This window comes from Ruditapes philippinarum, unplaced genomic scaffold (genome assembly GCF_026571515.1).
Source record: "Ruditapes philippinarum isolate M1 unplaced genomic scaffold, ASM2657151v2 ctg1425_1_1_1_1, whole genome shotgun sequence".
NCBI lineage: Eukaryota > Metazoa > Mollusca > Bivalvia > Venerida > Veneridae > Ruditapes > Ruditapes philippinarum.
The window spans coordinates 124,358-196,446 of record NW_026864317.1 but is presented as its reverse complement, the minus strand read 5'-3'; the positions used below and the strand labels follow the sequence as shown (position 1 = coordinate 196,446).

The following is a 72,089-nucleotide window of genomic DNA, read 5'->3' as shown; positions in this document are numbered from 1 at the left end:
ACATTATTTTCGGCGATCTAAACCTGTTTATATTGTAACATTTGATATACTTTATGTAAAGTATATACGACATTACGAGAATTTGCATATGCAAAAAGGCAATTCTACATTGTGATTCATTTGCATAATTTGCGCTAGTTACAGTGTCTGTCTGCAACAATTTAGAATTTGTTTTTTATTTTAATGGAACCTTCTCGTTATTTCTGTTGTTCTTTTCCAATGAACTGAACAAATATAAAATGACCATGTTACATAATAAAGTTAGTAGAAAATTATGTACAGGTATGATGTTTGAATGGTTCACTTTAGTTTACTTATTAAAAATCGGAGACTGTGGGTGACTTTTAGGCAGTTTATATGTTTGGGTAAGGTGCCGTCAATAGCAAATTATTTGACCAGCACCTAAATGCTCTCTTTCAAGCACGTGACAGCTCTTATTTAATACAAAGTAACATGAACAGAAACTAGTCGGTTGAAATACAACTACGTGTTTTTGTCTAACAATTTGACTGAATAAATCCTGAGAAATCTGAAATTACTCTTTATATCAATCGCATAAATAAATATTAAATATAACGTTAACAAACAATAATGTTAAATATCAAATATTAAAATACCCCCCCCCCCCCCCACTGAATTGCTGATATCATACAAGAATCAAAGCATAGTAAAGAAACAGAAGTAGAACGGTTATACAGAATATTTATCTATGTGTTCGAAGCTGTTACATGAAATATATTTTTCTCCTGGTTTGTCATGTTTATATGTAATGTACTATACAGTTGCAAACGTCTAGCTTTAGTTTATAATTTATACTAGATCTAGTTGCTGTAAACAAATGTTTCTGCGTTATGATGATACATGTATTATTGAAAATGCTATATTCTAACACGACCCGCATTTTTCCCCATTGGACTTAGAAGAAACCGAAATTGTGCGTTCTTATGCAATAAAATCACAGTTTTGACGTTCTATATTTAGACATGTAACGTATACATTATACACGTGACGTAACCACTAAAAATGTGACGTGCTGAAAATAAGTACGGAAACAAATCAGGGGCAATTTAGGTTAATATCAGGTACGACAGCATTTATTTGCGGATGTCGTGTTAGAATTAAAAATAAAAGAAAATCAGTGATTTTATCGCTTGTTAAAATCACTGTTTGTCGTTCGGATGCGCATCATTATATCACTCGGGCTACGCGCTCGTGATATACTTCTTCGAATCAGAAATCCAAACAGTTGATAAAATCACTGTTTGGGATATGATATTTCTTAATTATTCCACTGTTAACTGTCGTTAACTTGGGTTTCTCGTGATGCTATTTTTGTATTATTTAGACAGGATTTAGTAGTATATAGAGCGTAAATGCATTGAGAAAAAAAAAAACATTGTGAAAGACTATTCGAATAATTATTTAAAGAAGTATTAATTAACAGAGGTCTTGCTATAATGCATGTATAATCTATCAAAGAGGGTTCAGAGAGAGTTTGAAAAGTGTGCATATTTCATTAAGTCAGTGAAGTTATCTCTAAATACAAACAACACTACAATTATGCCCATGTAAGTAATAGAAAGAGCACCGAAACACGAGACTATCTGGTTTGTACGAGGGGGCGTAGCCCCCGAGTATAAATCAGATTGCCGAGTGTTTTGGTGTTTTTTCTCTTTTGTATCATAGTCAAACATAAAAGCACGTTCCCTGTTGTGACAATATGAAACCCCGGCAAAAATGAACCAATGAACGAACATCTGAATATGACATTTCTGTCGCTTTCCCTTTCTTTGCCGTCACAATATGTAAACCCCAGCAAAAATGAGCCAATCAATGGGCATGCTCTGGAGTGCGGGTAACTAATACCCGCACTCCAGTTAACGCACTGTGCATGTATATGTATACGATTTAACCCTGACACGTTTTCAACAGAAAGGTCTCCGAACTATGATACAAATGATATGTACAGTATTGTATAATTGCATACATTGAAAAATATTATCAGGAACAAAGGATACGCCACAGTTCTTGAACACAAGTTTAATTTATTATGTAATGCTGTACCATTCCATTGAACCAAAACTTGAAAACAGAATTACATTGGTAGTGACATTACAAAATGTTACAAAATGATTAAAAGCTTTATATTTCCCTTTTTAATTTAATTACCCACCATTTCAAAATCGTATGTATAGAGTGAGTGAATAGCGTTTAAACAAACGAGTGGCGTTCATTCCCCTTGCCCTTCATACTGAGACGACGATATATAATGACATATCAATATGTATATTTACTAAACGTCGATACTTAATTTATACTAGTGTATCCATATCAGATGTCGTTACGTTGCTAAATTAATATCACATATTACAATATAATTTTTGTCAAGATGTTTTTAATAAACTATTAATGTCATAGGCATCAAAAAAAGACTAGAAACGTGATCTCGACTACAAAATAAGTAACAGAATGGCGAGCAAGAGCAAAATAACCTATATATAGGTAATTATTTATCAAATTCAATAACACAAATTTGAATTAATCCAATCAGAAGTCTAAAAAGTAAACCGTAGACCAACGAGATAAGCTGATATAACCAGAGGTCAACTTGATTCAATAAAAACTTTATAATTCACAAGAATTAATCGATTTTAACAGGTGTATTAAAATACTCTAAATTTAATATCGTAAATTTAAATCGTAATTTATCGTAATCTAAATTTGAATATATTCAAGTATCAAAAGGATTAATATACCTTAACTTTTAACAAAATAACTATGGATAAGGTGAATATTAAAATTAATTAATCAATGTACATGAATTTATTGTTCGGTCAGTCGTATACTGATGATGCCGTAAATAATGTACAGTTTCTGTAACCATGGAGCTTAATATGTACAGTCAAATATATTTAGCTCCATGGTCAAAGTATTAAACATTTTACCTGCATCGATATAGAACATTGTGGCACAGTGGTCAATTTGTTAGTTTGAATAACATCATGACTATTTGGTTTCCTTTTTCCGTATTTTTTGTATATCCTTTGAAGTTCAATTTAACATTCTCTTTTATGTATTTTGAAATATTATGGAAAAGGAGGAAAGTAATAATAAAAAAATGTTTATCAAACTACAACCTCTTTAATGCAACTTCAAAGACTTATCAATTAAGCTACCGATGGAAAGAAATAATTAATGTTGCGCTAGGTTAATTGATTTAATTTCTGTAATTCCACGAACGGTTTATATCTTTTCAAAACTTTTCGTCAAAATTCGGTAATATTCGCCATCAACCAAAAAAACAACAACAACAACATTGGAGCATGCACAAAAGACTCTTTTACTGATATGTTCGGTGTTGTTCGGTAGACGGCTTTGTACCCTCGATCCTTCCGTGCAAATAATAAATTGCGATGAATCTTTATTTAGAATATCCGTCGGGTCCGTACCATATTACTGCCGTAACCATTGCGATGAAAATAAGTAAACATACCGTTATGGCTGAAAAGGTCAACGAACCCCAAACCAATCACGCCAATGCTTCTACGAAAATAACAACATTGGCACGACGACCGTGCGTTTATATATATTTCGTACCGTGTATTCCGCGACTGCTTAGCAACATTATCGTTCGCCAAATGTTCAAATGGGGTTTTCACATGTGACCCCTTGTCACACCATGCCGAAAATCCATTGAATTTGAAACGATTTAATTTCGATGTATTCCTGACAGGTTCTTTCCACGAAATGGTTTTGTGTTTTGAGAAAAATGTTGATACTCGTTATCACAAAAATATATGTTGAGCATGCATAAAAGATTTTGACAGATTCAGCGATCTGATATGTTCGGTGAAGGTTCTCAGACGGTTCAGTAGGTGTAGAATCAACCTCCGGTCCTTACGTATCGATATCGGTAATAAATTGTGACGATTTTTTGTCGTGTCCGTACCGAATTAATACCGTTACTAGTACGTTATTATACCGCTATGGTCGAACAGGTTAACGAACCGTTAATGAATCAAGCAAATGCTAGTGTGAAAATGACAGCTTTTCCACGATGGCTGGGCGTTAATAAAGATCAGAAACATTCGCCCGCAACGTTCAAATGGGGTTGTCATATATGAACTTCATGTATGTGTTTCGGGAGATGGCTTCATACTTCTTGCAGATGTTGAGCTGTACTAATCGACAATTTTCGGTATTATACTTTGAAAATTAATGAACGAAATCAGCAGCTTATTATAACCTTCCAACAGCGAAATGGATTGTTTCCAAAAATTCAAAACACTGAGTCTGCTCTTTATGTGTATGCAACCAGAAATATTTGATGAATTATTGCAAAGGGTGGGGAAAAATGACTTAACAACACACATTCTACGAAGCTCCCCTAGATCTTAGTTACTTGGCTTCTGGCAACAGTTATGCACACATAATACAATTTCAGGAGAAGTAAGAAAAGTGTATCAAACTATCAAAGGTGAATACCTAGATGAGGTTATGATTTGCAGCAACATTCGGGGTGATAAGCATGGTTTAAAACGAAATGGAACTTTCCGCACACCTGAAACACTTAAAAACATGCATTTTAATATTTTAACTACAAAGGATTTCACTTTTTGGTGTTGCTGACCTCACTGAGAACCTGTCTCCTTGCCGGGTGCCTGGAGATAATGTCAAAACCTACGGTCCACGTGTCAGGACCAAACCTCGCTACAAAGTACAAAAACTGCGCCTGCGAGTAAACTCAGACGTAGGGGATATGCAATGGCAAAAAAAACATAGACAATGCTTACACTTAACTGAACTAAAATTCGATCTGTTGAATGCTGTTTGAATTTTAATAGTGATTCAAATTGGATAATTGGTAAAAGTCTCAGATATGCAACGATTGTCATTGAAATATTTTTTTTTTGGTCGCGTTTTCAAATAAAATTGTGATTGACTGATCACAAAATGAAAGAAAGAAAAAAACAACAGAAAATATCATTTGCTAGGAAAGTGAATTTTATAAACATTGAAAAACATCATTGAAGGCCTTCAGACAAATCGTTTTGTATACCTTCGATAAATTTATTTTTATTTGCTTTTAGTTAATTTAATTGCAGTTTGTGAAATCTTATTCACCGAAAGGTTTCGGTAATAGTCGGGATATTTGGTCTAATGCAAGTGATTCTTTGGGTTGGGCAGGCAGGTCGGTACAATCAGTGAGGCTACGTAGCGCACTTTTAAAAGACATAACTCAAACGACAGGAGCTCAAAGTGGTTTCGGAAAAATATAGGCTCATTTCTGAGTAAGAATGTTGACTATTCGATATATCCGCTGCAAGTTCGTTTTGTATATGGTAAATGATCGGTGCTAAAACGTTCAAAACAGCACATTATCTACAGAGCTCCCATTGGACCATGTTTGAATGCATCACCTGGCACCCGGCAACAGTTATGCTTCCATGAAATATGCATGGCGAGAGCCACATAATACATTTTCAGAAGTAGTAAGGGAAGTGTGTCAATCAGCACTGAATTCAAGAAAGCAGATAATTTCTCAGCAAATCGTTGCAATCTGATACGCAGGAGTTTTTTTTTTGTTGTTGTTGTTTTTTTGGACATTCGGGATATTTGGTCTAATGTCGAAAACGATTCACTGGTCGTTAAACTTACGGTATATACGTTGTGGTTAGGTAGCCGAAACTCAATAGGTAGGGGCTTGTCGAGGTTTCGGTACGAAACTAGGCATATTTCTAAGAAAGAAAGTCGGTTCAAATTCTTAATGTGTTCGGTGCAAAATCGTTCAACCAGAATTCACTAAATAAAAGGGCTGCGAAGTTCATTCTGGATTTTAGGTATTAATTCGGTATGAATTTCGGTAAAATTGGCAGGGGGTACACAAGTTTCAATGTTAACAAGTTAACGTCTACTATTCTACTCATTTTTATCATTGCTGAAAGAAGAGATAAACCATAATAAGTGATTGCACGAAGTATCTCGATTTACTTAAAGAAAGACAAACCAACAATCTGTTAGAAAAACAGTCACAGGTAATATACAAAATCAGCCTTGAAAATGGTTCCCTATTACAGTTGAATATCCGAAGCACTAATCAATTTTTCTTGGTATATGCTCGTTGTTTAATAAGTTGCATATTTTTGTGAAAAAGAAGAACCTAATGCATGAATTCACAAAGTAATGCCATGTCTGAAATTTTGAATAAAGATGGCGACAGCACCTATGACAATACGTAACTTTAATTACTTTAATATGTAGCAGGAGAGGGCTACCCCCGAGGCGACAGGTTGCAAAGCTACCACAACCTGGCTTGGCAAGTTTCTCTCCTTTTTATGCTACTTATATATGTAGAGCTGAAGCATGGACCCACTTCGTTTTCCCTGTACTCTGGACTTTTCTATAAGAAATAAACAAAACACCAAATTTATGTATCAAGTTTTAAGTTATTGAACCAAGTAAATACCAGACTCTAACAATAAATTCTTACTTTCTTAAATGGTAGTCACCAGATTTAAATCAAAGACCTTTTAATACGTAATAATTATAGTAAGAGGAGTGATTTATATTCACTTTTAATAAAAGATTACTAAATAAATATAGATGGAAGATGGGACGGTAGCATTACTTTGTAACCTTTGCTACCAAATATGCGGTGGTGGTGTTGGTAGATTTCACTCCGGATCACGGCAGTAAGCCGTATTGAATTTACAAAAGCACAGTTCAGCCACCGCATCGTTCTGGGCAAGCTGTCAAGCAGTTTACCAGTACTAGTTGCCTTCACTTTCGCAAGGAACTGAAACTTCTGTACATACCAGAGTAGAGGTAAAGTGCGAATGACCGTAGAATATAGTTCATGATCAGTAACAACGACCTGTTGAACATCAGAAAAGCTATTTTTATCAGAGAATCTGAAAACAGTGTAATTTTGTTAAAACAAAAAAAAAAATAAACAAAAGCAAGACTAAAATTTTCCCCATTGCTGAATGGACGAATGTATATCTACTTATATCTACTACATGTACTAATATCTGAAACTAGTAGTGTACTTTCTTAAAATATTATAATTTTTATGATTAACAAGACAGCAATTTATTTAACTACATTGTATAGAAAATTGGAATTTAAGAATATTATTTCTGTAATATACATATTTATTATTCTAATACATATATTATTTTTACTCACATCACTAAGCATTTATGAGCAATACTATTTCACAGTAAAATGAAGACTCCTACTGAAAAAAATATGAATTTCATATATTTGATTTAAACAAAGCATTAGAATAAATGGCATTTTCACCGATTTTTTTGCCGATAGTAAAAAAATTGACGGTTTATGCTGAGAATTGTGTAAGGCATGATATCATCTGACAAATTTACTACATAAAATCATAATTCTATGTTGACACATCTACTGATAGATTAAACTCTAATTACAATTGATGTTCCCGTCTGAAAGCTAATACTGAGATCAAACACAAAAACAACAACCTCACTGTGAATCAATTCCCATCTTAATATAGAATTTTTTTTTTTTATAGAAAGTTTATCTATTCGATAAAAATACAACGTACGATAGTTAAGATGAGAAATGACGATAAAGGCTAAAATTTTGCAGAATTTATAAAGTTTCATGTAGACTAAACAAAGGTGTAAATGAAGCAAAGATTCTCGAAGGCGGCGTTGAATTTCTAATGTTGTCACCACAATAACAAACGGGCATGCGTAATTTCTAATGTTGTCATCACAATAGCACGCGGGCATGCGTAATTTCTAATGTTGTCACCACAATAGTATACGGGCAGCGTAATCATTTAAGACAGGAATCAGACTGGATCGAAGCAACGAAGTCTTTTTTCAGATTTTTATTTGTACTTTTGAGTTTTCATATCATCTTCACATCAGTGCCTACAGGCTTTACATATATTTCATTGTTTGTTTGTTGTTGTTGCTGTTTTTTGTTGTTGTTGTTTTTGCTTTCTTTGTTGTTGGATTTTTTTTAAGTTTCTTATGTTGCTACCTGCTTGCTGTTGATACACTTAATCTCAAATGAAGATGTTCTGGGTTAAGACAAATCTTTTTTTTTCAAAATGTTTCACACAGCTAGTCTAGTTGTCATATTCTTTAACACGTTAAAGTCATACATAATGCTATATTTGTGTTATATTAAACAACTACATCAGATGTATATAAATACATATAATACACCCAGTATGTAATATTGAAAAACAGAAACACTACAGGAAATATAACTCGAGAGACTTTGTCCACAAGTCGTGCTCGTCCTATGTAGGAGAGATGTTGTACCTTAAAGCACGTAAATAGAAATATGTGTCGGTCCAAGGTGTAATTCTGAAATGTAAATAACATTTAGTTCATAATGATTGTCTCAGTGTCAAAACATTTGGTGTAATTCGCAAGAAAACTCCGGAAACACGCCTGTTTTATTACATGTACATGCATGACTTGGTACTGAGATTACCACTTAATATTGTACAAGTGAACAAGTTTGTTACATTTGGCATGTTCTTACTAATTGATATCATCTTATTTTGTTCAAGTACTTTTTAACTTAATAATATGTAACAGTTATTTCTGGAAATGAAGTTTTTTTCTTTTGGTTCTTAGTACTAAAAGTAACATTTTCATCTAGAATTAGTAGGCAAAGATTTGTAAATGATATACATCATGAGTAGTTTGGTGTATCTTTCCGTGGCTTGATTTTCCATTCGCTTTACCATCACTCGGGTTTCGTCTGGTCTCTACCCTTACCAGAACATTCACATATGCGAATTCAATGAGACTCAAAAACACAAATGTAATGCAGGCTGCCATGTAAACATCTATTGCCTGCAGTAAATTAATAAACATGGTTATGCATGTCAGTAAACAGGAATTTGTAATAACATTGTAGATCATCAATTGTGTTGGTGAATATTTCTAGATTTATATTTTAACAATACTGATATAATAAAGGAAAATTATGTAAATGTTAAAACCTTCATAAGTACAAGTATAATCACAATACAATGTAGTTAATATTTGAAAAGGCGTAAATGGTTGTTACTTCGTGATATTCAATTAGACTCTTAAATAAGATTAAATTAGTATTCAAAGTTTAAACTAGTAAAATGTAATGATTTTTGAGAAAGGTACTGTTTTGTGACAATTTTTAATATCTTCATCTTGATCCAGTGTAATGTAAAGATTTTTTAAACTGTATCAACGAAAGTTATGTCTAGGAACAAAATAAAGATTCTAGAAATGAATAGCCCGGTGTTTGTATGTGCCAATGAACATAACAAAAAACGGACACCGCCAGAAATGGCCTGCTCGTTGTCAGATGAGGCCTATGAACAAAATTAAGTCAACTGTGATATCTTTCTGTGACATTTTGAGAACATATATTTGATTTAAAACTTGGTAATATTTTTTTCTCTTATACTTGCTGTTGAGACTTAAGTCAATTCATCTGTATTGATAAATCATAGTGTAACTGCAGCCAAATCCGCCGACAAACGGGAGAAAATTAAGCACAAGATGGCCATTATATTGTTAACCTGACTATAGAGGCTCTACATGACAAGGAACAAAAAGTATTAGTCACTATAAAGAGCAGGTATTGCTACATAATCTAGGTCAGTTGATATTCGTATTGTTGGTATTTTTTTTAACAAGAGCAGCCAAAGATTGATATGGAAGTCACTGGTAGCTGCTTATCAAAAGTCAACGGTTACTTTGGAAGTCACTGGTTGCTATGGAAAGTCAATGTTAGTATGAAAGTCACTGGTGATGTCATTTTAATCTCTGTGAAAGACGGACGGAGGACAGACAGCCATTAATCTTAAAAGCTCGTCATAATATAAATGGTAAGGTGAACTAAAAACATAAGCATGACAAATAAGAAAGCTAAATAACTAAAAAATCATGAACAGTAGAGTTATTATAATTGTGCACTGCAGTCTTATTATATCGAGATACATCCACCTATGAAGTTGTAAGTTAATATGTGCAATACCTAAAAAATTAGTAAACTAAAGCGTGGTACGGAATCAATAATCACAGTAATTTATATACAGATGACAATATATACTGGTGAATACCTTAGAGAATTATAACATAAGAAGGTATCATCAAATGGTTTAGTAAAATTAACATGAAAGCTTATCAATAATCAAGACATTGCCCTTGAGAAAAAAAATAAATGACTTAATATATATTGTAATTTTGATGGTATAAATATTAATTGTAATTAAGAAGTAAAATTACTTAAACATATTTTTCTATCTATGTTGAAGTAACATGTAACAAATATTTATTAAAAAAAGTAAAAATAACTATACAATTAAATGAACTGGCAAAAATTTTAACGTGTCAAATCTCAAGTCGGCACTTCACACTTCTAACACAAAGATTTAAAAAGAAAACAAAACAAAATTCAGGTACTGGACATTACGTTTTATATACGAAAATCCTTTAAGCTTATAAACTTATGCGTTTTGTGTTGCCTTAGAAACTTTTAATATTTTACGGTTGCCTGTATGCATAGATAGGGGTGCTGATTTTTGTAGTTGTTTTTCCTTCTTTTTTTGCTTGTTTGCTATAACTATTTGTTAGTTTAGCTGTTTTCATAACTTTTCTTTAACTTTTTCATAAAGCTTTTCTTATCTCATTTGTTTGATCTCTTTTATTTGTTGCAAGTGACATCAAAGTAAATTTTTATATCTTAAAAGTATTTATAACAAAGTTTTGGATTCATATTTGTTTGAGTCGCCAAACCAAACAAATAATGGTAACGAAATTTCAGACCCTGATATGCTTATTTGCAAAATCCGAAAGTAGTCCATCACGAAATCCTCGAAGTCACTTCTTTAAGTACACTTACGCCGAAAAATTGGTTTAAACATATTTTTATGCAAGGTAATATATGCATGTTAATAATTTACAATTTAAGCAGACAGGAATTGAATAACGCCAAAAAATTAAGGGGAGATCACTGCGTTAAGATTGTCAAATGACAGGCGCATTAGTTTTCAAACATCTGAGGGAAGAAAAAATAGTTCCCGATTGATCGAAGATTTCTAATATTGTTTAACTCTTTAGCATTTCTGCGAATTATCGGTAATACATTCAAATATTTTTGTTACGCGGATGAATATCATTTTAATTAATGAAATTGCTCGGTTTTTTCCGTAACGCTTCGGATTATTGTGATCGCTTAATGAACATTTGTTATTTAGACTTTCTGAAAAATAAATAAAGATGTTGACTCTAGGACAGGAACACGACTATTTTCATCTGTGTTAAAAAGATTTACCGTGAGCAAAATATCTCGAAATTAATAATGATTACAAACCCTAATTTAGAGTAATATGGTTTGCTTCAGGCTGATATCCTATAACTTCCCCGTGGTGCAGGGGTTCCACGCTCGTTTAAGAAGCGAGAGGTCTGGGTTTCGAATCCAAGATAAAGTAACACTTTTTTATTTTTAATTTTAAATTGTTTAAGCCAAATAAACATTGAATTCAATATCAGTGTTGCAATTAGCCTTATTTCCAATTTACTACAGTTGTAACACTGGAAACAGCATTGCTGACACTATACAAAAACAAATTGGCTTATAATCTCACAACCTACACCTTTCTGACATTCTGAGACCCAAACAAACTCAGCGCCTTCTGTGCTTTGATTATGTAGTTTTACTACTTTAAGTTTCGATAACCATATTTGCCATAATTTGATGTTATTTGATCATGTTTTGCGTTATTACCTGCATATGCTATTTTGTTGTTTTTATGAAATGAAGTTCATAAGCCGGCTAAAAAAATTCTTCAGAGTTTGTGTTATCATGTTTATATAACTGACTTTATAAAACAAATATTGCTTGACTTAAGTTGACTCGGTAGACGAAAAGAAGGACTGAGGCTGTAACCGCCTTTCAACTGGGAATAATGATAACAGTAATTTTCCTACAACTGCTTCAAGTGAAAGAAAATATATTTTGTATCAAAAATCAAGTAAAAACCTTTATATATGATACACGTGGGAGATTTGAACGAGCACTGGCACTTTGTGTAGTCATAGTAAGAACAGTTAACAGTCCAAGAGAAATTCGTGCAGGAGTAGCATCTAGATCCAGCCAGAAGTTTACCCAAGATAACAACACAGTAAGCATACTGGGTATATATATCTGTACTACATGATACTCAAAATTACGTTCCAATTCAAACTGCACTCCAATACATGTGAATGCAACTGAAAATAAATACATGAAACATTTGTTAAGTTTAACTTACAAGGTTAAGCACTCAAATTCAAATGGCGATTTTTTGTATTTAAAAAGAAGTAAAACTACCTTTAGAAATGTCGCTATTTGACATTTATTATGTAATTAAAAAGATCATGTAATTAAACGTCTAGTGTTAAACTATATCAAAATAGTGTTGTGTTTTTATCACAAATTCATTACAAAAACAACTTTATATTCCTACTGCCAAAATAACTCTTCTCACAATCGTATGGAGTTATTTCAGTTAAAGAAAATTGGGGGAACTGTATATCCTTTGCTAACACCACAGGGTTTTCACTCCAAAAGAATTTCACAATATCTGTAGTCTGACCATCTGCAACAATATGAAAATTATTTTTTTATACCAAATCTATTCTAAATAAAATAACGTCGTTATTGGTATAAATGACAAAAAGTTAATACTGCATTTTATTTTAGATTTTTCTTAAGTTTATTAAGTTTACGTGTCTCACAGAAATTTAAACAATATAAAACATGAACTATTTCAGAGAAGTTCACTCTTCCAATATTTCAACAGGCCTTTTGTTTCTCTATGAAGTCCTTATTTAAGTGATTTTATCTACTTACACGTTTCGACCTCAAAATTGCAAGATTGTCGATCAAAAGGGTACCTTTTAAGTTGCATTATACACGAAAAAGTGCCCGTCACTCTGAAGAAATAAATTGTTGATGATTCTATACTTTATGATATGTGGAATTATATCCTTGTACAGCGAGTATCAGATCGATAAGATGTTATAAATAAACGTTTGTCGTCTTCACACGTGTTTGTACCCTTGTCGTAATGTAAAATATGTTTTTGGAAGAAAAATGCAGGGCTGTTTTAACACAGAAATAGATTGATGTATTTTCATATTGAATTGTGAGAAATTTAGAAAAAAAATCAAGGAACTAAACTTTATAACAAAATAACTGAATTTAACTCGGTAAAAATATTGAAACAGAGCACAAACATAGCATTCACCTGATTGAGGGATTAACAACGATAACATCCCTGACATAAATTACCTTCTGTACGAAATAAAAGGCATTGTCCACAAACATTTCACAAAGGTAAAAAGGAAAGGATCAAATTCAAAGAATGTATTACAAATACTTTATCTGTATAGTGTTAACTCATGAAATGATTTGCACATAATTACAAAGATTTTTTTTATTGTCGACGACTATTGCAACACAATATCATGCATCACAAATTCAATAAAATAGAAAAACTATCAAAACCCTCGGGGTGTAGAGAAACAGTTCCAAACGGAAAAAATGAATCTGAAACTATACTCGTTTATAGATCAAGTCATTTGTTTATAATCAGACATACTCAATCAGTTTTACTAGCAATGTGCAAATGGCAATAAAAAGAATATATAATACTGTACACAAATTAATTACCTTGCACTTAATTGTACAGTCCCATCTGGATAAATATGCAACAGCTTGTTTGGTACCATAACCTCGTGGAAGTCCGACTCCTTTTCGTTTAATATAAACATATCCGGTAACCATAATGTTTCAAAGAAGGAAAGATCGAGAACCAGTCTTGTCAAGTTAAGACTGGTGTCAAATTTCAGGCGGTCATCAATCCAACGTTCACGGAGAAACAAACTCATAGAGTAATCCTAGAATATATTTACATGACTAGAGTTTCTATCGCCAGGTAATATAAAATATATCAATATATGATAGAAATTGAGAACACAACCATATCTAATATCTATTTGTATAATATAAACGGAATCTTATATGATTGATACAAAAGTTATGTGTAGCACAATATTCAAGGAAAATGTTTGATAAAAGTTGGATTATACATGAAGTTAACTTGATTAAAGTGGTTTGTATCATTCGTAGTGGTATATAATTGCAACGATTTTGTTTGTTTATAACTTAACTTACCATATTCATCTCACTTATGGAAAACATAGATTTAATAAACATTTCAACATGCACTTTTACTTGTGTATCAACGTCACCTGAAAATATATCAAATGTATGTTGAATTTCAAATGTATTGTAAATACTTTAGTTTTCTCTTGACATTTAAGTTAATCATCATTAATCTTGCGCTTACATCTAATATATTGTCAGTGTGTCAGCATATATATTAATATTTACCATTTAATACAGTTTATACGTTGATTTATATGTAATCATAATATGATAATAAGCTTACATGGCTTTTTGTACTTTTTCAATAAAGTTATAGTTTTTGTTTATCTAATGAATATGAAAATAAAACGTGAGTGGAAAAATGTATGTTATAAGAATGTACGAAATTACTCATGGTTCATGTACAAACAAAATAAATTGATATAACAGATATATGTTTACTGTATGTGTAAATTAGATATTTCAATTGTTTCACAAGTATACGAGGTTTGTCCAAAAGTTCGCATCATTATTTTATAAAATAAAAAGAAATAGTCATAGCGATTTCAAAACTATAAATGTTTACACACATCTTTAAACTCAATACAGTATATTCCCTCTTATTAGGGCTGAGTATTGCAACTAAAAATAATATTGCGATATATTGCGATATTTGCAGACATATTGCAATACATTGCAATATAGTATGAAATAATTAAAATGCTTGAAAAGCAAGGGTAAAACCTATAGAACCTTGAGTTTATAAACATATCCCAAAGAACTGTACACGAGGGGCAATTTTGTTAAAAATTGCGCACTGTGTTTAAAACCCTTTGAAGATAAGTAATGTACAAATTGAGAACACGTTTAGTTTTAATATAACTTTATGTCTTATATTACAACTTCATAGCTTCAATTTCTTGCGATATCGGAAAACATTTTGCATATAATATTGACAGTTTAAATATTGCGTTATCCACTATTTTCCGAGGTATTATTATACACCCTATCACTTAACATGGAAGATTGCATGCATTTACGATATGAGCCATTTGAACCGTTATATCACCGTCAAACCATTTTATAGTACTAATGAAAGTTTATATACCAAAAAAAATGCGGTTATGCCATGCAAAAATAAAAATGTTGATGATGATGAAGACGATATGCCAAACAAAAATGATGATGGTAATAATGATGATGATAATAATTACAATGATGATGATGATGATGGTGATGATGATGGTGATGATGATGATGATGATGGTGATGATGATGATGGTGATGATGATGGTGATGATGATGATGGTGATTGATGGTGATGATGATGGTGATTGATGGTGATGATGATGATGGTGATGATGATGATGATGATGATGATGATGATGATGATGATGATGATGATGATGATGATGATGATGATGATGATGATGATGGTGGTGATGATGATGATGATGATGGTGATGATGGTGATGATGATGATGATGGTGATTGATGGTGATGATGATGGTGATTGATGGTGATGGTGATGATGGTGATGATGATGATAATGATGATGATGATGATGGTGATGATGATGATGATGGTCATGATGATGATGATAATAATTACAATGATGATGATGATGATGATGATGATGATAATGATGATGATGATGATGATGATGATGGTGATGATGGTGGTGATGATGATGATGGTGATTGATGATGATGATGGGGGGGAGGAGGAGGAGGAGGAGGATATTTCTATTTAATACACGAATGCTTCACATTACTTATTTAAATTTTAGACATGTCCTTGGTAAACTTGACGAGTTACGATACCATTTAAGGCACAATAAATGCATTATGCGAAACATTTGTGACAGAAGAAATAATCGATGTATTAGCATAAGTTATTTTAGTAGTGAAAGGAAAGACAAAAATGGTAAAATGAGCGGTGGAATATTAAGCGTGGTGGTGATTTCGAACACACATAGATCTAAAAATACAGTTCCAGCATAATTACCAGAATCTAATAAATGTCATGTAATGGACGATGTTATTGTCATACTGGAATTCTTATTTAATAAAAACTTGAAATAACCTAGCCCCTTCTTATATATCTGAAATTTTGAAAGTTTGTAGGTTATTGATTGTACGTCGAAAAAGAGCAGAAAATTACCGAAATATTGATGTGCGCCAGTAGACATAATATTATTTTTTGTAAAAGAACCTTAAATAATACTAGTACATGTACTTATAACGTAATTCCCATGAAATTTATTAAAATGATATTTTGGTAGTTAATATGTATGTTTTCTCGAATAGTGCGTTATATTTTTCATGATGTAACTCTAAGCGAACTTTAGGTATAACCGTTGTGCATATAAATACAAAATACCTGTGTTTTGGTTAGGAGGTATTTTCTTGTCGTACCCATCAAATATCCTGCCAAGTAATGTAGACCTATAAATTCAAGAAGATAGAGAAATAATCTTGAAGTCGCAAACATTGTTGTAATAGTTTCCTAACTGTAAACTTAACATGTTTCTGTTAACAAAGTTTAATTCTGTTTTAAAGGCAAACATGATGTAAATACATGTTTAATAGAATTAAAATATGAATTGTTATTATATGAGATAAGAGATAAAGCATTGAGACAATGTTAATATAATACACCTGATTACTTACATTGTTTCATTTTGGGTTTGTCCACGACATACACTTATAATCGTACATGTTATAAGAAACGATGTGAACACACTGTGAACTGTCAATGCCATTTTCTATGAAAATGAAATATCAATAACTTATTATTAGAAATATATATACATCTTTGCCAAAATCGTTTTTGGTGTGTGGATGTGTATGCATGGTGTGTGTGTGCGCGCGCACGCGCGCGCGCGCTCGTGCCTGTATGTGTGTGGGCGCGCGCGGGTGTGTGCTCGTGTGTGTATCTTTGTGCTATCAATTATGTTAAACTAATAAATTCTTGTATACTGGTATTAAGTTTCATCTGTTCAAGCTAACACACTCTTTTTAAAGTTATATAATTAGTTTAAAAGATTTCAACTTGCAATGGTATAAGATATTCTGGAAAATATAGCAAGGACCCACGGAAGAACTAACTCCCATTCGAGATAAATTACGGCTCTTTATACATGATCCATGTATTTTATAGTATATATCCACGTTTCAAGCAGACGTAAATTGATTTACAAACATATCTACGCATTACTCCAGATGAAAACAGTAACGATCAATAACGATTAACAAGAATTTTCAAATTAATTAGAACTTCAAATTTTTGCATTACTTTTTAAAATAAAATTTCTAAACTATTCATATATGCCTTGATTTAGATCCGAATGTCAATGAAATTGTTTGATATCATGATAGTTTATGCAACGATTATAAGGAGTTTCACCATATGACTTTGGCATTGCCGAGAATTTGTCAAACCACAAGAAAAGGAAGAAAAATACATTAATTAAACACCTTCGTAACTTTCATCTCATTAATTTCACACCACATCCAAAGACTACACGGTAGCTTCTATTTAAGATATCGACTAATTAATATTACATTGTAATTCTAAAATGAACTAGAACTCCGCGAGTCGGATGTGTCGCCTTGTGAACAATATAGTTTAGGAGAAATGGCCAGGACAAAAATGAAATATGAAAACTAACAAAGGGCAATAACTCAAAATATAATAAGTGCAGAGAAGCAGTTTCTGTGCACTGCACTTCTTATCAATAAGATCTATCATTCTATGAAGTTTCAAGTCCATATTTTTTATAATTTATGAGAAAAAGCCTGGACAAAATAAAGTATGAAAATTAATAAAGGGTGATAACTCACAAATAAGAAGTGCAGAGTACCGGTTCTTGTACACTGCACTTTTTAGCTCGACTATTCGAAGAATATGAGAGCTATTGTAGTCGCCCCGGCGTCGGCGTCGGCGTCAGCGTCCGCGTCGGCGTCTGCGTTGGTTAAAGTTTTTTGTAAAGTCAACTATCTCAATTATTGCTGGAGATATTCAATTGAAACTTACAATACTTATTTATAGTAACAAGGTACATCAGATTGACAAGTTGGATAACTCTGCCTACAATATTGACAGAATTATGCCCCTTTTTAACTAAGAAATTTTGGTTAAAGTTTTTTGTAAAGTCAAATATCTCAATTATTTCTTGAGATATTCAATTGAAACTTACAATACTTATTTATAGTAACAAGGTACATCAGATTGACAAGTTGGATAACTCTGCCTACAATATTGACAGAATTATGCCCCTTTTTAACTTAGAAATTTTGGTTAAAGTTTTTTGTAAAGTCAAATATCTCAATTATTGCTTGAGATATTCAATTGAAACTTACAATACTTATTTATAGTAACAAGGTTCATCAGATTGACAAGTTGGATAACTCTGCCTACAATATTGACAGAATTATGCCCCTTTTTAACTTAGAAATTTTGGTTAAAGTTTTTATGTAAAGTCAAATATCTCAATTATTGCTTGAGATATTCAATTGAAATTTAAAATACTTTTTTATAGTAACAATGTACATCAGTTTGCAAAATTGAATAACTCTGCCTGCAATATTTGCAGAACTATTTGCCCCTTAAATTTGAAACTTAGAAAATTTTGGTTAAAGGTTAAAGGTCTTCAAAGATATTTACTTGAAACTTTACACATGTACTTAGGGTCATAATTTGAGGGTCATAATTGTATGTCACTGACCAAGTTCCATAACTCTATCCTGCATTAAGGCTGATTCATATCCCCTTTTCTTCTTAGTCTCTTGGTTAATGTTTACATGCAAGTTTACATATCTCAATAACTATTAAAGATATTTATTTAAAACTTCACATATGCATTTAGGGTCATAATTGTAGGTCACTGACAAAGATCCATAATTCCATCTTGCATTTAGGCTGATTTTTCTCCCCTTTTTCAACTTAGAAATTCATGGTAAAGTTTTGCTTGTAAGCTGTTATCTCTATAATTACTGAAGGGTTTGTGCCTTTTTTGGGACAATTATATGCATTCATAATAATAAAGCAGTGATTTACTTGATAAAACATCTTAATAACAAGCCTTTGTACCTTTTCTGTCAATTTTATGTATTCATAGGTACATGTAATTAGTATTATTATACTCAATAAAACACCCTTGTGACATTACCTTCCAAATAGTCAAGCCAATACTGTATAATTAGACTGTCTCTAAGGCTTATAACATGAATTTATAAAAAAAAATTAGCCCTTTTGTGAACTTAGAAAATTTAACATTATATCAAAGCTCTAAATTTTACGTTATCAAGGCTCTTTTACTATCAAGCACTTAGAATAGTCGAGCGTGCTGTCCTACCGACAGCTCTTGTTCTTAATGAGATCTATCATCCTATGAAGTTTCATGTCCATAGCTTTCATACTTGAGAAGAAATAACCAGGACAAAATTAAAGTATGAAAATTAACAAAGGGCAATAACTCAAAAATTAAGAACTGCAGAGTACCAGTTCTTGTGCACTGCACTTCTTCTTAATAAGATCTATCATCCTATGCAGTTTCAAGTCCATAGCTTTTATACTTTCGGAGAAATGGCCTGGACAAAAATTAAGTATGAAAATTAACAAAGGGCAATAACTCAAAAAATAAGAAATGCAGAGTACCAGTTCTTGTCCACTGCACTTCTTCTTAATGAGATATATCATCCTATGAAGTTTCAAGTCCATGGCTTTTATACTTTAGGAGAAATGGCCATGACAAAAATAAAGTATGAAAATTAACAAAGGGCAATAACTCAAAAAATAAAAAATGCAGAGAACCGGTTCTTATACATTGTACTTTTTTTTTAATGAGATCTATCATCCTATGAAGTTTTAAGTCCATGGCTTTTATACATTGGGAGAAATGGCCCGAACAAAAATAAAGTATGAAAATTAACAAAGGGCAATAACTCAAAAATTAGGAAATGCAGAGTACCGGTTCTTGTGCACTGCACTTCTTCTTAATGAGATCTATCATCCTATGAAGTTTCGAGTCCATAGCTTTTATAGTTGAAGAGAAATGGCCCGGACAAAATTAAAGTATGAAAATTAACAAAGGGCAATAACTCAAAAATTAAGAACTGCAGAGTACTGGTCCTTGTGCACTGCACTTCGGGTTATTGAAAGAAGCATGCATACCAAGTTTGAATTCAATCAGACTCATAGTGACTGAGTTATGCTCCGGACAAGCTTTAGGGGACGCCGACGCCGACAACGACGCCGCCGACACGGACGCCGCCGACGCCGCCGACAAAAGTAACCCCCTATATGTCGCCTTTTAAGGCGACACAAAAACTAGAAACGAAACACAAGTACATTTATATGTTAATGAAAATTTAATGCATATGAAAATGCCTATGAATCAAGTTTCTTTTGACAAACATGTATAAATATTATCTTAAACTCTAAAGCTCTTTAACACCACATTAAAGAGCGAAAGTTTTTGCTAAATTTATCGTAACACATCATACAATCGACAACAGTTAAATGTTTCTTATAAGTACAATATAAAAAATGTGTTAAAGTATTAGTTCTCAGATCTACATACGTAAACGTGACCATATATATAAGTTATAACATTTTTATTCTTTGTCACTTTGATATAATGCACATTAAATCCTTTTATCACGTTATCCCTTAAATACTTAGAAAACACTTGTCAATTGATTTCAAATTATATTATAATATAAAGTTTCTAACATTAGTCTTTATTATTCATATAATAGCTGTTATTTCCATCTTACCGATATATTAGTAAATGAAGATAGGCATCAACATGTTCATGTTAGTATTAAATCTAAATGAATTGAAAGTTGTAATTTCCCTAGCATACATTATATAATAGAAGCATCTACCTATTTATTGACTGGATCATATTTTCATCAATTATTTTATCTAACCTTAAAATCAAATTAAAACTACTAAAAAATATCATTTTAAATTACAAAATAAATTGTAATAACCAAACGTAATTTTAACAATATTACATACACATTTGATATATTAAGATATTATCTCGTTATGATTATCACAATATTAATAAATATTTTTAATAACATAAAATAATTATCAACAAGAGTAGAAGGGCCGCTGTATTCTTGATTTTGTTAATAAAATAGATTTATTTCAGTGAAGTGTATATAAAATTACAACTTACATGAAAAAAGCGTTGTTTTATTTTTATTTATAACATTCCTCGCAAATTTTAAACGTACTCCTTATATCAATCATTGTCAATGACGCAGTAGTTAGCTGGGAAATTGCTTCATCTACGAATCTACTGTATGTTTATATTAAAATAACTTAATCACGATTATTAATCTTCAAACGTTATAATTATACTGAACAATGAATTACTCTGATTAAAAAAATAATCATATTAACCTCATGTAATAACGTTATTGGAAAATTATATGTGCATACGTCTTTAAGTTTGAGGTATAAAAATCGTCAAAAAGATATTACCAATATATACAGCAAGGATGTCGGCTTAATCAATATGTGTATCATTATTTCAACAAAGGGTATGGTTCACTTATGCCTGTCTCAGAATTAGCTCAATCTAATATATGTATGAAAGCAATGTCTAACATTGTAAAACACCATTTATATTTGGCAAAAACTTGCTTTGTTTTAAACGTATGTGTATAACAATTTGGGGAAAACATGTTTTTGGTATAAAAACTAGTTGTATCATGTAGTTCTATGCTGGATAATATTGCGAGATTACATTAAATGTGTAGGTCGTAATTTTAGTAAATTGTCATGTTTAAAGTGCACATACAGTTAAACAGAATGCATTTCAGACCAGCTGTCAATGAAAACTTAACAGTTTTGGAAAAAAAATATGCAAAGTTAAAAAATGTCTACACAAAATACAATAAGCTGTTTTGGATTATAGTGTCTGGTTAAAAAACCCGCTCAAATTTATCAAATTTGTTTCCTATTTGTTGTCACGCACACACGCACTCAAGCACGCATATGTATATTCTGTGTTGTACAATGATAGGATGTTTTAAATCCGTAAAATTATATCTATTTCTTGCCAGTTTGTGAAAGTCGCCTCAAGGATCGTGGATCTACAAAAAGAAATAACAATATTTTGATTTTGTGTTTGTCTTCCAGATTCATCAAGAAAAAAATTCAAACAAAAAAGTCGTCCATATTTAAAATTTGCTAAAAACAAGTTTAATTTATCCATCATGTTATACTATTTCTAAAGAAAATCGTGTAGCGTTTTCTTGTGTTTGTAATTAGTAAATTCCTTGTGAAATGGAAACTTTATCATATTCATATACCCCAGGGTTGTACTTATACTAAATACATCATTATAATACACACAACATCAGAAAACAGCAAACCATTTCCATCAAAACAGGTGAGACATTAATTAAGAAGTATAATCGAATGCTTATACTATTTCTTTTTGCATTATTGACATTAATTTATTATGTAGTTAAAACACGAAAGATGCCTTTTAGTGTCATGGTAACATATGCAACAATGATGATATAAAAAACAAGTGACCACTTCGTGTAAGAGCTTTATGGTTTGATTAATTTTGAAAGAGGTTTACTCCTATCCTGGTTCACATGAAACTACTAAACCTTTACAAAATTCACTTTTCCTTTGCATATCTTTATTATATTAAGCGATTCTTAGAGCGTGGTTGAGCTGCTTCTGGGGCTATAATTTAAACAAACTTGGTCAATAACCACTTTACACAAATATATAAATTCTGGACAAAAAGATCGCTAAAGTCTTTCGTAACATATGACTAGTGGCCAGATCAATTTTGACTAAATCTGTCATAATGTCTGCAAACAAACAAATAAAATACCTTCGTTTATGAGCAATGTACTTTAAGAAAGTGAAGATTTCAATTTAAATAAATAAAAGTGTCAGCTCCAAAAAATGACATCTTGCAAAACAAATGAAAAAGTCAACATCAAATTGTCTAATAAAAGAATATCTGTTTGAAAGATCATTTCAAATTCTAGTGCTATGAGAATGGTGCTTATACTTCAACGCTAACATATAGCGTATTCTATATGTTTGAACATCGCTTATAACGTCACATTAAAATTTGATATTTTGTTTAGCCGTGTAACACCGCACTTTGCAAACTCCTCACAGTGATTACCTCCCTTGGCAGAATTGTAATCACTGCCTTCAAAGACGTCACATGATGATGAAAGTCACATGACGTAACGTCGAAATTCAAATGTAAATATCGACCGTTACTAAGAAAATCTAACGTTATTTTTCTCTTTCTGTTTTATTTTTAACTTTTAGTGCCTACGTTCGATATAGTTTATCAAAAAATTATCGAAAGTATACAAAATAACGAAAAATAAATTCAAAAGCTAAAAAATATAAAATATCAAAATATCGTCTCGGTAGAAAATAATCTCATAATTTTTAAAATTATTTCTAAATATTCATATTATTTATTTATTTATTCATAAACATTGTTAAATAAATGAGAGAAAACTTATCTGATAGATAAAAGCAGTAGATAAAACAATTTTTGGGAAAAAAAAGTATATCAGAAATTCTGATATATTGGGACCTTGGTGGCAGAGATCTACGCCGCAGAATTAAGGGGAGATCACTGCGTGGAGATTGCGCACTTTGGTGTCAAACGCTCTTTGGGTCAAATTCGAGAGATGAACCCCAAATAGCGTTAGTATGCTAAAGATTAACGCACTTTGGTTTTCAGAGTTCTGAAGGTGATAACTGAGTTCTACATTATCTGAGTACTGACTTATTTTCGATCTGCAACCTTGGAGTTCACGATGACGGTCGATATTTGTATTCATCACTGTGTACTTGGTGCCATATAACTTCTGATGTTACAGTTAATTAAGCAAATGTATTTATTGCTACTTTAATGTGAGTGATAAATGTTTTATGAATTTTACCACTTTAAATATCATAAAAAATGACTTTATAACAAACTACTAAAGTAATTTACTTGAATGATTTTCGTGCTATATTGAACCACACATTAAAATTTGATGGGAATGTAATAAAGTGCAATATCATCTCATTGCATTTGATTTTCAAACATTTCAATTTCTGATTAAATGACTTGTAACCAGTAAGTTACAAGTAACATACATCATAGTAATGTGGTATGAGGGCTACAGCTGTAAATTTATCTCAAACCTATTAACAATTTTTGATTTTCTTACATATTTGGACCACATGACATTTTTCTTACACGCTTGGACCACATGACATCGCTAAAAGAAAGATATACCACAATTTAAATAATATGTTATTTCATCTATTGTTATACTCGGTGAACATCAAAGATATTTACATATCTCACTGTAAAAACTCTGTACTATCATGGACTTTAATTGTAATATAAATCCGTGGTTCTATGAGGCACAATCATAACTGGATATAAAAATATAATTAATTGCAAAAATGCAACCCATAGATAAAACAAAATAAATAATCTATCGTCTGCATTGATAGATCCTTATTCTGACCTTTTATTTGAAATAAATATAACCAGAACAGAACAGACATTTTATTTGGCAAAAACATATATACGTGTTAATCGCCAATACGTTGTGACAATGTATGGCGGTAAAGAGTAACATTACCGTGAGAAAAGTAGAACATAATTTATCACATCAACATATTAACAAGACATTCGAAAAGCTGTTAACAAATTTATATATACAAACTATAATACAGGAAATACATTACATATGTAAATTATACATACATGTTTCTTAAACAGGGTGATTGACATGTTTAATTGTATTTTAAGAATTTAGTTAGACAATTTTGAGAAGAAAAGAAATAAATATTTTTTATGACAATTATACAGTTAACCCTTTACCTCATATATACGCGAAACAACGCACTTTCGACCCCCCCCCCCTCTTTTAGGCCTTAAAATAGTGAAAAAATGTCCTATTTGGGCCCCAAACACGTTTTCGTTTGAGAAATGTTGATTAAAAAATTGAGCACTTTTTCGGCGCCGAACCCCATCCAAAAGATATATCAGGGGGTTGCCAGAAGGGGGATGTGCCCCCTTCTGTTTGGGGGTTTGAAGGAGGGGGGTAATCCACCTCATCGCCAAGAAAATTTTGGACTTGTGAGAGGCTAAAAATGACCCCAGGTCGATCATAAGGTAACGTGTAACCAACCCTGAAAAGCCTTTGACTCTATCTCAATCGCTTGAGAAGTTGCAGCACTTAGAAATAAATTTTGATGGAAAAAATCAAGGCAAAAATAGTGATTTTTGGCAATTTTGAGATGTCCCCTCGTTGCCATGGTAACAGGAAATTTAAGACTGAGCATGTTGTTACAAAGGCAATGGTCGTATTGAAGCATTTTTCATAATTTCATAGCAGTTTGAACTTGTAACAGGAGGCTTTTCAATGAAAACGGCCATTTTTCACAATATGCTCATGGGGGAAAGGGTTAAGACAGTACATAGTGTCACGACTGGACGAATACATATTTGCAAGTGTGAACTTTATATAATTTATATAATAGCATATTATATCGTTAACGTTTCTATAATTCATCGTACATTTTCACGTTTGCAATTAGTCAGATATATATATTTGGCAAGTTTGTTAAGAGTACATTTATTTTCACATTTCACCAAATTTAAATTTCTGTATACTTGGCCAAGAATTGTAATATTTTGGCAGATATTCCATTCTTATTGTTCTATAATATGGACATACCATCAAGAAATGGTATTCATTTTCAATCACTTACATGTTACATTTAGTGCATTTTCTATTGTTTCTGTCAATATTACGATGTCTGCCTTATCATGAGCAGAACATCTAAATCTACAAAATACTTTCCTGTAATGTACATTGTTAATACAAATAAGATATTTCTCTGACGAAAATGCGTTTTTGAATAAGCAACATATATCTGATTTTGACATACTATGTATATTAAATTATTATACCACATTTGAATGTATTGACCATTTGAAATATCAACGTAGTTCCACATATACGAGAAACCAAGATCATGTAATAATTCTTTAACTTCCAAAGACCATCTATTCAAAATAGTAACATTAACATCTACCATTTCATACACTTTTTAAATCAAAGAATCACGATTATTCTTCAACCTTTGTCAATATTTCAAAATTCATATTTTTTTCTATATACATACAAAGGAAATCTACCTAGTTCCCCATAAACAGTTGCATTTACAGTCTGTTGTCGGACATTTAATATTTACTTTAAAGACTTGATATGTATACGCTCAATATCTGGAGCTTTATGAAGACCCAAAATTTCAGAACCATAATTTAAGATTGGTAATACCATAGCATCAAAATTTTCATTCCCGTTTCCATTTTTAAAAAGCATTACTACAGTTGTGTTTGAATTTACCATAATACCCTACTGGGCACAGCATTGAGGTAGTTTGTTTAACAAATGCTGTAAACCATCCACAGAGTAAGAAAATAAAGCAGTATCGTCGGCAAATAGCAAAAGAAATATCTGTAATTCGTCAACAGTAAATGTATCTAAAGTGTCTTCGCTAAGTTGAATAGGCATATCATTAATAAAGAAACAGAAAAATTGGGTGGATAATGGTTCTCATTGCAATTTTGACACAATTTGAATAATATTGGTTAAGGTAAAGTAGACAAATTTCATGCTAATTATATAAGCTTAGCCTTAGCACATTCAGAGATACATAATAAGAAAAACCAATGTTCCATGGAGCAGGGCTATTTACCCCTGGGTTATAATTGGTAGATGATGTTTTATGTAAAATATCTAAGCTCTAGTCATTGTTTATACTCTAAATATAAGGAAAACCCAGGACAACTGGGGAAGGGCCAGTTTTGGTCACAGTGTCATAATTTGTAGAATCTCGACAGAAATCTATTAGATTATGTTCAATGCAAAATATCTAGGCTCCAGCCCTTGGGGTTTCAGAAAATTTTACTTTATACATTTAAGTAAAATACAGAACAACCCAAGGTTGACCCTAAAGATAAGTTTCAACAACATTGGTAAAGGACCTCTAGATGATGTCATATACCAAAGCTTTTGGACAAGATTTTTTAACTTTGCCTTAAAAACCCTTTGGTAACCATCTGACCTACTTATGAAACCAACAGGAACCATTTGAACTATTTTGCATTCCTGTGCATTTTGGATGGGTAATATTTTTTCAGAAGACATGTCGTTTTATGAAATTGTTAATGACGACGGCAGACGACACACGAAGACAAAAGCCAAACGGAGGGAGATTACAATAGCTCACCATCGGTAAGCACGTTGTGCTTACGTGAGCTATTGATGTACAGGATCACAATATGATGCTAGATGGTCTGGGCATTGCAGTGTCAGAGAAAAGTTTAAGGATATGTATAAAGTAATTTAGTCTATCTAAAGTAAATAACCACTAGAATGGGACCATTTCTGATCCTAGGGACACTAGGTCCAAAAGGCAATGACATATGCCAGATGACTAAGTTCTGCATATTGTAGTCAACAAGAGTTAAATGTTCTATCCAGTTTTGACCTCAGGGGCATGATTGATGTTACATTTGAAGAAGTTCATAAGCTAATGCTTCATAACAAAATACCGGTACTAAGCTCTAGATATCTTAGTTTCACAAAAGTAGACTATATTTTCAAATAAGTTTTTTCCTGTAAGTCTACATAAACTCTGAAGGGCGAGGCCAAGTTCAACACCAGAAGCATAATTTTCTTTTGTATAGGCCAAAATGTGGTGCTACTAGTATTAATGCTCTTTGAATAATAGTTTAAAAAATGACTTATAAGATATGTTTTCTATGTATGTCAATATAAACTATGTGGTACTTTGACAGACCATTTTTTAAGCATGATTAATTCAACTTTTGTAAATGTCTACATAACAAATGGCTAAAGCTACATAACAAATGCCTAAACTCTAGGCATCAAGAAGACTTAAATGTGTAATTATACATGCCAAATATCTAAGCTCTTATCGATAAAGAATCACAAACAACAACTTTAAAGTGTTTTCTTGAGTAAGCGTTTTTAAAAACTAAGTAAAACTCTAGGGTGGGGCAAGTAGTATATAGTGAAAAAATCAACAAAGGGCCATAATTCTGTGAAATTTGGTCGCAGCAAAAATTCCTTCCTTCACTACCATCTACACATTAAGGTTGTTCATTCCTGGAAGTTTAAGCAAAATCTGCCATCCGGTTTAAGAGGAGTTGCGTTCACAAAATTTCTACATAGTATATAGTGAAAAAATCAAGAAAGGGCCATAATTCTGTTAAATTTAGTCGCAGCGAAAATTCCTTCCTTTACTACCATCTACACATTAAGGTTGTTCATCCCTGAAAGTTTAAGCAAAATCTGCCATCTGGTTTAAAAGGAGTTGCGTTCACAAGATTTCGGGTCATACGGACAGACGTACAAACGGACGGACGGACGTACCAAAATTTGATGTTTATGAGGCAAATCAGCTCATAAACACCACCTGGACCAACGTCCATAAGCAAAATAAGCTCATAAAAAACAAAAAAATAGCTCTTAATTTGAATTTTATGAGTTTTTGTTCTTTATTTAACTACAGAATGAAATCATAATAATCAAATGTTTGCTCGGACGGACAGATGCAAGGCTATATGCCCCCACAAAGGTGGGGGCATAAAAAGCAAAATCTGAAATAACAAGCATTTAGGTAGAATGCTTAGCACATCTTGCTACATTACATGTTGTCAAACTGGAAGAAGCATTCTTTAAATTTTCATGATCGTTGGACCAGCTTAGAAAATTTTGTTTATAAAACAAAATGGACAATAGATACAAGACAAACATAAAAAATAATTTTAATGAATAACCCAACTACCATATCATTGCACTATTTTATAATGTTAATAGTTCTTGATCAGTCAACTTTCTCCTCTATATAACTATAGGTCTCTGTGGCATACACAAGTTATAATGTGCATTCTTGTCCCAGAAATTACCATCTTTCCATCCACACCAACCCTGAATAAGAAAAAGAAACATAAGACGGCCATTATTGCTGAGAAAATGGAACAAGAGGGCCATGATGGCCCTGAAGTCACTCACTTGTATATAGGCCCCCCAGGGTGGGGCCAATTTAAACCCCAGGGCTTTTTTTTTAACAAGCTTGGTAGACACTCATTAGAAGATGTTTCATGATAAATATCTAAGCTCTAGCTCTTTGAGTTTTTAAAAGAAGATTTTAAGTTTTTACTTCACACATATAGGGAAAAACAATGACCCCCCCCCCCCCCCATCGGCGGGTCTTATTTTTACCCCAGGGTTTTTATTTGAACAAACTTGGTAGACTAGAAGATGTTTCATGCTTAATAACTAAAGTCTAGCTATTTGTTTTTTTTTAAAGAAGATTTTTAAGTTTTTGCTATACACATATAAGGAAAATCAATGATCCCTGCGGGGTGGGACCAATTTTGACCCCAGGGCTCTTATTTGAACAAACTTGGTAGACACCCATTAGAACATGTTTCATGCTAAATATCTTAGCTCTAGCTCTTTGGGTTCTTTAAAAGATGATTTTTAAAAAATTTTACTATATGCATATATGGTAAATCAATTACCCCCTGGGGCGGGGCCAATTTTGACCCCAGGGCTTTTATTTGAACAAACTTGGTAGACACTCACTAGAAGATGTTTCATGCCAAATATCTAAGCTCTAGCTCTTTTGATTTTTTAAAAGAAGGTATTTAAAGTTTTTCCTTTTGGTTGGCATGGCAACCAGAGTTCTGCATGGAATTAAATTCTTTGAACAAATTTTAAAGGTTACCACCAAAGGAACATTCCTGTGAAGTTTGGATGAAATTGGCTTAGTGGTTTATAAGAAGATGTCATTTAAAGTAAAAGTTTACGGACAACAAACGTGGAAAAAAAGCGATCACAAAAGCTCACCCCGTCACTTCGTGACAGTTGAGCTAAAAAAAATAGAAAGATATACAAATTTTGAAGAGGTCCACTACACAATAATACATACCTTTTATCATGGCTGTTTAGTTTCAGTCAAGAATTTGAAAGCTATCTCTATCTAAATCCAAGTAACTGTAAGTCAGGAAATGCTACGTATAACATATATAATATATGGGTCTGAAGTTTCTGACAAAAACATGTTTAGATACTTCATTCTAATATCTATATTTAGATCCTGTGACCCACTTCTCCATCAGATCAGAACCATTTATATAATAACTGTTTAAGAATTTATGTAAAGTCTAATGACATTCAATTAAAATGACTTTTAAGTTAATTGAAATCATCCATTGAAAAATGAAAACTCTAAGTTCAATGGTACTACAATGATTTTCACATCAAAAGTAACTTTATTCCAAACTTTTAACCTACTAACCTCATAATGCATGTAATTTGAAGTTCTTATATCATCAATAAATTTATGATGATTGAATGCTGTGTATCAAATTGTTCTTAAATCATTTTAATGAGAACAAAGTCTGAAGGCCAGACAGACAGCAAAATAATTTCCTCAACTACACAGGAGAACAAAAAACTTTTATAAATTTACCTTGTCAATGATTGTCTTTAAATCCTCTGCTCCTGTATAATGAGGATCTAGAATAAGGAAGTTAATATCTCCTGTCACTTCATTATAATCTATTCCTAGGATAGTGTGTGCAAGTACTCCACCTCCTGTAATAGTCATTGTTAAATAATACATTAACCTTTACTTCGGAACTTGTTCACTTTGAATTTAAAACATTATCACATCTAACTGTCGGTTTCCACTACAATGGTTATTGTCTGTCATGATCATGGCTATATTAGGAAAAGCTGGTCATTAGCTTCAATAGGTTGGACCTGTTATAATCACAACAATACTGGGTACATGGTTTTTAGACTGCAAGTATGAGATAATTTAATGCTGGCTACGAGTTGCCACTTTGTTCGTTAGGAACAGCTGTCATAACTACTATACAGACTAATGAAAGTCATTTCCAGTCATTACTTTACTGACTATACCACTATACTGAATAAGGCCTGACATTATCACCACTATACTGGTTAAAGTATGTCATTATTACTACTATACTGGTTAAAGTATGTCATTATTACTACTATACTGGTTAAAGTATGTCATTATCACCACTATACTGGTTATAGTATGTCATTATCACCACTATACTGGTTAAAGTATGTCATTATCACCACCATACTGGATAAAGTATGTCATTATCACCACTATACTGCTTTAAGTATGCCATTATCACCACTATACTGGTTAAAGTATGTCATAATCACCAATATAGTGGCTAGGGCCTGTCATTATCACTAATATACTGGCTGAAGCATAATTATCACTAATATACTGGCTGAGGCATAATTATCACAAATATACAGTCTGAGACATAATTATCACTAATATACTGGCTGAGACATAATTATCACTAATATACTGTCTGATAAATAATAATCACTAATATACTGGCTGAGACATAATTATCACTAATATACTGGCTGAGACATAATTATCACTAATATACTGTCTGATAAATAATAATCACTAATATACTGGCTGTGGCATAATTATCACTAATATACTGTCTGAGGCATAATTATCACTATAATAATAATATAATAATAATAAATACCACATTTATATAGCGCCCTTTTCATTAAAATGTTCAAAGGCGCTTTACATCAATCATATATGTCTAAAACAATATAAATGAACAGGATTATGAACATTAAAAATATTTTGCATTAACTAATTAAAAGTATAAATTATGGAATTATTTTTTTACATATTAATACAATAAAACTTAAAGATCCTTAAAACTCACTTTACAATATTATTGTCATAAAAATGCTAGCAATGGATTTATAATAATAGATAAGATCTTGCTAAATCATCGTTATAAAACAATAGAAATACTAAATTGATTTAAAAAATTGTTTGTTTTAAAAAAAAAACTTTTTAATAAAACTAATATTCAAATAACAGATACTTCGTATTCACTGTTTATAAAATTCATTCATAACAGTCACTGATTATTTTCCATAAGCTAAATTGAAGTAGTGTGTTTTAAGATGTTTTTTGAAACTTTCTACTGTGTTACAGTTTTTTAGATGACTTGGTAGTGAATTCCATAGCTTAGGAGCTGATGCCGAAAAACTCCTTTCACCAAATTTCAGTTTAGTTTTTGGTTGCACTAATCGTACAGGTGCATTTGAAGAGCGCAGAAGTGGAATAAACTTGAATCATTTCCTGCATATATGATGGAGATTGTTGTTTCAGTGACTTGAAAGTATGTAATAAGATCTTGTAATTCACTCTATATTCGATTGGCAGCCAATGAAGATCTTTCATCACTGGTGTAATATGATCTTTCCTAGATGTACGTTTAATCACACGGGCTGAAGTATTTTGAACAAGTTGAAGTTTTTTCATGGTTTGTTGAGGTATACCATATAGAAGAGCATTGCAATAATCCAGTCTTGATGTCACGAGAGAGTTAACGAGTGTTTTTGTAGCTTCTTCGTTGATATATTTTCGAATACGTCCTATCTTACTTATTTGGGCATACGAAGATCTGCACATGGAGCTAACATGATGTTCCATATTAACCTTTGAATCAAGGAATGCACCCAAATTCCTTACACTTGATGACTGTTTGATTTCAGCTTGGTCCACATTGACAGTTATATTTTTCACTGAGTCTGTATTGCTACCCGACGAAAAGACTATAAGTTCTGTTTTGTCTGAATTCAGTTTGAGAATGTTGCTGTTCATCCAGAATGTTATTTCTTTTAAGCAGTTTGAGACAGAATCAAGTACAAGTTCAGTTTTGGTGTTGTCCAACGGTTTGAAAGAAATGTATATTTGAGAATCGTCAGCATAGAAGTGACATTGCAGACCATGTTTTCGACAAATTTCGCCGACAGGTTTTGTGAAAAGTATGTAAAATTTTGGTCCTAATACAGAGCCCTGAGGGACACTGTATGTCATATGCACAGGGTCAGATAGTTCTCCATCAATACAAACAGTCTGATAGCGACCACTGAGATAAGATCTACACCAAGCGAGCACTTTTCCAGTAAAACCAAAGTCACATTCGAGTCGATTAAGAAGAGTGTTGTGGTCAATCGTGTCAAAGGCAGCAGATAAATCGAGCATTACTAATATTGTAACTTCGCCTTTGTCAAGAGATTGGAGAATGTCATTTTGCACTTTGATAAGTGCAGTTTCTGTGGAATGAAATTTCCTGTATGCAGATTGATTTGGTTCATGTAGATTGTTAGTGTTGAGAAACATATCAAACTGACAGTCAGCCGCAGATTCTAGAAGTTTTGAGTCATATGTTTCATTAGCAACTGGTCTAAAGTTTTTCATAATTTCTTGATCCAAATTGTCTTTCTTTAATAGTGAGACATAATTATCACTAATTAACAGTTGTGGCGGCGTGGCCGAGTGGTTAACGCGTCGGACTAGTAATCTAAGGATTGCTGACCACGTGGGTTCAAACCCTGTCAGGGGCAAGCCGCTGTTTCCTTGAGCAAGAAACTTTACATTCATTGCTTAGTACTGGTTGGTTCCAGGAACGGATTCGAGAGTGTTTCAATAAGCTTATAGCTTCCAACACAATCGAACTAAAATAAATTTGTATAAACCAATTAACAGTCTGAGACATAATTATCACTAATATACTGTCCGAGACATAATTATCACTAATAAACTGTCTGAGGAAGGTATTTATCACTATATAATACAGAATATCATACCTATCATTATAGGTGTGCCCTGTGTCAGGAAATGTTGAGCTAATTCTCTCCCTTTACCAGCCAGATCACCACCAGAACTTACATTTAAAATCTTTGATTGTACCTATCAGAAAATGTTAAAGTAACTGGACCTTTAAAGAACAGCAGTTGATTTAATATTTAAGCCACATATTAATATTATCAATCATTAAAACAAAACACCCCTAAAATTATTTTTTTTTAATTTCATTGTAAGCTGTCACAGAGATTCTGATGGTAAATTAAACATTTAATAAAAGTTCCACTGAGGCAATACTCGATAGAACAATTACAGAGGCGAAATTGTACCAAAAGAAATATATAAAATTTATTGTTGTTAATAGCTCAGATTATGACTGCAGTATTCCATCAAATGTAAAAGAAAAATATGCAGTCTAATTTTTTCTAGATAACAAAATAATATAAGTAATGGACGTTAATGACTTGATTTTTTTTTTTTTAATCAATTAAATCCACAATGCAATTAGCCGGAACTTTTGTTTTGATATTACAAACTTGCATGCCTAACATTCAGTGAAATCCTTTTAAAGTTATTCTGTGGAAACCAATTACAGACTGTTGGAAAAGGGGCATAACTCTTCAAATGAGATGATTGAAATAAAAATTGAATATAACAAATATATACAGAATCATTGAAATCCTTTAAAAGTTATTCTGCTGAATCCAATAATTTCACATACCAGATTGCTTAAAAAGGGGCATAACTCTATTAATACTAATGACATGTGTTTACATATAACACACATGTCAAACTATGCGACCAATAAAGAATGATTTCTTTTGTTATTTTCTAACTCAATTGGTAGATTAAATGTTAAATGTAACTAATTTCACATAGATTAATAAATAATAAGTGAAATATTTAAAAAGAACATGATATTCCATTTACTTTATTATTCAACACAATGCAATACAACAAAATGTTTATATGTATAACTAACCTCTAAAAGTGTATCTAGAACAAAGCTGACTTCCATAGATCCAATCCACTGCCTTGAGCCAACAAAGTTTGGCTCTTTATCACCAATGTCAACTAAAGTCTGAAAAAATCGTGCTTATTATGTAGATTATACATATATCTGTACAAATAGAAAACTGGAAGAATCATTTGATATCTAACTTAGAAGCAAACAGTGTTAGACATTTTGCTACAAAATAACAGAATAAAGCTAGAAGGGCTTTTCCTCACAAAAACATATGTCTCCCAAAACAAGGTATATCAAGCAATAATTGAGATATTTGAATTTACAAAAAACTTTAACCAATGCAGACGCCGACGCTGACGCCGACACAGACGCCGGGGCGACTACAATAGCTCTCATATTCTTCGAATAGTCGAGCTAAAAAGTCGAGCTTAAAATAGCATGTACTATGACAAAGACAAAGTTTTAGATAGAAAAGTTCTGCACTAATTTGAAATAAAAAAATAAATATATGATAATCCTACCTGTTGTATTTCTCTATGAGTAGGTATATTTTTTTCTGTATAGCCTTGAAGTTTAAACCAGGATACAAGTGTCTGTAATGATCTGTAGGCACACCCCCATTTATTATCATCAAATCTATCTTGCATATAATGATGATAGGTGTAGTTACCATTGACTGTATATTGTTTACCTTCACTCACTGTAATGTAGTGATACTATATTTATATACATTTCAGGACAATCAACAAGTTAACTACTAGAACTATCGCTAAATGCGATTCATACCCCCACCAATGTCCTTGACAGAAGATGACTTGGAAAGGTGGTTAAGAGAATAACTTTAGTGGCACAAATACATATCATTATCTATTAAAGGAAATTATCTCTGGTGAAAAAAAGACTAATTGTACGATATTAGTATAAATCATGTTCGAAACAGTTACAAATAACCTTTCATTTTCCCAATGTACTAGACATTTTCTAAGTCAATTTTTGACCTTCAAGTGTGGCCTTGACCTAAAGCTGGCACAAGGGTAAGATGGGTTCTGCACATTGCCAAGTTGGGTGAACATTTGAGTAAAGTTTGAAGAAAATCTTTCCATTAGTAAAGAATTTATAGAGCGGACATAACATATTGTCTAGTATTGATTGAATGTAAATTTAAAGACTTAAAAAGGGGCATAACTTTGTCAAAATGCAATACAGAGTTATGAAACTTGACCTGCATATCTTATTTGTGACACCTCATATATCTTCTAAGTTTCAAGCAAATACCTGTGCTAGTTTAATAAATATTCAAGTACATGTTAAAATTTAAGAACATTTTCTAAGTCAATTTTTGACCTTCAAGTGTGACCTAGACCTTTAGCCAGCACAAAGGTAACATGAATTCTACTTTGTTGAGGTGAACATTTGAGTAAAGTTTGAAGAAAATTTTTCCATTAGTATAGGATTTATGGAGCGGACACGACATATTGTCTAATATTTGATTAATGTAAATTTGAAGACTTAAAAAGGGGCATAACTTTGTTAAAATGCAATACAGAGTTATGAAACCTGACCTGCATAATAAATTATCTTAATTGTGACACTTCATATATATTTTAAGTTTCAAGCAAATACCTTTTCTTGTTTCAGAAATATTCAAATACATGTTAAAATTTAAGAACATTTTCCAAGTTAATTTTTGACCTTCAAGTGTGACCTTGACCTAAAGCCGGCAAAAGGGTAACATGGGTTCTGCACATAACCTTGTAGAGGTGAACATTTGAGCCAAGTTTGAAGAAAATCTTTCAATTAGTGTAGGAGTTACAGAGCGGACACGACATACTGTCTAATATTTCATTGTTTGATATTTGACCTTCAAGTGTGACCTTGACCTTGAGCTGACACATGGGCAACATGGGTTCTGCACATCCCCTTGTTGAGGTGAACATTTGAGCCAAGTTTGAAGAAAATCTTTCAATAAGTGTAGGAGTTACAGAGCGGACACGACATACTGTCTAATATTTGATTGTTTGATATTTGACCTTCAATTGTGACCTTGACCTTGAGCTGACACATGGGCAACATGGGTTCTGCACATCCCCTTGTTGAGGTGAACATTTGAGCCAAGTTTGAAGAAAATCCTTCAATTGGTATAGGATTTATAGAGCGGACACGAAAATGGAGACGGACCGACCGACGGACGGACGCGACAAAGCGAATCCATTATAGCCCCCCCCCCCCCACATTTTGTGTTGGGGGTATAATAATTAATAAGTTGATTAAGACTATGCTATCTAAGTGATCCAAAGGTAGATTGGGTGGGAGCATTTTTTACCCCAGGGGCCTAATTTATTCAACTTTTAAAGTAAAACTTTAACCCTTACAAGAAATTTTCACAAAAAAGTATATAATTCAGTAGGAAATATTTGTGAAGTTTCACATGAATACTAGTAGTCACAGTTTCAAATGAATAACCTTAGTGGTTAATAAAATTTAATTAAAACCTTAATTGATTTGAAGCCAGTGCTAGAGGGCATAAGATATGTTGCACTTTCTCTCATGAACAGTCTAAATGAAAACTTAGTACTACCATTTTGTACTATTTGTTTTTATTTTAACTACTCTCAAGAAATCTTCTCTTTCCTGAATTGTGTAGGATAGTCTCCCTATTATTTCAATTATACTATAGTCCAGCTAACATTTCTTGAGCTTACCATCATACCATGTTTATATAACTAAGAAGATCTATTATTTTTCAATATAACTGCGTATTTTATTACAAAAATTCACAATCCTTCAAGATCCGTCATTGTATGGCTATAAATTCTTTATTTACTGACCTTTAGATTTCAGACAATTCAGATGAACATTTCTCAAATAACTACCATCTTGTCTTTCATCAGAAAATCTGTATTTATTTGCTCTTCTAAACAGTGGCCTGTCTATTGGTAAACACAGACACTGATGGATAGATCTTCGGTGGTTCTCTAGAAAATTCATACATTTATTTAATCAAGGGGCAGGACATGAAGCTGATGTACACTTGGTCCAAACAAGCAATATGGTTGTAAACTTGACAAAATGAATATTATCTCATAAAAAGTATCTCAAGCTCAAATTTTTTCTAGTTTGTTGGTTTATATATGTTATTTTGACACAAACTGTTTTAGGACAGAGTTATTGAAGATATAAACTTATCATGTGAAAGTGAATGTTCTGGTCGAGTAAGTTTTAAAGTTCTAAATACAAGATGTAATACATGTATGTTTCTGTCATTAATATCTTGTTCAAAAGAAAGCTTAACCATTTTGGGTTGCAAACGTTTCTTTTTCACTCAAATATATAACTTTACAACTTGTATTAAATTGTGTCCATAGGACACTGATGTCTCTACATTAGGTACACTGATTGGCTGTAATTTTGAATAAAATCAAACGGTCAAAATGGGTGTAATTTAAAAAAATCATGACAGAGTAATGTCCTCTTGCCTGGAAGTGAGGAAGATGGTCAATAAAACAAGTATCTAAAGTTTCAAAGTAATATCTAAAAGGGTATAAGAAATAAGTGGGGTGGTATGAAAATCATATTCACATGTATCATCAAGTATTATCAACCTAGCTTTTGTACCACTTTTTGAGTTACGACAGGAACCAGATTTCTTTGGATAGACAGAATGACAGACATTCCAAGTTTAAAGAAATTCTATTGAACAGTTTTAATTTTGCCTATATGCCTATATGAAAACTCCCGAAAATGTCTTTAATGAAAATGATAATACAATGCAATCAGGCCACTGATAATTTAATTTAAGTATTTGTTTTCACCATCAACAAAATAAACAAACATGGTTGGCCATCAGTGATAACACTGACTACTATTCAAACTAATCCTTATACAATTACCATGATCATATTTGGGCCTTTAGTGATCTGTGCAAAATTAATAATACTGTCGCTAAAACATATCATCAGAAAAACACACTGTCACTAACTTTACAGAAGTCATGTTCAACCCGTTCAACCCATTCCTGCTAATTTAGTTTATGTGATAAGAAGAACCTAACATTTGTGTCTTTCCATGATAAATTTATTAAATTCATTTAATAAAAGTGATAAATTACATAAAAGTTACTTGACACAGTCAAGTGATCACTTCAATTCAACTTTTAATAAATTCATATAAAAAATCTTGTATTTAATAAATTGTCTATATTGACATTATTCAATAATCATTTCAGTTTTCCCACGTTCTTGATATACTTCATTAGTTAATTTTGAATCTATTCTATATAGACTGGAATCATTATATAACATTTCATTCTTTCATACATTTTTTACTGTTCACATATCAACAATAAAAGTAAGAAATTAGATATTGCGTGTAAAATGTCAAAGAATTTGGCAAAATCCAATTAAATAGTTACATTAGAATTAAACTTAGCAAAAATATACCTAATTGTTCATCCAAGATATTCCATGGGTATATCACATTAAATAAAGTTGGAAGATCAAATGGCTGGAAATGGTAAACTTCTGGCAGTATAAACTTATTTCCCTGTGTAATAAAAAAGAAAAAAAAATAGATAAGTCAACAACTGTATTTCTGTAAATCTGGTACTCTTCACAATTTTTCTATTTTAGCTACTATCTATGAACCGGTTAAGTCAAAAATTTTGATCATGAATACAATAAATAATTGTAAAATAAATAATGTGTACAATGTTTTATATCATTACTTATACAGATTTTTGACAGGATATATGGTCCTACATAAAAGGCTGTTTGGAAATAGTGGCTCTGGTTATATTGCAAACAACAAATTTATGATATATATAGGATTATATAACCTGTCAGGAATATTTATAACGAATTTATAATACCGCAATCTTACTTTTTTGAGAAAAAACTATATATATGTTATGATTACCCAATGAAAATAATGTTTCAAACTTGCAGTATAATAAATATATATAATAATTAGAAATGTGTCCATAGGACACAGGTGCCCCCACACTCCACTGTTTTGTCAATCTTATGACTCTAGGTCAAATATTTTTTGGGCTACATGTGCCACAAGTTGAAAACTAAAAATCTAAAAAGCAAGAACTTTACAAATACTGAATGAATCTAAAAGGGCAGGAACTTTACAAATACTGAATAAATCCACACAAGCAAACCCAAAGGTGCACAAGTACATACAGTATGCTGACCAACATTCTTGTAAACTTTCAGGCCTACAGGTCAAATACCTTTGAGCTATGCATGAACAAGTTGAAAATTGCAGATTATACTAAGTCAAGGGCAATAACTCTGACAAAACTGAAAAAATCCACATGCAAAATCCCAGGTGCATAGCTTCACGGTGATGTTGATCATTATTCCTGTAAAGTTGGTTGATTCTAACTCAAGCACTCAAAGAACAAATAACACAACATAATGAAACGGTTTTTACTAAGTCAAGGGCAATGGCCAAACCCAAGGTGCACAACTACAAATGCTGACCAACATTCCTGTTAAGTTTCATGACTTAAAATTCAATAAATTTTGAGCTATGCATGACACAAATTGAAAATTGAATATTTTCACTAAGTCAGGGGCAATAACTCTAACAAAGCAGAATAAATCCACAAGTGAAACTCCAGGTGCACAACTTCACATGCTGACAAACATTCCTGTAAGGTTTCATGACTCTTAGGTCAAATATTTTTTGAGTTATGTGTGACACAAGTTAAAAATTGCAAATTTTTACTAAGTCAAGGGCAATAACTCTAAAAATACTAAATAAATCCACTTGAAAATACCCTGGTGCACAACTTCACATGCTTAACAACATTCCTGTAAGGTTTCATGACTCTAGGTCAAATACTTTTTGAGTTACATGTGACACAAAAGAGAACGGATGGACGGACAAGGGTAAATCTAAATGCACCCCCCACCTACAGTGGGGGCACAATAAAAATATGAAGGTTTAGTTTAAACATATTTTTATTTGTTAATAATTTACAATTTAAGCAGAAAGGAATTGGATCGAGAGCTACAATAGCTCATGGTAGTCCTCTCCTTTATATGAAATATGAAGGTTTACGAACAGTTATTTTTAACCTGGTAATTCCTTTTTGCTCATAATATATACAACACAAAAAGCTAACATTACTTTACAGATAAATGTGAATAGATATTGTATAGATAACAATAGATTAATGATAACAATAGTGATAAACAGAATTCTTTTGCACTGTTGTATAAGTATTATCAACAAGTATATAATGCATATTTTACAAACAATTAACTTTTTGTCAAACACTTTGTATATGTTAGTGTTTATAAAATGAAATTCTAACTAACCCCAAAAGAAGCCACTGGTAGGGAGCAACCATGGCTTCTTAATTGTTAAAATGTTCACTTCATAAAAACTAACTTACTTAGTGTTTAACCTCATACGACCCTACTGGAACACCTCCAGCCTATAGAAAGTTGTTTAGGGTGGAGTTCAGGGAGCTGTTATGTCATTCAATATATAAATAGCAAAGGTAAGACACATTTATTTACATAGTGTACCACAGAATCTCTTCAATGTGGCAATCTTCTAAAAAATGTTGGATGTGAATGATTTTTCTGATATCAACTTAAGCCCTTTTTTCTATGATTTTCTTTCTGAGGGTTTGAGGACACTTTCTATGAAATTTACTGAAATAACCCCTAAACTCTTCAACTTAATAAAAGAGTGACAACATTTAGCTGTTTAAATGATTAAGAAGGATAATTTATTTTTGGAAATTGGAGTATTTTCATTGGTCAGCATAATTATGATGTTGAACTCTTAACCCATTACCCGATATACACACCTTTTAATGCCTTTTTCACCACCCCCCTCCTCTTTGTTGTCTAAAATGGTGAAAAGATGCCTTATTTAGGCCCCCCCCCCATATGTTTTTGTTTGAGAAAATTGTTTAAACCCCTAGATCGCTCACCTGACCCATCGAACTCATCCGAACAATTACCTAGACAAGCATTCTAACCAAGTTTCATGACAGGTGAGTCAAAAATGTGACCACTAGAGTGTTAACAAGGATTATCCATATTTGAGCAGTGTGACCTAGTTTTTTACCAAGGTGACCCATATTCGAACTTGACCTAGAAATCATGAAAACAAACTTTCAGACCAATTTCCAGGATACTTGGATCAAAACAGTAGCCACTAGAGTGTTAACAAGATTTTTCTATTTTTAGCTCCAGTGACCTAGTTTTTATGATTTGTGCCAATTTGATTAGTATTGAAGGAGTTTTTATAGTTTTATAGCAATTTGAACTTGTAATGGTAGACTTTTCACTGAAAACAGCCATTTTCTCAAAATGCTCATGAAGTAATGGGTTAATTAATACTATAACCAAATATGACAAAGGATTAAAAAAAAATCATAATAAAACAATTATGTTGGTATATGAAATCAATAACTGTCATTAATTAAGGTATGTTAATTGTTTAATGTGAATAAGTTTGACACAGTATGAAAATTAATGCAATATTAAATTAAGACTTTGTTCACTGTTATATTGCAAAAATAAGGTTAAAGAATTATTCAAATATTAATTTCTAGCCCTGCCTTTGTGAATTAATGATTCCATAAAATAATTTACAAAACAAAGATTACATTAATATAAAGTGATTACAGTATTCTTTACCAGTAAATGTCACTTATATAACAGATATTATAGTATAGAAGATAAAGTCTCCTAACAACAAATTTATTACGTGAGAATGACAATTACTACTTTGTCCTAACAATAATATCAGCTTTTTGTAAATTTATCCTTTAATGAGTTTCATAATTTTGTTGTTCATATATGTAGACTATACCTAATGATTGTTTATCAGCCTGTTAAGACACAAAATGAGGCTCTTCCTGTCAAGTACTGACCCCAGACATGTAACAGTCTTGTCTTTTAAGAGTTAATTTTGAAGCACAAAGTGGTCATAATTTAAATCTGTTCAATTTCCACAGAGTATTAGCTTAAGAATTGAATTTTGAGCCGAAAGTTGGTCACAGTCGCCAATGAGCAACTAAACATACAAACAGTATAAGTTGATGATCATCTAACAAGTTATTCAAGTAGCAATTCAAATATAGAACGCTTAGTCTTTATGGCACATGCATGTATCTTATCATAATTAAGTTTGCTGATTGCTGAATTCAAATTGCTGCATGTGAACAACCAGTTGCTGTGTGCAAATTTCCAGTTGCTAAGTGCAAACTGTCAGTTGTGGAGTGCATATGACCAGTTGCTGAGTGCTAATTGTCAGTTTCTGAGTGCATATGACCAGTTGCTGAGTGCTAATTGTCAATTACTAGTCGCTGAGTGCAATTTGTCAGTTGCTAATTGTCAATTACTAGTTGCTGAGTGCAATTTGTCAGTTTCTGAGTGCATATTACTAGTCGCTGAGTGCAATTTGTCAGTTGCTGAGTGTATATGACTAGTTGCCGAGTACAAATTACTAGTGGCAGAATATAAATTTTTAGTCACTGAATACAAATAACTAGTTGCAAATTGTCAATTGCCTGTAGTGCATATGACAACATGTAGATGCTGAGTGCAAAATGCTAGTTGATGAGAGCATATTTTCAGTTGTTATGTGCAAATTGCTAATTGCTGAGCACAAAAAGTACCAGTTGCTAAATGACAAGTTGCTGAGAGACCAAAGTTACTGATTTCCAATGCCAAAAGGCTAGATTTAATACTTTTTTTATACCATGTACTTATTATTTGTATTAAAATTTTTCATTTTTAACAAGGCAGTCTGAAGGACAGCTATATCCCTTGTCTCAGCCAAAAATTGAAACGGATAACAAGTGCGAGGAGAGCTTAGACCTCAAAATATTTGTGCTAAGTTATTTTAAAAACTTTTCATTACTTTAAAAAGTTATGAAGCAAATACGGAATGTGAACTTTTTTACATTTGACCTTAAAGAGTGATCTTGACCTTTGAGGTAGCAACATTGTAGCACTCAGCACATCATTTCATCGTTATCACTTGTGCAAAGTTATCTTAAAAACTTTTCAATAGTTTAACAGTTATGGCACAGACATGAAAAGTGAACTTTTTACATTTGACCTTTAAGTGTGATCTAGACCTTGAGGGGTAGCGACCTGGTTCTTGCCTTCTGCACACAGACTCATAATGGTGATCATTTGTACAAGGTTGTTTTAGTTTAGTTTAAAAGTTTTGGAGCAGACACAAAACTGTAATGGATGGACAGAAAGACAGACTGCAGAGAAGTAAAAATCTAATTTACATTACTTTCTCACTGTCTTAAACTTTCAAAAACCAAAAGTCAAAAGTCACTCCTGTCATTTCTTTATATGCTTCAATGTCACTTGATAATTGTGACTAGACAACTTTTATAAAATGCTTATAGATTGTGATTATCTTATTAAATGTATTTTTCTACGAATATTAATTTTGTTTTAAGAATATCATCATTTTACATATAAAGTTCAAACAACAAAGTGACATCAATTATAAATGTAACAGTCAATCTGATTTCTGAAATTTAACTGGCTATAAGCTATATAATTATATATAGTGTAAATATATGACAGAATTATCTGTATCTAACAAATACTGACCTTGGTGTTATCAAAGATACACTGTTTCATGGCCATCAGTTGATTTTTTATAGCTTCACTCATAATAACTACCATGTCTGATACCAGGATCTCCCTTTCAAATAACGATACAACATCTAAATGTAACACTAACTTTACTGTCTTTACAGCCTCTGAAAAATAAATGTAAAAATCTGTAATAATAAAGTCAATATCTCAACTCAACATACATGACTGTACATTAATTAAGTATGTTTATACATGTATCTGGTACAGGTATGGGGTCACAAGGCCCTACACAAATAATCTTCATCTAAATTTAAGACAATCACAATATCCATATCTAACTTGCAATTCCAAGTAGATCTATATAATGTAATTCAAAAAATAAGTTGTGAGGGATAGTTGTTTCTTTAAGAATAACAAGAAGGGAAATAGCTCCCAAATCAGCCTCAGCTTATGTTCGAACTCATCTGAGCTATCAACTAGATAAGCATCCTGACCAAGTTTGATGATGATTGAGGCAAAAATGTGACCGCTAGAGTGTTAACAAGGTTTTTCTATTTTTAGCTCCTGTGACCTAGTTTTTCATCCGAGATGACCCATGTTCGAACTCATCCGAGCTATCAACTAGATTAGCATCCTGACAAAGTTTGATGATGATTGAGGCAACTAGAAATGTGTCCATAGGACACGGATGCCCCCACACACAACTGTTCTGTCAATCTTATGACTCTAGGTCAAATATTTTTTGGACTACATGTGCCACAAGTTGAAAACTAAAAATCAACAAAGGGCCACAATTCTGTTAAATTTAGTCGCAGCAAAAATTCCTTCCTTTGCTACAATCTGCACATTAAGGTTGTTCATCCCTGGAAGTTAAAGCAAAATCTGCCATCCGGTTTAAGATGAGTTGCGTTCACAAGATTTCGGGATGTACGGACAATCGTACGTACGGACGGACAAGTGCAACACTATATGCTCCCACTTTGTGAGGGCATAAAAATGTGACCGCTAGAGTGTTAAAGAACAAGTGTGGACGGACGACGGACATTCAAGGATCCTAAAAGCTCACCCTGAGCAAGCTCAGGTGAGCTAATAATAGTATAATAGTGTTCATGTAATAGTAACAGGCCTAGAAATGTTCTAGATACAATAATTCCTCTTATTCCTAAAGGTTGGAGACAAGCTTTCGTACAATCATTGTGACCACATGAAAGTTGAGTGACTGTGGTAAACACATATTTCCAGTACTACAATAATGCATTACTTCTCTCTATACTTGTAAGACAAGACAACAGAATACGATATTGAGAAACAATTTCAGTTCACATCAAACAATATAATATAACTACTATAATATTTTTACCCGACAATCATCTCTTTTACAAGCTTTATCAATCAATTATGAGCTTATTATTTCATGACAGCTTGTAATTAGATTCCTTAATTTAGTACAGTGGAACCTGTCTAATCCGAACTTGTCCCGACCTGAAGAAAAGTTTGGATTAGAAAGGTTTCCGGATTAGAAAGGTTTCCGAATTAGAGGTTTTTTAACATGTTTTTTCATGTTATTTGCAAAATAGTTTAAGGAAAGAAAACGGGAATGCATTTGAAATTGCAATTTAGATATTTTATTTTTGCAGTCTCTTATCGTTCATTTAATACATGTGAATACAAAAATAAAGAAATAAAAATAAATAAATAAGCAAACATATTATGTCCTCAAGGGTAAGTTAACCTACGATGTTAAACAGGATGCCGAGACATGATTTAATATTCGTACCAGCATTCGTCAATTGTTGTTTACTCATATCCGTTTCAGCCACTATCCGAATTCACTGACAGTTTCCATTAATTTTCATTACTAATTCACGTATCATTGAATCCATTACAAAGGATTGAAATATATTTCTATTGCATTTTATCAAAATATTTATTGAAGGTGACGAAAAACAATCAATAAAGCAATTATAGAAGATATGAAGGCAAGCTAAGTGTAATTTCCACACCTTCACAGATCATACATTTCACCCATTAATCAAGCGAAATAACACTTATCAGTTTGGTGTATATTTACACCTTCAAGATGAGCGATTATTTGTTATTTTGAATGAAGTTGTGACATTTGGCAAAATCTGTTCGGATCCGAGAGGTAAATTTTAGAGCAAAATAAGAACAAAAATTGAAATAATCGACCAGACACTTCGTTCGGATAAGAAAGGATTCCGGATTAGAAGGGTTCGGATTAGCAAGGCTCCACTGTACAAGTAAGATGTAATTTTGATTAATCACAAATTTCCAACTTAAATGAATTTTAATTCATCTCACAAGTAAGTTTGGCCAACAAGTCACTTTTAAACTTCTTATGCTTGACAAAAAAAAATTACATCTATTCAAACTGTAAGAGACATGTTTTGTATGTTTTTTATTCAATCAATTACCTGAAAACTGTATTTTAATGCACATATTCAACTCATACTTGATTTTGGATGTGTACTTTTGTGTTATAGCAGCCCAAAATATATAGGCAAGATAAATATATAATACACAAAAACATGCTGCAAGAATGAAACTGTGTAAAAAGTATGACCGTTCATCCTTTCCACTATTTAGAGAATGAAATGGATTTTATTCAGAACTCAAAGAAACTAATCTCATATTTTTGTATACAAGATGCTAAATGATCTATCATCAGAACAACTTAAGTCCTATGGTCTTCACAACACAATGATACAGTGCAACACTATGTTAGATCTTAATTTTCCAAAAGCACATTTAACTGTTAGGCAGTTCAAGTGTGGAATGATATTCCTCCTGATATCGAATTTCATAATTCTAAAAAAATGGCCCTTTTTCAAAACAAATTCAAACATACTTACATAGTAGGAAGTGTGACTAACCTGTATTATAGTTTATCACTGGAGAACATGTTGGTATTGTATCAGTGTAACCTGCACTGTTCAGATTTGTGTACATGTCAAACATCAATATCTCCTGCTTAAAACACATAAAATGAAAATAGTTTAAACTGGTGAAGCAACTCACAAGATTTGCAAATGTTTTGGAGAAAGCAGTGGTCTTAATACTAAAGTGTTACATCTTAACTAACAAAGCATGGGTTTGAGTTATATTTGAGTCAAAACAAACTTTGTATCTGTTTTGAACATGTTTTTACCACAGTGGTAAGTCATGGGAGCTGATTGAAAATGCATGATAATTTAACATCTATTACTATTAAGTACTTATATTTAACTTTTTCTATACCAAACAACCTTATCATTTATGTAAAAACAAACTTATAGTATTCCATGCAATCAATATTAAAACAAGAGGTATACCAAATATTAAGAGGCAGGGATAAGTAGTTGCTAAGAAAAATGTTATGAAAATTTCCTTCCATTGACCATTAATGTTGAAAAGTTAACAGGGTTAACATAAGTGACAGACCTGAAATTGAATCCCTTGTTATGGGACCATGTGTTTATGCTGCATACCAAATATCAAGAGACTGTGAAAAATAGTTGCTGAGAAAAATGTTACAAAAATTTCCTAACATTTCCACCAATGTCGAAAATTTAACTAAGTTAGTTAACATGAAGTGGATGAGTGACAAACTTGAAATTGAATCTCCATTATAGGACCACGTGTTAATGCTGTATACCAAATATCAAGAGACTGTGATAAGTAGTTACTGAGAAAAATGTTATGAAAATTTTTCCCCGCCTGCTGCCAGACATTCATCATATAACCCCGGTTTGCACCTGTGCAACCCTGCCAAAAATGACCCATGTACCCACACACAAGTTCTTGCAACTTATATTAATCACTTTTGAGTCCGCTTCCTGGAACCAACCAGTACTGGTGTCATATGAAGAAACATGGTCATGACCCGAGTGGGGCTCGAACCCTCGATCTCTGGGTTGAGAGGCAGACACCTTAACCACTAGGCCACCGCTCCCCTTTACCAATTTGTTTGTAATGTTTGTTTGCTTCATTGCTTTTACAGTGCACCAACACAATTTAGGTCATATGGTGCTGAAACAGGAAAGATGATTTTGGCTAACCTCAGTTGTTACAAATTTAAAACACCAGGGGTCAAAATCACCTCACCTGTTGGACCTAAGAGATGCATAGACTCCAGTTATTCAAACCCATTTAGTCACCTTTTACGATCATGCAGGGATAAACGGTATTAACAATTCAAGAAACAAGTTACATGTTCAATGCAATTAATGACTAATTTTGCAGTATTTATCACTTTATTTCTACTGCGTCACTTTTTCTGCATATTATGACCTATTTTTGATAATTTTCTTAGATTTGTAAGTGCTGTTAACGACATGTAATTACTTTCTTTGTTCATTTGACACATTTATGTATTGATGTCTTTTAAAGCATTAAAAAAAAAATTCATGAAAATTAAAATTAATCTGGAGGCATGCTGCTTTAAAGCAAAATTCTAGCAATTTTCAAAAATTTAACCTTCAAAGTCATTTATGAGTTTATTCTTTTTGAAGTCTTGTTCTAAAACTGTTGGTGTCAAGTATGAAGCCATCAAAATACTAGTATGTAGACAGTATGATACAAGAATATATCTTAGGTAAGCAGCTAGTAAAACTATATTTGGTTGGCTTCCATGCAAGCCCAATATGAGTTGTCAACCTGTGTACTTGTCCAAAAAATTTCTGTAATATATTAAGTACATTGTTAATTAATAAGTTTATTCAGTATGTAAATTTTACCAATCTAGTTTACTGTATTATCATACCTTGTGCTTACTCTTACTTCTTGTAACTCTTTGTTGATCCTCATCTTCAATTAGACCAGCCAGATGTGTATATGTAGCATTATCTGGTAATTGTTGACAATTAGACAGGTTAATCAGTGCTTGTGATGACTGGAGATGATATACTGTACAATCTGACATGATACTATCAACAACTCTATCTATCTCTGATGTTACACCATTTTTCCATGTATCTAATCAATAAAGAAAATAATAACATTAATTAAAACAAATGTTCCATATATATTGTTTATCATAAATCTAGATTGAAGAAACTAGCTTACTGCTTATAAAACTGCCTTTTAGTAACTATGCCCAGGGTATAACCTTATACAAATTCTTCAAACTGTTTAATTAGATAAATGAAAATTATGTAAAATGAATATCCCTAAAGAATTGCCCACATATGGCAGAATATTGGCAACATATGGCAAAATAACATTAAAACAAGCCAAAGCATACATACCTGTTAGCTTATAAAAACATTTAAAATATCTATAACAGCATGAAGCTTGGTAATGGTTTGATAAACAAGAGCTGTCCGTAAGACAGCGCGCTCGACTTTTTTATTGCTTGCCAATAAAAAAAGTTTTTGCAGTAAAAGGCAATACAAGAATCTCTGTATTTTTAAAGTGAACAATGGCCATGAGCATTAAGATATTTAGTGAAGAATTATTTTACTGAATTGTGTGATACCCTTATAGCAATGTTTATATGACATAATTTATGGTAAAGTAAACAAGTGGATAGGAATGAATTTTTTTAGATTTTTTAAGTTTTTTAGTGCTTGCCTATAATACAAAACATTGACAGTTAAGGGCCATAATTCAAATAAAATCTTTGACAGAATTACCTTCTCCTGGACATGTTTGGGAATCATGATTGTAAACAAGTATTCCAACTTTCAAATTAATATCTCAAACAGTTCAGTCAAAAAGTGGACTGGTACTAAAAACTTAACCAAGATTCTAAGTCGATAAAAGGCCTTAATTTTTAAAACAAATCCTTGACAGAGTTACCTTCTCTTGCGTACAGATGGGGGTAATGATGTGAAATAGCATTAAAAGTTTCAAAGCAATATCTCAAAGGGTTAAGGCAATAAGTGGATTTTACCCATATTCAATGTATTTTCTAAGTCAAAAAGGGGCATAATTCTGTCAAAAACCTTGACAGAGTTATGTCCTCTTGTCTGTTGATGAAGGTTGTGATGGTAAACAAGTATGGTCAGTTTCAAAGCAATACCTCCAATGATTTTGAAATAAAGTGAGGTGGTACAAAAAACTTAACCAAGCTCAATACACTTTCTAAGTCAAAAAAGGGCCATAATTCTGTCAAAAACCTTGACAGAGTTATGTACTCTTGTCTGTAGATGGAGGTTATGATGGTGAACAAGTATGGTAAGTTTCAAAGCCATACTTGTAATACTTCTGAAATAAAGTGGGGTGGTACGAAAAACTTAACCAAGGTGTGACGCCAACGCCGACGCCAACGCCGACGCCGACGCCGGGGCGAGTAGGATAGCTCCCCTTTTCATAGAAAAGTCGAGCTAAAAATGATACCTCTTACTATCCAGTTTTATTACATGCTTTGCAGTAGTAAATGAAATTATATTTGATAATTTTCACAGTGAAATTATATTTGATAATATTCACTGTAACCAGACTATATATTTTGGAGAAACAAGTAGATAACTGCATACATTGTGTTAAAAATGCAGCAAAATTCGAGAAATTAACAGAACTTAATTTCATTATTGGAACGATGATATCATGATGTAATGACATTATAAAGAAGAACACATGATGTCATGCGGCAAAACAAGTAAAAATGGCTTAAAATCACTAAAACGCATGAAATAAATAGAAAATTTGTTTGTTTTGCATGCAAGATTGAAATATATCTAACTGTGAACACCAGCTATTATATTTTCACTCATTGCTACGTCACTTGTGTAAATATTACATCTGGTGTTCACTCAGTGCAATATATTTTGATCTTACATGCAAAGCAAACAAATATCCTCTATGTTTTATTGGGTCTTATGAGAAAAGTAACTACTAGAAATATACCAGTAGCCTATGATGGCAAAAATTAAACATTCAATTCATTTTCTATATAAAAGTCACTTGAACAATCTCATTATAATATAATTAATAAATACTAAATGTAACAAAAAACCTTCACTATCAGGTAAACGGTAATAGTCTAGGCTAAGCAAAGAGTCAATCATTGATTTATACACTAGATGACACTGTTTGTTTTTGTTTTGGTTTTACATCACATCGACACAGTATAGACCATATCACGACGTTCCAGCTTTACTGGTGGAGGAAGACCTCAGATGACATTTTTACTCATTAAACTTCATGAAAATCTGGAGGCTTGTAGCTTTAAGCAACAAAACATAAGTCTAAACTAGAAACGTGTCCATGCTACACAGATGCCCCTACAATATAATATTTTTACTTCTAAGTACCACCTTGAACTTGGTGTTCAGAATCAAACCAGCAACCGTTTACATGCATCTACTTTGTTTTAACAAGGCCCCTTTCACACTTGAAATTCAGATTGGCATGTAAGTTTCTGTACCTCTCATGATCTTACAATTAAACACAATCCAATGTGTATAATAAATCCAGTCTTAAAGAAGTTGATAATATTTGTAAGAAGTAACTATCTATTAGTATATTTTGAAACATACTGCTACCTTTCTTTTCTATGGTAAATGATATTGGTACATCACATTTACAACGGCCAATCACAAATCTTGATAACAAATCAACATGCGTAATATTGAACTCTGCAGTAGTCTTTGTATTATCTTCTGTTACTAACTCAGCTGACTCTATTAATCCTTTACTAATGTAAAGGAAAACTTTCTGCTTTGAATCATTAGACTGAAAAAGAACGAAAAATATATTTACATGTAAGAGGGTTGTTTAACACAACAAATATCTAAATAATAAACATTTATTTTCTGACAGAAAGGTTTAAAAAAAAATTAATCTGCATTTGCATAAACTAAACTTGACAGAGGTCCACATCACAATGCTACAAACCTAATGTCTAATATCAAATGCCTAAATCTTTCTTTTAGGAAATCTTTTAAATCTTTCTTTGTCTAGTAACAAATGCCTAAATCTTTCTTTGTCTAATATCAAATGCCTAAATCTTTCTTTGCCTAATATCAAATGCCTATATCTCTCTTTGTCTAATATCAAATGCCTAAATCTTTCTTTGTCTAGTATCAAATGCCTAAATCCTTCTTTGCCTAATATCAAATGCCAAAATCTTTCTTTGTCTAATGTCAAATGCCTAAATCTTTCTTTGTCTACTATCATCTGCTGGTCATGAACAATCATCATACCAAGCTTGAAGTTCCTAGGCCTAAGCGCTCTTTAGTTATTAATCGGAAACAGGTTTTACCTACAAGGTAAATGTGACCCTGACCTTTGACCCCTTGAATCCAAAATCATTAAGGGTCATCTGCTGGTCATGAACAATCATCAACCAAGTTTGAAGTTCCAAGGCCTAAGCGTTCTTCAGTCATTGATCGGAAACCGGTTTTACCTACAAGATCAATGTGACCTTGACCTTTGACCCCTTGACCCAAAAATCATTAGGGGTCATCTGCTGGTCATGAACAATCATCAAACCAGGTTTGAAGTTCCTAGGCCTAAGCGTTCTTTAGTTATTGATCGGAAACCATTTTTACCTACAAGGTAAATGTGATCTTGACCTTTGACCCCTTAAAACCAAAATCATTAAGGGTCATCTGCTGGTCATGAACAATCATCATACCAAGTTTAAAGTTCCTAGGCCTAAGCGTTCTTTAATTATTGATCGGAAACTGTTTTTACCTCCAAGGTCAATGTGACCTTGACTTTTGACCCCTTGACCCCAAAAACATTAGGGATATCTGCTGGTCATGAACAATCATCATACCAAATTTGAAGTTCCTAGGCCTAAACATTCTTTAGTTATTGATCGGAAACCATTTTTACCTACAGGTCAATGTGACCTTGACCTGCATAATTCTGTTAAAATGCTTGATAGAGTTACCTCCTCCTGTCAACAGGTTGGGGTCATGATGGTGAACAAGTGTGCAAAGTTTCAAAGCCATATGTCAATGGACTTTGAAAAATATTTGAACTATTACAAAAACTTTAACGTAAATTCTAAGTCGAAAAAGGGGCATAATTCTGTCAAAATGCTTGATAGAGTTACCTCCTCCTGTCTACAGGTTGGGGTCATGATGGTGAACAAGTGTGCAAAGTTTCAAAGCCATATGTCAATGGACTTTGAAAATATTTGAACTATTACAAAAACTTTAACATAAATTCTAAGTCGAAAAAGGGGCATAATTCTGTCAAAATGCTTGATAGAGTTACCTCCTCCTGTCTACAGGTTGGGGTCATGATGGTGAACAAGTGTGCAAAGTTTCAAAGCCATATGTCAATGGACTTTGAAAATATTTGAACTATTACAAAAACTTTAACATAAGTGGTTACGCCGACGCCGACGCTCGGGTGACTGCAATAGCTCTACTTATTCTTATCGAATAGTCGAGCTAAAAATGGACTTAACTTTGTCAAAATACATTACAAAGTTATCCCCCCCACACCTTTTTTTAGTTATAAAACTTGACCTGCATATCTTACTTGCAACACTTCGTATATATTTGAAGTTTCAAATGATTATCTGTTCTAGTTTTAGAAATATTCAAGTACATGTTAAAATTTCAGAACATTTTCTAAGTCAATTTTTGACCTTTAAGTGTGGCCTTGACCTTAAGCTGGCACAAGGTTAAGATGGGTTCTGCACATTGCCCAGTTGGGGTGAAAATTTGAGTCAAGTTTAAAGAAAATCATTCTATTAGTATAGAATTTATAGAGCGGACACGCCATATTGTCTAGTATTGATTGTATGTAAATTTAAAGACTTAAAAAGGGGCATAACTTTGTCAAAATGCAATACAAAGTTATGAAATTTGACCTGCATATCTTACCTGTGACACCTCATATATCTTCTAAGTTTCAAGCAAATACCTGTGCTAGTTTCAGAAATATTCAAGTACATGTTAAAATATAAGAATATTTTCTAAGTCGTGTGACCTTGACCTTAAGCCGGCAAAAGGGTAACATGGGTTCTGCACATTACCTTGTTGAGGTGAACATTTGAGCCAAGATTGAAGAAAATCTTTCAATTAGTGTAGGACTTACAGAGCGGACACGACATACTGTCTAATATTTGATTGTTTGATATTTGAACTTCAATTGTGACCTTGACCTTGAGCTGACAGATAGGCAACATGGGTTCTGCACATCCCCTTGTTGTGAACATTTGAGCCAAGTTTGAAGAAAATCCTTCAATTGGTATAGGATTTATTGAGCGGACACGATAATGGAGACGGACGGACAGACTGACCGACGTGACAAAGCGAATCCATTATAGCCCCCCCACCACATTTTGTGGTGGGGTAATAACAATGCCTAAATTGTTTTTATATATTTTATGCTTGCATACCAAAACTGTGTTAAATTAAAGAAGATTTATCAAAGTTTTTGTGCTGAAAGCTTTATTTCATAACATAATTTATTTCATAAAAAGTTATTATAAAAAAGACCTCACTTACTAAACATTGCTTAATTTTTGCATAATTAGCAGGCTTTTCAGATTCAGGAATTGCAATACCAACTATTGCTATACCTGAAAGAAAAATAACACTTAAATCATACAGTCTTTTCAATAAAACACATACAATTTACAAAAATCTCATTCAACTCAAGTCAACTTTGTTGGACAAACTTATTATTGTTTGAATTATCTCTAATTATTATTAATCTTTCTCATTTACCTCCTGGTAATAGATGTTTTAATGTATCAGTTGGTGTTGTCAACGAAGCACATGCTAGCAAAGTAAAACCTGATTCGCTTTCATATCCTAGTAACAGTTTAAGTTTCTCATCTCCAATCTGGAATAAACAAACACAGTCAGTTTAAATTTCTGTATAAAAAATAAAGTTATGAATTAAAACACAGACATGATAGTATTAATGGCAGGGCTTTTATTTGCAGGTAAGAGAAGGGACCTTGTAGAGAAGGGACCTTGTTTTTGCAAAACGGGATGAAAAATCTTGATGTTAATTTCATGGAAAAACTGCATGAATGTAAATAACTTTCAAGACAGAGCCAGCCCTTTAATGTTCTATGCTGCATAAGAAAACAAATACGTGTTTGGTAAGCACAAATGCCCTCTGCCCAGATTCTTGTAAATTTCAAATTTTCCAAATTCACTCAGTTATAGACAGATAAATTCCCCAAAAAATGTAAACACAGTTATATAACTTGACAGAGTCATGACCTTTATTATGAAACATGTAAGCTGACATGCTATTTGATGAAGTTGAAAAATATTCAACTTTCCAATAATAATTTATTAAATATATATAAATGCAAGACCTTGACCTCAAACCAATTTTACCCAAACTTCAAACTTTAAGGACTGCCAGAGGTACAATGTATGTTCCTTCCAAATATGAGACATTAATAACAAATAATAAAGGATGTATGAGAATGTGTAAAAATATCTATTGTTGGCACAGGGGAGCTTGACCTTGTGACTCCCCGACACTGGACAATCCAAGGTATGTTCCTTCCAAATAGATACTTTGTACTGATAAGTGAGTGTGGAAATTAGAAGCCATTAGTACTAATAGACCTAGGGATGATTACATTGATCAGTAATCAATTTAATTACAACAAGAAAAGTCAAACGACACATATCCCCCTTTCTAGCCCTTGACTCACATTATTGGTAATTTTGTTAGAGATACTTGCCATAAATGGGTACATGGAAGTGTTCAATTATAGAAAAAAGAAAAATAATGAAGACTTTGTGTGATAAATAGTTTTAAAGATAATGAGACATTTAAGGCCACTGTGACTTAGACCTTTGAACTAGTGACCCAAAATAAATAGGGGTCATCTAATAGTTATGACCAATCAATATAAGAAATATGAAGACATTTTGATAAATAGCTTTCAAGATAATGAGCGGAAACCATACTAACATTCAAGAACCCTGTGACCTTGACCTTTGACCTAATGACCGAAAAATCAATAGGGGTCACTAACTAGTTACGATCAATCAGTATGTGAAATATGAATACTTTGTGATAAATAATTTTCAAGATAATCAGCGGTAACCATTCTGACATTTAAGGCCCCTGCAACCTTGACCTTTGATCTAGTGACCCTAAAAGCAATACCAATAATCTGTTGGTTATGGCCGATCACTATGAAATATGAAAGCTTTGTGATAATTATCTTACAAGATAATCAGCTGAAATCATACTACCATTCGAAGATCCTGTGACCTTGACATTTGACCTGGTGACCCCAAAATAAATATGGGTCATCTACTAGTTATGACCAATCAATATGTGAAATATGAAGACTTTGTGATAATAGTAACCAAGATAATAAGCAGAAATCATATAACCATTCAAAACCCTGTGATATTGACCTTTAACCTAGTGCAGGGCTCCAGATAAGATGCGTATACGCGTAAATTACGCATGGAAATAACCCGTTTACGCATTCAAAACAAAATTTAAGCGTATGAAAACGCACACAAAATTCAGGTTACGCATTGAGCAACATTTCTTTCGCGTAAACGTAACCGAAAGTAAACTCGGTGATTATTTTATTTTCAATTTCGCCTGAACGCTTTGCAAGCGTCTACCGGTAACTTCCTGTATTTCCGAACATCATTGGTTGTTATCGTATGCATAGTATGGTGGTGGAATTAACTTCGTATGAATGCTTTGCAACCAAACTCCTCACAGTGATTACCTCCCTTGGCAGAATTGTAATCACTGCCGTCACAGACGTCACATGATGATGAAAGTCACATGACGTAACGTCGAAATTCAAATGTAAATATCGACCGTTACATAGAAAATCTAACGTCATTTTTCTCTTTCTGATTTATTTTTTTACTTTTTGTACCTACTTCTGTTATATTTTATCAAAAAATTATCAAAAGTATACAAAATAATAAAAAATAAATTAAAAAGATAAAAAATATAAATATCCAAATATTGATATTTCAATGTTTGTGATGGCAGAGATCTCTGTACTGATAAGGGGAGATCACTGCGTAGGAGATTGCTTTGCAACGTCTAACGGTAACTTCCTGTAGTTCCGACTATCATCGGTTGTTAGCGTATGTATAGTAAGGTGGTGGAATTAACCGGTACAATGTCGCTGTCTAAAGTTAAAACGATTGACTCGTATTTTCAGCCGAAAAAAAATCGACCCAAAAGTAATTGTGACGGTTATAATTAATGAAATAATTAGCGCTGCCACGTATGAGCAACAGAAACATGCCTCAGGTTCAGATAAAACGTATGCCGTTTGGAAATGCAAGATTATAAACCAAGAGAGTCCAAAAAGCAAAAGAAATGACTTTGACATATCTTGTATTACACGTATAATAATACAATAAACATGGAAGCATAATAAATCTTTTACTCTTTTACATACATTTTAAGGAGTAAAAATACTCCTGTCAAATTTCAGATTTCAAGTTTTACTCATTCACAAAAAAATCAATGAGTAAATACTCATTGCCCTAAAAAATTATCTGGAGCCCTGCTAGTGACCCCAAAATTAATAGGGGTCATCTACTATCTATGACCAATCAATATGTGAAATATGTAGACTTTAAGATGAATACTTTTCAAGATAATCAGCGGAAACCATTCAGACCTAGGGATCACCATGTGAAATAGGACAACTTTGCGATGAATACTTTTGAAGATAATCAGAAATTATTTTGACATTTAAGGCCCCTGTGACCTTGACCTTTGACCTAGTGACCCCAAAATCAATAGGGGTCATCTACTAGTTGTGAACAATCACTGTGTGAAATAGGACCACTTTGTGATGATTACTTTTCAAGATAATCAGCAGAAACCAGCAGAAACCATTATGACATTTAAGGCCCCTGTGACCTTGACCTTTGACCTAGTGACCCCAAAATCAATAGGGTCATCTACTAGTTATGACCAATCACTGTGTGAAATATGAAGACCTTGTGATGAATGCTTTTCAAGATAATTAGCGGAAACCATTTTGACATTTAAGGCCCCTGTGACCTTGACCTTTGACCTAGTGTTCTCAAAATCAATAGTACTAGTTATGGCCAATTACTATGTGAAATATGAAGACATTGTGATAAATAGTTTTCAAGATAATCAGCCGATACCATGTGGTCTACCGATGGACAGACAGACATTAGCAAAATAATATACCCCCTCTTCTTCGAAGGGGGGCATAATTACTTTCAGATTTTATTGTAATTGATTAAGTTTGATCACTCAGGCTTGCCTCTGTAATCAATTAAATTACAATTACTTTAAGAGAGTAATTGATTGATAATTGATTACATTCAATGTACAGTATAATCCCTACTTAAGATTACCCCAGAATTAAGAACACCCCGCTTTTAAGACCATTTTTAAAAAATGTTCTTTATGTCAGTGGTTACTTGATCAAGAATTAAGACCACTTTCAAGACCACCAGATTCAGTCCAAATTTCTGTTTTTTTCTTAATTTGAGCCAACTATTGAGACCACTGATATTAAAGTCAACACCTATCTACATCTTAATTTGTTGTTATGATCTGCTTGATTGCTCTTTAGCATGACAAATTTTAAATGTTGCTTTCAGTACATTTATTTTGTAAAGAATTAAATTTTTATTTGATTTATGTAAGTAATATATTGACATATAATAATTGATATTGAAATCAAACTAATGAGAGCATAATGTTAAATTTCTTTAGAAATATGTTTTCCTCTCATCAGATGATTAAATATCATAGCATACTTTTATAGTGTATTTCATACTGTATTTGTTCATACAAAATGACTCAAAATGGTCATAAAGTATGTAAGTCTTAACTGAGGACTTTTACAGTATAACTTTAAAACTAAAATTATACTGCATCATGTTAAACAATAGTGATAATAATAATAGTAATAACAAGAGCACAGCTAGGCGGAGCATTATATGCTCGAAAGTGTTGTGTTTTTTTTTTTAGTAAGGATGAAGCATTTGTAAGACATGGGAATTAAATAAAGTATTACCTCCTTTAAATAGCAATCCTCCTATGAAGTTTGAATATTGTGGGCCAAATGGAACTTAAGTTATGCTCTGAAAACTGTTTTCAGTTTTGAGGTGATAGCGACCTTGAACTTTGACCTTGTGACCCCAAAATCAATAGGGGTATTCTACCCAATATGGACAATCATCCTATGAAGTTTGAACACTGTGGGCCAAATGGAACTTAAATTATGTTCTGGATACTGTTTTCAGTTTTAAAGTGATAGTGACCTTCACCTTTGACCTTGTGACCTCAAAATCAATAGGGGTCTTCTACCCAATATGGACAATCATCCAATGGAGTTTGAATATTGTGGGCCAATTTGACCTTAAGTTATGCTCTGGAAACTGTTTTAAGTAATAGTGACCTTGAGCTTTGACCTTGTGACCCCAAAATCAATAAGGGTCTTCTACTTAATATGGACAATCATCCTATGAAGTTTGAACACTATGGGCCAAATGGAACTTAAGTTATGTTCTGGAAACTGTTTTCAGTTTATAGGTAATAGCGACCTTGATCTTTGACCTTGTGACCCAAAATCAATAGGAATCTTCTACCCAATATGGACAATCATCCTATGATGCTTGAATACTGTGGGCCTAATGGAACTTAAGTTATGCTCCGGAAACTGTTTTCAGTTTTTAAGTAATAATGACCTTGACCTTTGAACTTGTGACCCCAAAATCAGTTGGGGTGTTCTACCCAATATGGACATTCATCCTATGAAGTTTGAACACTGTGGGCCAAATGGAACTTAAGTTATGCCTCGGAAACTGTTTTCAGTTTTAAGGTAATAGTGACCTTGACCTTTGATCTTGTGACCCCAAAAGCATTAGGGGTCTTCTACCCAATATGGACAATCATCTTATGAAGTTTGAATATTGTGGGCCAAATGTAACTTAAGTTATGCTCCGGAAACCAAATTGCTAACGGATGGACAGACGGACGGATGGACAGACAGATTGACGCCAGGGAGTATAACATAATATGCCCAAAATTCTTTCGGCATATAATAAAGGCATCCTTTGAATAAAACCCAATTAATATAGTTTCCTGTTAAATTTGAAAGGAATCAAACCAAATCATAATTACTGACTGAATTTAAGCTCTAATTGATTAATTACAATTAAAATAATCAATTTTGACTGAGCAAGGTAATTAATTACATGATGATTACAGTGTAATCATGTAATCAATTAAAAATCAATGATTATGATAAATGATTACCCCAGGTTTGACATAACCAGTTAAAAGTGCTGAAAAGTACATAAACATGTAAAACTTTAGATAAATGAAATCCATCTTGCTGGTTTTAGTTTACCAAGTAAGGATGAATAGGCAGTTCAATTACTGTATGCCTAGGGGCATAAAAAAGCTCTAAATGGTGATGTTTGAAGTCAATTAATGTACATGTATGCACATTCATAAATGTATATAAGTACATAACCAGTATGCCCACTCAATTTCAAATGTAGGGGCACATGAACCCCCTGTCATTGAAAATTGGGGGGGGGTACATATCAAAATCTGGGGGTACACAGAAGTTTAAACATGTTTTTGTTTGATAGAACATTTGAGTCAACATGATATTAATGAACAGTTGTTTCACTTAGTATTACTACCCACTAACACAGACACAAACTCTTATCATTTAAGGTAGCAATGAAACAGCCATTACAATCACTGATCGTTTGTTAAGTCCATGCAGTTATTACCAATAACCAAAATTTTGTATTTCCTAAATTATGTACATTTACTTCAAAAGGTCATTGTTTATATTTTTATTTCATATGACATTTGTAAAGTTCACAATTGAAGTTAGTTGTTCAAAAGATCAAGTGACTAACTTTCTTTTGATCATTTGTGAACTTTTTGGCAGTTGTAAATATCCAAAACATTTGTCTTAAGACAGTACATGTGACGTCAAGACGTGGTTAAAATATTTACAAATCAGACTGAGATGACTTTTTGAAAGCAGACATGCAATTGAGACCAGTTTAAGACTGTTCCAAACAATTGGTTTCATTATCTACCCGGGAGGACCAACCGCTGTTGAAAGCACTTTGGCCCAACCCGTTTGCTTTTGCTGTTTAGAATACATGTGAAATTTGTATCTGTATTGTATATACATGTATATAGCAATAAAATATGATTAAACAGATTAAACAGAATTGGTAGATGGCAACAACATTTAATTGATAATTTTTTTATGCATATTAGGTTATCCCAAACATTCATTCTGACGATTTTACTTTGCGTGCATGTACCCCCTGCTTACAATTTGTATGTGTGCATATAGAATTTTGTGGGTGAATTACGCACTGTATTGTGTGAATGGGCATGCTGCATAACATATAAATAATCAGAAATTATTTAGAAAAAAATAATTTTCATTCTTAGTGAAAATGTCGTATGACATGCAAATTACTGACTTCATCATTGCATTTATTTATTATTGAAAAAATGCCATTAGGCTAGCCAGAACAGTGCATATATGGTAGACATATGCTACTCATGTATGGCTAGTCCTTTTGGCTAACTGTACGGGCCCGTATGGCTAGCCACTTCTATAAATAATCTGACTACCCTTGTTACAAACTAACTCCTAGTATTTCTTGATTCTGTTGACTGTAGTGTTACATTTAGGTTCTTAGAATTAGAAACAACATAAGTTTCATGGAACTGTTACTTTTTAAGTTTGAGAGACCTAGACTACTACTTTTAAATTCCTAATGACATCCTGCAAAATTATTAGTATCCGAAATATTGCACTTCCGAATTTAGCAACAATAGCTCAAAGCATATTCAGTCTTTTGAAGAAAGTTTTATTGTTATGTTGTTATTTAAAATATAAGAATTAACAACAATGCGTGTTTTCCATTATAAGAAAACGGTAAATATCAAGCAAATAATTCGTACACGTAATAAATCTGCCAAACTGTCGGCGACGACGACGGTAGCCATTTTACTTCATACGAATATCTCCGTTGTTCGGTCACCGGAATTTGGCTAAAATCCGGTAAGGTGGTCTCTCAACCCGGTAGTATTTTTAATTATTTCAAGTCATCCAAATTGAGAATTTTACATTTTAAGTATATAAAGTATATAATTTTAGTTTATAGTTTAAGTAGATCTATATAATTTTGAAAATCCTGCCTATTAGAATTTCGAATGGCGGGAATGCCTCGACACCAACTTGTTTAGCAGGTGGTAATTAAGCCGGACCAATAGATTTGAAATTTGGGTGGTCTTTCTGGAAGTCAGGTGGTCAATTATTATTATTTTATTGTTTTTGATTTTTAAAAAAAAGAACCTGCAGATTTAGATAAAATATGCTTAAAATTGGTGACAGAGATATATTATTAACAACTAAAGAAAACAAACATTTTAGATATACATGTGTATTCTAAATAAATATAACATAGTTGAATGTTTATCTGATCAGAAATTAAGGAGAGCAAGTCAGTAGGTATTATATTGTAAAGTTATTTGTGTTTTTACCTCATTTAAAAATACATAACATATTTATGTAAAATGACCTCCCGCAAATAGTGAAATCATTTGTGTCTGCCTTATTTTCTTACTGTTATTTAAATATTCATTGCTGATACGTGGTACACTTTATAATCATAATAATTATCTTTTATTGATTAACATTTTTGATAAACTATCAAATTACCAAATTATTTACAAGGAAATATCTAAAGGATAACAAATAATACCAACATTAATTATGTATAACCACGGATTTATGTAATGTAAATCCGTGGTATAACTATACATAGTTTCACAGAATTTAACCTCCCTGTTACTTGTTTGTTGATTTTTTTTTACATGAAGTATTTTTAACCTTTCAAAGCAATTTTAACTGTGGATGAAATGAATCTCTTATTGTTAAAATAAAGATAAGTAGCCAAGAGTTAATTACTAGATACATTGCTGACATACAATTATAAGTATCTGAAATTAGTTTATCCATATCCCGTACAATATCATAATTGAAGAAAAGTACTAGCATCATTTTAAAATGAATTTGTTTACCTTCATTAATAAAACAAATTCTTTACTCTTCTTACTTGCATAAACACAATTTTAGCAAGTTGAAATGAAAGTTTTTGAAGACTTAAGAACTTCTATAATAAGATTAACAAACCACATACATGTACATCGGACAAATGATTGTAAACACCAAGTACATAACATATTTTTTACCAAATTGACATTCTCCCAAATGAGCCTTACACCATCCACGAAGTGGTCTGACGGACCAGTGGCTTGTAAAATTAGGTGGTCCTTGGTCTCGGACCAACGGACCACCGCTAATGTCGAAGCCTGGCGGGCGAGATCAATGGTTTCTGGTCGATCACTAGATTGACGATAAGGTACAGTAATGTATATTATTTTTATTATTTTATCGTCTATAGCAAGCTTATTTGAAGACCTTGTTTGGGCCCTGTGGTTAAGGTCACTGTTACTAAAATTAAAAAAATGGTCTCGATGTAATCAAACTTTGTATATATACCAATTAAGCCATGGGGTCAAAGTCAAGGTCAATTTTTCTAAAAATAGAAAAAATGGTTTCCGTTCGATAAATAGAGTTAGGTATTGTAAACCGAACTTTAGGCTATGTGGATGCAATGTACCTCGATTGGGAATCTGTGTGTGTGAGTGCGTGCGCGTGTGTGGGGGGGGGGGGGGAGGGTCAAGGTCACTGTTACTTAAAATAGAAAAATGATTTTCGAACTATAACTAGAGTTAGGCTGAATATATTGTAATCCAACTTGGTAACTACTGTTAAAATAGAAAAACGGTTTCAGTTCAAAAATCAGAGTTATAGGAATGAGATATTACAATCAAACTTGGTATATAGCAAGATTGTGAGAAGATTTGGATTGGTTTTTGCTCCCCTTAGAGTGAAGGTCAAGGTCGCTGTTACTAAAAATAGAAAAATAGTTTCAGGGGGTTGATAACTAGAGTTAGTAATGAGATATTATAATAAAAATTTGTATATATATATTAATTGGAACTGCTCCCCACACCAACACACCCACATCCAGGATCAAGGTCACTGTAACTTAAAATATTTAAATGGTTCCGGTCAATAATTAGAGTTAGAAACGAACTATTATAATCAAACTTAAATTTGAATCATTGTTAGTCAAACAAGCTAGTTTATGCGTGGCTTTGGATTGCTTTTGGTCCCATTGAGTTAATGTCTCCGGCTGTTACTATAAAAATAGAAAAATGGTTTCTGGTTGATAACTAAAGTTAGGAATGTGTTATTGTTATCAAACTTTGTACGAAGGATAATCCAGAATAGTCGTAATTAACCATTAAATTCAATTATATGTATTAAAAGTATAAATAACAATTAAACACTATGTCGCTCAACGTGTGCTAACAGCGCAAACATGGCTATTAACCATTGTTTGAATTGATGGGGGGGGGGGTCGTACGCATCTTACAGGCATAAAATCTTATTAATTTCATTTCTATATATCATTTTATGGAATAAAAAAGGTGCATGATAAAATTAGATGTAAAAAAAGATAAAATGTACGAAAATAAATATAAATAATACGTTATAGTTTTCGTAGAGCTATAAAAGTATCTGCCGTATCTAATTATTCCTAGATTCTAAAGCAAATGAATCCATCGGCTTGGATGTACTAAATTTTAATCATTGTAAGAATAAGATAAATAGAATAAATACTTAAAATACATCTTAGATAAATGCAATTCATTAATTCGAATTTTTAAACAAAAATGCATTAAAATTTCTGCAAGACTGAACATGACAGCACATTTGTCTTTTTTCAAGCGTCACAACGACTGTCACGGAGACTCATTCTTCTATCCAACCAATAGTGTGTATGTTATATCTTTAAGATTAGTGCAACTTTCTGAAAAAGCGTCTATATCCTCGAAGACTCTTGTTTCACTAACACAATATTTGTGCCGGGTTTCTTTGTCACTTTAGATGTTTCTTAAAGAGACTATCCAAACTGTTGACAGATGTTTATGAAAGCGCCGTTTTCCGGACGCCTTCATGACGACGATTCGAATAAAAGAACGTTGCAACTACAAACCGTATAATCATGATTACACAAGTATCCTAAATTGAAATGACGTTAAATTTTGTTATGGCGTATCTCGGGTGTTACACCAAGCTCCATTTTTGACATGATCCATTTTTGTATCAGGGCCTTCAAAATGGTGCATTTATAAAACTTCAAAGGACGTCGCGTTGTTAGAGTTGCACCGCTGTGGCATTTCCAGGGTTATTAAAGGCGGTCTGAGACGGTACCGGGTGCTTTTAAATCAATAAAACTTTCTTGTAAATGTATGAAACATCAAACTTTAATAACTTTTATAAAATAAACATCATTTTTTTTTCAGAATTATAAACAAAGTCCGGGTTATTTCTGGATCATCCCTCGTATATAGCAAGTTTATGCGGAGACCTTGCTTGGAATTGCTTTTTGGCCCAGTAGAGTCAAGGCTACTAAAAATGGTTTCCGGTTGATAACTAGAGTTAGGAATGATATCATCTTTTCAAACTTTGTATACATACCATTACATAATCATTTTCTCTGTGACTTTTATAATAATTACATATTCTTACAGCACAGTTTGTGGAATAGGGCATGCATCATTTTGAAATTTCGTGTTTGGTTCATTCATGGACCATTGGGAAATTTCAATATGACCTTGACTTTTCCCCACATTAACCTAATACAGTATATTGGTAATAGGAAAACCTGAGAATGTGGCCCCGCTTGCAGTGGATTTTGTTGAAAACCTGGTTTCTCATTTGTAAATGTATACATGAAGTCTCATTTCTAAGTACTTTAAAGGTTGTTTTTTTGTGTGTGAATCTTTGCGGGACTTCATCTTTGGTTGGAAGGTTTCAGGAAGTGCTATAAATGCACTAGAATACACCAAGTTGTTATCTGGATTATTGTATAGTGATAACATATATAAAAGCTGCAGAAAAAGTCCAAATATAAGTCTTATGAAAAATTGTTTGTGCTAACATTACTTGGATAGTACTTGTTGTTTTAAGTCACTGCTATCAAATTCCTTTATGCAGTGTTGTTAGAATGTTGCTTTAGATGTGATGAATTTACTACAGGATAAACCTGGGACAAGAAATATATGGCAATCTGATAAAAACCAGCTCCTACTGTTTGGGGTGTATGAAATAATATAACAAGATCTGAACTTTAGTTAGATTTCATGTATAGTAAACACAGCTTGCGGTGAAACAAACAACGTACAAAGCAGAGCACAATCACCATTGCATGCTCACCAACACCAGGGTAACGCTGTAATAATGGCAGTTTTATGAAAGATGCACTCGGACATAAGACGATCAGTGTTGTGATTAAAATCAAAATAATTTACGTTGGCAACATTTTATTTTATCGGTTTTCAATTAAAGTAATATTTAGGTTATGTATGAAGAGATACATGTATCAAGAAAAAGAATTTTATTTCTTTAAAAAAGCTGTATTAGATAATTATACAGTTGCATCTATTTAATTGAAAAAGCACTCTATTTAAAGTATTGTCGAAATACAGCTTCATAGTAATTAGGTCAAGATCCACTAAGGAAAACTACTAAAACGTCAATCCCCTTTGAGATTGTCGAAACATTGCGACCTCCTCCGGCATTGTTTACGCACCGGTCTCAAATATCGACAGTACAATGCTTCCTCCGGTAAAAAAATCCTCGCATCTTCTTGGCCCTGTCCGTCAAACACCGGATACAAGCTGAGGTGTGCCGATTGCCATTTGTAAGCCTCACCCTAGGTGACATTGAAAATAACCCAGCGATCTACTATTGCATCGTAGAAATTGTGGCATTGCCCAACAATTCTCAGCTTAATGATCTAGTGAACCTCTTGTTATTTTGTTGTTTTTCTTTTCATGAGAGAGGGAGATGGGGATGGGGGTATTTTGCATATACATTGTATTTTAGTTTATTTATATGTATCACAATATATCACATATATCGCGTTTCGTTTTTCATTTTCATTTGAATCAGTATAGTTTTCCTCGAATTGGTAATGTAACTGTAATAGTACCTTCGTCGGAAGGTTACATATAATTATTCAGTTAGTTAGTTCTTTTTGTCGACGGGAGGTGACATATTCAGTTACAATATAACAATGTTACGTTACGAGTTATATAAATCATTCAAGCACAATTAAACGACACATTAAGCCCCTTTCAATTACTTTGACCTATTTTGATTTTTATTGTATTAAAAGCTTTATTAAATTTTTGTTTCTCTTTGTTCTTTATCCAATTCTTTTTTTCCATAATTTATTTAATTACATGCTTTTAAAGTTTAATGCATGTTTTGGCTATAACATATGTATGAGAAGTAGCCTATCCAATCAAGTATAGATGTAATTTGAGTGGTCTTCTCTATCAAATAAATAAGCTGATATTCTGCACAATTTATTGGAAACCTCTTCAATAATAAAACATTGTAATATTTTCACACACACTTCCTCGAAATATACATAAAGAATAAAAATTGAATATACAATATATTAATAGACCACTACTGTTGTCATGGTAATTTTAAGGCACTGGAGTCCGTGATTCTAAAAAGTCGAGTTTATTACCCCGTGAGGACATTTTGGATCTACGGTCTGGTTCAATATTTGAAAACAGTACATTATTCTGTTCATTTCGAGAAAACAACGAAGCACGTGAATGATTTCGAGATCTCATATGAATACGTGAACTTGTCCGATCTTCGTCAATTCCTGATATAGCAAATGATGACGCAGTCCGAGGAGTTCTCGGTTTAGTAGCTTCATGTTGAATACATCCGTAGAAATGATTGTATTTAGCAATGTGAGGCTGGCGACGTCTTTGATCTTCAAAGTGAATGCATTCTTTTTCGGCAGAAACAGCTTGAAAAAGGAAAGATGTTTATTACTATTTTTCTATAGAATATTTTTGTTTATCATAATACCAAAGAAGTTTTTGGACACTTATTAAACTACATATTTATTTTGTAATATATTGTTTTATTGATACGATCGTACATGTATATACATGTATGTATCATTTGTATTATAACAGTTCTATCTTATATCTTATAGCACAAGTATTCGCTGGCTAAAACTCAACATTTGTAAATTTTCCGACTATAAACCTTCATATATTTGGACATCAATCACTCAAAGCATGCATATTTAGCGACATTATGCGCTGTTACTAATCATACTTTTGCAATGGAACATGTGCTGCAAATTCAATTGCTTATCTCGATCATTTTACGCAAAATGTCTGACTTATAAGAGGTTACATTTTAAAATAATGTTTACTAAGAATGGCTTACTATCTTGCGACGGTATTGTGTTATGAATTTGTGTTGTTGTTTTCTTCAGATCTCCAAACAGTTTGAAATTTTCTACTTCAAATCCGAGTGTAGGGTTGCTTATCTTGTCTATTATTCTTATCTGCATCCGGTCCCTCTCACGTTTGTCCGCTTTCTTTCTCTTTAGGTCAAGGTCAGTCAGACCACGATTCCACTGGAAATAAACGTATATTGAGTATATATTATAGTGCTACACCCAGGGAGAATACGTTAATAACAACTAATGAGAAATCGATTTAGAGAAATGGTTAATAAAAACACACCGCGAACGAACCGTTTAAAAGGGATTTTTTCACTTTTAAACGTTGTATTGCAAAATAAAATGTTGGAGACTGAATGCAAGCAAGAGTGAAAGTGTCAGCCTACATATTCGTCCATATTGTTGGTTTGGTACTTTCTTAAATTTAAAATGGACAAAAACAAAATAAAACAGTAGAAACCCATAACACAAGACAAGCATATATATTTAAAAGATAAGACAAGATGTCTTTATTTTCTCCAAGAATGAATACGTTATATTTACCTGATATAAAAATGTATAATTCGACAGAGTTAACTCCGCATTCTTTAAATCCATTTTTTTAATATTAAACTGAATAATCTTTTTAAAAGTCAGTATTAGTTTTAAGAAAAAACTCGTGAAACATTGTTACTTAAGGTATAGGCTGTTAGACAAAACACCCTTAAGTGATTATAACTGACGTTGTTTTGACATCATATCAGTAACTTCAAAATTAAACAACTGATTGTCTCATATCTGTCTTCAAGTAGTACCTATTGTCAATAAATAGAGATATACACATAGAACAATACCAAGTTAAAATCCATTGTTTAACTTTGGTTTCGAATTACGTACGTTTCTTCGTTTAATGTCCGCATAAAATAGTGCAATATACATGTATGATATAAATGATAGATAGAAAGGGATATGTACAGAAAGGTTTGTTGTTTTATAAGTCATAGATACTAAATGATAAGATGTGTAACTTTAATAACAGTCATTAGTTTCAGTTTTCTTTATTTTTCCATAAAATATATATCATTTAAGTAAAGCTGGTCGATTTTTTCAAGTTTTGTTTTAACATTCAAAACTGGTCGCGTATGCCAGATCATTGAAGTTAAGCTCTTTAAACATGATTTATAACCATTATAAAACATGAAAATAGTACATTATGTTGACATAACATGTGTTGGCTTGATATATATATATATATATATATATATATATATATATATATATATATATATATATATATATATATATATATATATATATATATATACTCCTGTTTATTTTTTATCTTTATACCTGTCAATAAAAATACTTAAACTAAACAAACAAACAAATGTTTGTTTTTTTATGTTACATTCTAAAAGCAGGCATTGTGTAAAATCCTTGAAACTTTATGCATTTTGTAAAATGACTGAAGTGGTTGGTCATTTTATAAAATGCCTAAAACTCCTTTTTTTCTTTTTTTGTGTGTAAAATCCCTAAAATTTTATTGAAACTTTCAAGTAATTGCCTGCAATATTCCAGGCATGCATAAATAAAGGCATATATATAAAGTATTCAAAGTTTATAAGAAAACGCTACCCCTTTTTTAACCCTTTACCTCTTATAGACGTGTTGAGACGGCTTTTCGCCCCACCCACTTTTGAGGCCTCAAACAGTGAAAATAATGCCCTATTTAGGTCCCAAACACTGTTTTTCGTTTGAGAAATGTTGATGAAAAAGAAATCACTTTTTCATCGCCGCCCACTATCAAAAAGGTACATCAATGGGATGAAGGGGGTGTGCCCCTTTCTGTTTCGGGGTTTGATCGTTCGTTCGATCGTAATGTAACATGTGACCAACGCTGAAAAGCCCATTTCTCTATCTCATTCCATTGAGAAGTTGCAGCAGTTTGAAAACAGTTTTGATGGGAAAAAAACAATGCAAAATAGTGATTCTTTGGCAATTTTGAGTTGCCCCATGTTGTCATGGTAACATGAAATGTAAGATTAAGCATGCTGTTACAGAGGCTATGGTCCAGTCAACATTTGTGCCAAGTTTCATCAGTAGTGAAGCATTTTTCATAGTTTACTTGTTGGTGAATAATGTTTCGGCCATTTTGTCTAAATTAACGATGATGTCATTTTTATACAATATGAAACAGATGATAATATCATTTTTTAAAATATCATAATGTAAATTTTATGCAATATAATAAAATAAATTTTATATAAAAAAGATAATGTTGATTTTAAAAAATTAGTTTTTTTTTACAATATTATGATGTTATTTTAGTTCAAATTGACAAGACCAAATCTTTTTAAACATGGCAATGTTAATTTTTAAAAGAATTAACATTTTTTATTACTTTATTAATTTTATTTTAAATGCTAAATTATAAAAATTTCGATCATTTTTTTATGAAAATTATACCTACATTAATTTGGGATAACGTATACTCCCGTTCAAGTTTCCCCAGCGTTAAAGAATCCATCGTGTGGTATGTTTTTTATACGTTACATGTTCATATTGATATTTATATACACACTTATGCCTTGTAATTATGAAAATGATTTAATATATTGTTTATGGGATTATATGATATAAAAAGGAGTCAGGGATTAAGTTAGTATTAATGAATAATCCCTAGCTATAGTATTTGATTTAGATGTAATATAAACTAGGACAAAAGTCCTGTAGAATTTATTTTCGGATAATATAACAAAGAGATTTTTTATTTCGCAAAAAAGCTTCCCAATATCATAAAAAAACGATTTTTGCGTGAAAAAAATTTATATTTGTTTTATTTTAAATTACATTGATATTATTAAACCATTCCAAATGTTGTGAAAGTGTCGGGCCTACTCACAGAAAAAAATATTGACGGGGCATTCAAATAAAATGTATCAAAAATCTTTATTTATCTAGGGAAAGCCGGGCCTATGGAAGCAAAAACCTCCCCAAAAAACTTGTTCTTTTTACTTCGACTTTTTATTTTTTAATTCTGTTTTTACTTTCCCTTTTTGACTTTAAATCCGCTTTTTTCAATAAATTTTTCAAACGAAAACCCCTTTAAATATTCTAAAAAATTTTTCCCCTTTAAAATTAAGGGTTTTTTAAAAATTCTTTTTTTTTTTGGTTGTCCCTTGGGTGGGGGTTCTTTTGTAATTTGTTTGATTT

The 72,089-nt window shown here is 32.3% G+C and overlaps 4 protein-coding genes across 7 annotated transcripts in view; 1 reads left to right on the top strand and 3 right to left on the bottom strand.

The window, feature by feature from the left end:
• The window catches only part of LOC132725169 (glycine receptor subunit alpha-2-like), a 13,212-nt gene extending 12,884 nt beyond the window's left edge, over positions 1 to 328 (top strand). The window contains exon 8 of one of the 2 annotated variants that reach the window (XM_060710256.1): positions 1 to 328. This exon is cut by the window's left edge and continues 683 nt beyond it. The gene's annotated coding sequence lies outside the window, so the exon portion shown is untranslated. The other variant, XM_060710254.1, reaches the window with a different exon arrangement.
• A 6,813-nt stretch (positions 329 to 7,141) lies between these two features.
• LOC132725172 (glycine receptor subunit alpha-2-like) lies at positions 7,142 to 16,964 on the bottom strand. The gene is made up of 9 exons (XM_060710258.1): positions 16,854 to 16,964; positions 16,564 to 16,628; positions 14,209 to 14,285; positions 13,705 to 13,931; positions 12,883 to 12,965; positions 12,497 to 12,628; positions 12,031 to 12,260; positions 8,691 to 8,855; positions 7,142 to 8,357 (listed from the first exon to the last, which is right to left on the bottom strand). Exons 1-9 carry the CDS (start codon positions 16,943 to 16,945, stop codon positions 8,172 to 8,174), a joined length of 1,257 nt encoding a protein of 418 aa, XP_060566241.1. The 5' UTR covers positions 16,946 to 16,964; the 3' UTR covers positions 7,142 to 8,171.
• A 12,089-nt stretch (positions 16,965 to 29,053) lies between these two features.
• LOC132725174 (ufm1-specific protease 2-like) lies at positions 29,054 to 62,556 on the bottom strand. Of its 2 annotated transcripts, none has more exons than XM_060710261.1 (14): positions 62,434 to 62,556; positions 55,197 to 55,314; positions 54,975 to 55,048; positions 52,047 to 52,236; positions 49,322 to 49,533; positions 47,454 to 47,550; positions 44,572 to 44,723; positions 39,397 to 39,499; positions 37,786 to 37,932; positions 35,479 to 35,657; positions 34,973 to 35,071; positions 33,993 to 34,095; positions 30,778 to 30,902; positions 29,054 to 29,228 (listed from the first exon to the last, which is right to left on the bottom strand). In XM_060710261.1, the coding sequence occupies exons 1-14, from the start codon at positions 62,476 to 62,478 to the stop codon at positions 29,142 to 29,144; spliced, it is 1,731 nt and encodes a 576-aa protein (XP_060566244.1). In that variant the 5' UTR covers positions 62,479 to 62,556; the 3' UTR covers positions 29,054 to 29,141. The 2 variants fall into 2 exon arrangements, with proteins under 2 accessions (XP_060566244.1, XP_060566245.1); XM_060710262.1 differs by having other exon boundaries at positions 47,454 to 47,547.
• Positions 62,557 to 67,967: 5,411 nt separating this feature from the next.
• On the bottom strand, positions 67,968 to 71,485 carry LOC132725173 (uncharacterized). 2 transcript variants are annotated; one of them, XM_060710259.1, is made up of 3 exons: positions 71,347 to 71,485; positions 68,879 to 69,071; positions 67,968 to 68,447 (listed from the first exon to the last, which is right to left on the bottom strand). In XM_060710259.1, the coding sequence occupies exons 1-3, from the start codon at positions 71,401 to 71,403 to the stop codon at positions 68,110 to 68,112; spliced, it is 588 nt and encodes a 195-aa protein (XP_060566242.1). In that variant the 5' UTR covers positions 71,404 to 71,485; the 3' UTR covers positions 67,968 to 68,109. The 2 variants fall into 2 exon arrangements, with proteins under 2 accessions (XP_060566242.1, XP_060566243.1); XM_060710260.1 differs by lacking the exon at positions 71,347 to 71,485 and adding an exon at positions 69,441 to 69,783.
• Positions 71,486 to 72,089: the final 604 nt, after the last annotated feature.

Bases quoted from the DNA above. Each gene is read 5' to 3' on its own strand.
- LOC132725172 (XM_060710258.1), bottom strand. From the start codon at position 16,945: ATGGCATTGACAGTTCACAGTGTGTTCACATCGTTTCTTATAACATGT. The intron at 12,966-13,704 runs GTAATTAATTTG...TTATTTCTTCAG, and splicing joins ACTGTACAATTAAGTGCAAG to AGTGACGGGCACTTTTTCGT. The intron at 12,629-12,882 runs GTAAGTAGATAA...ATATTGTTGCAG, and splicing joins CAATTTTGAGGTCGAAACGT to ATGGTCAGACTACAGATATT.
- LOC132725174 (XM_060710261.1), bottom strand. From the start codon at position 62,478: ATGGCTACCGTCGTCGTCGCCGACAGTTTGGCAGATTTATTACGT. The intron at 55,315-62,433 runs GTACGAATTATT...TGTTTATTCCAG, and splicing joins GTTTGGCAGATTTATTACGT to ATTGGAGATGAGAAACTTAA. The intron at 47,551-49,321 runs GTATGATAATAC...ATGTGTTTTAAG, and splicing joins GAAGTAAGAGTAAGCACAAG to CAGGAGATATTGATGTTTGA.
- LOC132725173 (XM_060710259.1), bottom strand. From the start codon at position 71,403: ATGGATTCTTTAACGCTGGGGAAACTTGAACGGGAGTATACGTTATCC. The intron at 69,072-71,346 runs GTAGGTATAATT...GTTTATTTCCAG, and splicing joins ATACGTTATCCCAAATTAAT to TGGAATCGTGGTCTGACTGA. The intron at 68,448-68,878 runs GTAAGCCATTCT...TCCTTTTTCAAG, and splicing joins CACAATACCGTCGCAAGATA to CTGTTTCTGCCGAAAAAGAA.